Source organism: Frieseomelitta varia, unplaced genomic scaffold, assembly GCF_011392965.1.
Source record: "Frieseomelitta varia isolate USP_RPSP 00005682 unplaced genomic scaffold, Fvar_1.2 scaffold_987, whole genome shotgun sequence".
Lineage (NCBI taxonomy): Eukaryota > Metazoa > Arthropoda > Insecta > Hymenoptera > Apidae > Frieseomelitta > Frieseomelitta varia.
In genome coordinates, this window is record NW_025110797.1 from 253,683 (window position 1) to 325,771 (window position 72,089).

The 72,089-nt window shown below is 42.0% G+C and overlaps 1 protein-coding gene across 1 annotated transcript; it reads right to left on the minus strand.

Moving 5' to 3' along the window:
• Positions 1 to 9,143: 9,143 nt before the first annotated feature.
• Positions 9,144 to 50,471, minus strand: LOC122538369 (nesprin-2-like). The gene is made up of 6 exons (XM_043672375.1): positions 49,380 to 50,471; positions 46,828 to 47,079; positions 25,841 to 26,052; positions 21,691 to 21,845; positions 21,111 to 21,300; positions 9,144 to 9,209 (listed from the first exon to the last, which is right to left on the minus strand). The coding sequence occupies exons 1-6, from the start codon at positions 49,654 to 49,656 to the stop codon at positions 9,144 to 9,146; spliced, it is 1,152 nt and encodes a 383-aa protein (XP_043528310.1). The 5' UTR covers positions 49,657 to 50,471.
• Positions 50,472 to 72,089: the final 21,618 nt, after the last annotated feature.

Sequence of the window (72,089 nt, forward strand, 5' to 3'; positions counted from 1 at the left end):
TCCGCATTTTCGTAGACGAACTCGACGAATGGAAATCCTTGAGGCGGCGCAACAATGTCGTTGGCATGATGGATGGCGAAGATTCCAGAGTTCGACGCGCATAAAGAGGACGGAAATTGAAACGCTTGCACGGAGAGAGACCCAGTTCGCTACCCAGCCCTTTAAAACTAACGTTGAAACTTCATCAGAATCGTCGGAGATATACGCCGAGAACGTGAGCCTCGACGACGATCATAGTTCTAACTCTCTCTCTCTCTCTCTCTGTCTCTCTCTCCCTTTTGGTCCTGTTCACAAGCGTATCGACCTCGCGGGGGGCAAATTGTATCATCTTGTTGTCACACGGTTCTGCGTGACCAGGCAAAGTTTCCTTTCGCGATGAAAAGTATTGATGCAGCGAGAGACGAACGGAAGTGCAAGGTAAACGAAGTATTCACGTGTCGCGTCGAGTGGAAGCGAGAACTCGGCGTCGTTACTCGTCGCGAAAACGCGTTTACCCTCCCGATTCGTTTATTCACATTCGAGCGGTGATCTAAGATCGAAACTAAAAGTTAAGCCTGATCTAGAGGAATTCCAAAGAAAATGACGAACAATGGATAGGTTATAAATGACTGTAGCAATATTGCGTTAGATATTGTTCGAATTTTGTTTCATCTTGCCGCTTAAATCCACCATGGTAGACATCAGCAGTGAAATTGAATCAAATTAAAAGTTCTGAAATTAATTAAATTAAGTTCAAAAAGTGTGAATTATCACGCAATGATCTACGAATTTTTCTTGGGGGTCTTCTGAAAAAAAAAAAATTTCATTAGCGGTAAACTAAAAATTATCCGCGAGAGAAAGAATAAAATTCTTGGTATCGCTAAAAAAAATCTGAGACGGACCTGTTCGGGACAGTTTATCCTGTTGCCCTGTTCTTCCAGCCAGAGAAAGACCACGGCCAACTTCGCCAAACTTTTTCCTCTCCCGCCGCGATAAAATAGAGCATCATTTTTCTGCCGGGAAAAGCGAATTTCTGTGTGCATTGCGGATCGATGCGCTGAATTTCTCTCTTATGAGTTCACCCATTCGTCCCAGATGCAAAGTGTAATTGATCTCGATGGAGAACGCACAATCGAACCTTCGTTTGCACCGTGTTCCATTTAACCGATTGATCGATACGCGTCGTGTAATCAAAAATCACGGCGAGCAGGATCGCGCGATATCAACTGGAATTAACAGGGTTAATCGGAACGAGTAATTTTCAAGATTTCCCGAAGCAAATCTTACGCATTTGCCGACTGTATTTTTTTCACGTCGTCTAGTCATTTGGATTTCCTCCCAAAAAAATGTTTTGCTACGTCTCATCTGGTCTGCTACGTCTTTCCAGCATTGATCGTCGCAAATATGAAACAACCTTTAAATCAAATGCGGAAAGAAACATCTCGAGCTGGAGATTCACTTAAGATTAGAGTAATAACTTTGAAGAGTAATGGAGCGGAGGATATGGAACCACGGTGACCGGTAGTAGCATCGAGGTTAGAATCACGTGATGCGGCTACATCGGAGGATGGAGACATTCCAGTCAATGTTTACGATGCTAGAATCCTACTGGGTTGTCGACTTGATAGCATCGCATCTCCGGGCCACCATGTCGCTACGAATCATATCACACGATCTCGATCTCCATGATATCAGGACACTGCCGGCTCTGATCTCCGCCGAATCACGCCGTGCAATCTTAAGCCTGCTCGAACCGCATCTAATCCTTGCTAAACAGAGCACCACCGCGACACCGAAGCTTTTCCAAATCGTGTCCACGTGTCGCGCCGTTGAATTTACTATTCCACAAAGCTCGCTCGACAAACTGCCTCCTTTATTTTTAAACTCTGTTTTCGAACATCGTCGCGGTTCGTGATTCACAGGTCACGTAATCTTAAAAATAGCTTGTTTCCTTTGGGAAAGCCACTATTCTATTATTATTACAAAGGCGATGGATTAAATTATAATTAATTCCAGTTGCAGTTTAGATATCGATAGAAATTGAGGGCCATTGAAGGGATCGAGTAATCTTGACAATGGTAGTGAACGATCGAATTTCTCTGGTACACTTGAAAGAGGCATTCACGCGAAATTAATGTTCAAATCTATATTAAAAATCAAAAATTAAAGCTGACGTATAAAATTGGCGCAACGAGAGATTTATTCGATTTTCTATCAAACACAAGCATTCGAAAATGTAACACTGAAATCTTTCGTTTTCTTGCATGTGTTTCGAATGTACAGTAGTATTTCATATTTCAACGATTCCAATGTTTTTTTGTTTCTTTTTTTTTTTTTTGTTATACTTTCGAATACCTGCGTTTGATCAAAAGAATTTTGCCACAGAACTGTGTCAGAGTCTAACACGCTACGCAGAGAAAAACAGATCGATTCAAAAGCATTGCAACTCAATAAGACGTAATCGACATCATCGAACAATACCATTGATCGCGTCCAAATTTATAAACGGCGAAGCATCGAAACTTATGTCGCACTTTTTCCAACACTATCCACATTTGTGACAAAAAAAGATCGAGTTCCAAGGAACATTAGAAAAAGAAACGTCTTCAGTTTTACGACTGCCATTACGAAACTGTCGTAACGAAGGCGAGAAATCGAAAAGAAACGAACAACCGTCTTATCCTTTTTCCACCGTGAGAACGTACCGTCATCGATGAATCGAAATCGACGATAACGTCCGGCCTGGGGTAATTGAGATTCGCGTTTTCAACGAACAAAGCCGGAAGAAGAAACCGAATATGGTAATTCGCGCCGCGAATACACGTATCGGAGAATTTCGTTTCACACGGACGTACAATTTTGCTCAAAAGTTCTCGGATACTTTCCATTTGTCGTGGATAATGAAATTTTCGAGTTGCACGCGTGTTTTGTTAGTATTATTATTATATTGTATTACTGCTACATTATTATTACAACTGTCAATATATTAACATTTCGTAAAATATTGTTCAATTTCTCTAGTTTTTCATAACTGAGAAAGTAATGTACACTCTTTTTCAAATAAATGCTACCATCATTCAACAATAAACAAAATGCATGAAATGGTACACGCTTGGAATAATTAAACTAGCTTCCAAAATAAATTGTTAATGATTTTTTATAGAGTCAAACAAAATTTTGTCTCCATTCGGTGGTACTGAACTTCATCATCAGGGAAATTTACTTTAAATACGTTAAGAAGTTGAACGTCAGTCGAGTGGTTTGGCACTAAAAGGTAGAGTTAATCACTTCGGCTCATAGAGTAATTGTCCTAAAGCTTTTAAACGGACGTGTTAAACTGGCTGCCTGCTACTACGTAAGCCAAGTCGAGAAGCTAGCCAATAATCAGACGAACATTTTTCCCCTCAACGCCGATAGCTACCACTACCTACCCTCGTATCCATTCCCTTGACTACTCCTTTATAGCTTCTCTGCGGAACACTCCGGTGTGGAATTTAAATAAAGCGAAGAGCTTCGTCTAAACGCCCCCGGGCGGCTCTTTCTTGCTCCCGTACGCCACGGCGGAGGTAAAGTTTGAGTAAATAGATCGGTCGCGTGCCCCGATGGGTACGTTTCTTCGTTATCTTCTTGCTCGTTTCGACTCTGCGTCTTGAATACGAGAATATTTTTTGGAAGTATGTATGTTCGGTACTCTGGACCAAAGAAAACGCGATTTTTTTAGGCACCAAGAGAGATTGTAACGCAGAAAATAGTATCTTTGGTTTCTCTTTCAGTAGATTTAAAAGGTTTAGATCAGCAGTAGATTCAGATTTCAAGAGTTTCTGAGGAGTTTACGGACGACAGACAAGAAAAAGGAGACTAAACCAAGCCTAATTTGCAGCTAGCTGTTCGATCGAGTCAATTTACTAGAAACAGCGAAATTCTCTGGGGAGGTAGCACTGAAGGCGAGTAGCTAGGCGAAGTCACTGAATCAACGATGCAAACTTAATAATTTCGAAGTAATAAAGTTGGTAGTGATTTAACGACGGGCTATAAGCAATAATACATCGCCAGGTGGCCCTCGTAAATTAACAGAGTTTCGAAAGTGCGTCACTCGAGTTACAATCCATTTTGCACGTAATTCCCCTGCCGTCCAGTCACCGTTTTCGGACGTTTCCTTCCCTCTGAACTCCTTCTGCCCCGCTCACTCACGCCGCAGTCCCATTTCTCGCGCAACAACAAACGAGGATAAGCCACAGAGCGAAAGCAGCCCGTGGCGAAACGATATTTACGGTGTCGAAGTTCGTCGAATACGTGACTTTCTCGCATCTATCGAATCTGTGTATATTCGATCATTGGGAACGCGTTAAAAAAAAGAAAAAAAAAAAAGGAAGAAAGGAAGAAAGAAAAAAAGAAGAAATGAAGAAGAGAGCTCGGAAGAAACACGACGAGGATGATCCCCGGAGACGCGTCAATGTCCATATTCAGGGGCCCGTGATTTTTCCGGAATTCCTTATCTCCTCGGTACGTCTCCTCCTAGCCGCGAGAATCGCCGGGGGAATCGAAAACGTCGACGTTTCAAAGGAACGCGACTGACCTGTTTCTCGCGCCAGGGACTCGCCTCCTCTGCGATCACCCCGTGCGTCGCGTGTTTCTTCTCTTACTCTCCAATCTCGCTGTACGTCTCTTTTTTTCACTCTCTTGTCCTCCCCCTTTGTCGCGCAATTTCATTTGGCCGTTTCGTGCCAACTAAGCCGAAAACGATGAGCGAGAGGAAAAAACTCGGGAGACGGAGGCGCAAGGGTTGGGAGGAAAATTCTTTGCGCGGAATCCTCGTTTCGACTCGCCATTACCTGGCCCCGAGAGAGAGAGAGGGAGAGAGAGAGAGAGAGAGAGAGAGAACAGCCACACCGCTGATGATGCTCTTACACCGTTGGGACTTTTGGAGAGAGACCAAAAATATCACCCCTTATAACAGAGGGGTCGAGCGCCTGGCACTAATTATTTCTGGTGAAAAAAGCAAAGAAACTCTATCTTTGCCAGACGCGGAGAGGAACGAGAAATGTCGAATTTTGCGAGAAGTATGCACGTGGAAAGAGAAAGAGAGAGAGAGAGAGAGAGAGAGAGAGAGAAAGAGCGGCACAGTTGGTAATTCAGGCAGACGCGCGCTTTAAAAAAAATTTGTTCAAACGAGCATGCGAGCCTTGTACCGCGAGTCTTTTGTCTACTGCGATAGCGACGAATAAAAAAACGGCGCGATAACCGCTGTTGGTTGGCTGATACGTTTCAATTAGTACAAAGGAAGGAATAGTTGAAAAACCGTGGACGATTTTGCTCGTGGCTGGTATAGTACCTTTTTCTCCTGGTAACTAAGCATCTTTTTCTTTTTTTTTTTTTTTTTTTTTTTTGACGGGAGTTTCTGGAACTGTTATCTGACTATTTAGCAAGACTGCTTTGTTCCCGTTCTAGGACGGGCCGTACAAAGAACTCCTGCCACGGACATACGGGCTGATTCTCTCCCGTTGCGTCAAAATGTAGAGAACTGATCAAAAGCGTCAAAATATGTAATTGAGGAGTGGTGAAAATGAAATAATCTCATGGATGAATGTTGAAAACGTGACGAGAACTGAGAATTGTAACCACTTGAATAAACCCACCGCTGTTTCTTTCAACTAAATTCAAAACCTGACGATCTTTACTTACAACCAGTCATCTATTAAATTTCAAATAAAAAAAAAAAGTTCCGACATTTTATAAATAACTCTAGAATGTATAAATAAATTGAAAACAAAATCTTACGAAAATCAATATACGATTAAGCATACGCACAATCAAGCAAATAAAATTTATCACTTGTAATACATATTGTATATTTTAATGTAACGATACTGTCTGTAATGTCATGATATTTTCGTTTTGATTTATTCACGTTCTCTAACAAACAACCGACATTTTTTCAGCATCTGCAAAATTTAAACTACTAAATATATCGGCACCGCGGAAAGTTTGAAATCCTTGTTTTTCTTTAAGTATTAAAAATTTGACAGATGCGCGTAGACTTTCGCGACTGACTGACGCGAAATTGTGAATTGCTCTGAAGAAACAACGGACATAAAAACATATTCTAAACATTCATTGAAAATCTCATCTGCATTGAACTCTACCAAAGGTTACTTCAACACCGTCTGGTACAGCGATACTAAAATTTATAATCGCATAGAAATGAAATCAACAGCATGAAACACGTCATTTAGTGATAACTGTGTAAAATTTTTAGAAAGTTTAATTTTCAAAATTTTTAAACATTTAAATTCAAATTTGATAGATTGTCACAACATCGGGTGCTGTACCTGAAGAGTTAAAAAATCCGCATCTACGACTATACTAAAGACAAAATGTAAAGTGTATAAAGTCCGCAAAAAGCAGGGAATTTCAAAGGATACGATAACGTGTCTAATAGACACGAGTGTACTAATTAAACCGGGCAACGATTCCAGAACGATCACTGAAACTGGGAGGAAGGGGCGAAGGAAAAAAAAAGAAGAGAATTCAATGCAAAATTCCAGGCATGGTCTCTTAATTAACCACGCCGAAAAAAAAAAGGGGAGAGAACAATGCTGTGGCGAAGGAGGGGGTGAATGTCGCGGCCGAGTGCATTTCTTTTATTGCGTATTTTTAATTCAAACATGGCAATCGTGGTTTTAAAAAGCCGCGCTCTCTCCGCAATCGCCATTACCGCGAGAATTGCGAATGTACAGACGCCGATTCTAATGGTTTTCCACGCTCGTTCCGAACGTTCCGTCGCGCATGCATCCTCGCACTCGTTGCGAAGCTTTTGAGAGAAACAGCAAGCGACGTAATGTTATCTCCGGCTTTCTCCATCAAATACAGACTCTTTAGTAGCGAAACCATAAACTTCGTCGAGTCATCAACAGATCCAAAAGACAGAGAGACACTTGACGATAGTATAAATTCCACCGTGTCAACGATTGATCAATTCTACCGAAACCATACGCGAGTTTCTGAAAAGGCAAATTGATCATTTCGCTTTTCAATTTTGTCACAATTAAATGACCGGCGTTCAAAATTTCAAGGGAAGGTAAACTTGAACAGTTGTGTTTGTGTGGTCATTACTTTTTCACGCTTTTCAATTTACCGAGTAAATCAGTAAGACCGACGTTGCAGAGATGAACGCAATTTGGTATCTATCGCAAGAAAATACTTATAAGTAACAGTAAATATAAGGTATACTTGAAAAAATTCTCAATGTAATTATTTTTCGCAAATCATGAAGCGTAGATTGCTGAATAGATCAGTACGACAATTTTCTACAATGATTTCACGACGTATTGCAAAAACAATAAGTAGCAAGTGTAAAGTAATACAATTTTCTTTCAATCAAGTGGTCGAGGTAAACGAATTACGCGACAGGTGTTCCAAGCGAGCGTAGAGAAGGTAAAACTCGATGTTTGATGCGTAACTTTGACTTCAAAAACATGAATTTTACAGAATCCTTGTTAATCTATATCATATCGTTGTAATACCCTTTTAGGATTACATGGAAATTCCCGGTAGGATTCGAATCGTAAAACATTCGCTTTTGTAATCCGCGTTGTGAGCATTACGCATTGTAAAATCAGACTAACGCGTAACACGTTCGATATAATTAAAATAGTCTCGACGTCAATCGCTAATTTCTTAACTCAGTTAATAAAAAGGAAATTTAACGAGAAAGCAAGTGCGTTTAACGAATGAACGATTCACGAATACCTGCCTAATTACCAGTGTAACTAGCCGGTGGTTTCAAAGTGTTCCGATTAAAAGCACCTTCTCCGTGACGTAATTACATAAGCAATTAAAGTAAATAAACGTTGGCCTGTACTAGCTGCCTAGCTTGCCAGATTCAACGAAACTAGTTTCCCCGGACGTAAATTTGAAGTTTCACGGTGTACTCATACGTGCGTTTGCCGACTTTCGGCCATGAATTATCTACCTGCTATATCGCGACAAACTTTCAAACGAGATCCTTCGGTAATAATGATCTTTTCCCCTTCCATGTTTCGAGTCGAGTTATAACAGCTAATTGTCACTCTCTTTCTTTCTTCTTCGAGTGTATCAATATCGATCCACTTAGATATTTTTCCAATTTTACCAAAAAATCTACACTAAATTCTAAACCTTTGACGCTTCTCGCTTAATATTTGTTTTCTTTCTGTTTTCTTTTTTTTTTTTTTTTGTCATTATTATCTCCACTTCCGAAATTTTGTATAATTGAAAGAATGCGATAATAAATTTCGACCAAGAAAAAAAGATTTTGGAATTCTTGGCAAAACAGTAATATTTCACGAATCACCGTAAACTTCGAATTTGAATCGAGGAAGGGAAAAAATCGTGAGACAATAGAAATACAAAGGATCACCAGTATGACAAATGCGTAATACGAATTTTTCCATCCGAAAAAAAACAAAACGTTGTACGAGTTGTGACAGCTGCGAAAACAGAATTGCGATGTATTTTTATGTATTATAAAAAAAAAAAAAAAATAGAAGGGGAGCAACGAAAAATTAAGAGAAGGAAAGGGAGGAAAAAATAAACGTCTGACATTTGAAACTACCAAGAGAAAAGAGTCAAAATATTTGGCGAATGTTCTGTGAGACCAGCGCCAGTTTCCGTTTTAAACGAATAAAATTCGATCATGCAGTGTCATTTATTGCGACCATCTCTGTTGTAGGGAACGGAAGAACTGGGTTCATTCAATTGATAATTTATCGCCGATAACGGAAGTTATTACGCGTCGCGAATTCCCGAATGATTACCAGATCGGTTTTTTTTTCGAAACAATAAAGATGACAAAGCGTTGCACAAAAACAACAATATTGAGACTGTCAGCGAATCGATCCAATCTCCAACGGCCATAAATCGTCGCCTTTTTTTCTGTTTCGTGCGAATTCTTGCTCGATAGAAGGTAAACAGACCGAAACATAGTTGCTAAATCCAGCTCGCTTTTCAAGCAACGCCAGCACGAAATTTACTTTCCTTCCTTTCTTCGTTCGGAATTTAACAAAATTTAACCGACGATGCCGCACGAAAGCTTTCAGAATCAGTCGGAATGAAAAGAAATGCAAAGTTGAAAATAAATATCTCGTATTGAGCAAATATGAATTCAGTAACGACAAAGTTAATTACTACAAAGATGGTAGCAACAATTCTAATTTTATAAGCTTTACAATTAACAACGTGAATCGCTGATCCTGAAACGGTTAGTGAGATTTTTTAATATTGACGTGAGATAAGTGAAAGAAATATCGAAAAGAGATAGAAACCTGCAGGATATTTTCAACCACTTCCGGGTATCGACTGCTGGTGCAGATTTTAGCTAGAAACGGAGAATTCAGGGAGACTGTTGCTGCAAAATATGCATTCTCCATGGAGGAGCTAGCAGATAACATCTACATCCGAAGTCGGTAACCGAGGTTCGAGAAAACTACCCTTCCGAGAGGAAAATCATCCCTCCTGCATTACCGACCTGGAAATTTCAGGAACATCGTCCGCTACCGCCCTCTGAGGAAGCCGAGAGCGCATGCGCGTACCGCTTCGATCGCGAACAACCCCTTTCTCGTTAAATCGCACGTATCACCTAAGTTCTAGGAGGGTGGAGAAACTCTACTACGGAAGAGAGGGTGCTACGTGAACAGGGATTGAATTATCTTTTCGGGACAGGCAATAACGGAAGTATGAACCATAATAATGTTATACGGCCAGAATATATATTTCCCGAGAATAAAAATAGATGGAATAGTAGTAGAAAAATATTTCGTGGAATAGATGAAGAGATTTTCGTGGAAGAATCTCTACGAAATTCGACATCGAGAGAAATGTTCAACGCAAATTTAACGAAATTCTTCACTTCGGATCGGTGCATTTTTACGAAATTTCAATTCCAAAATATTCGAAAAATACACGAAAATCCTGACGAATTTAACTGAAAGATCTTTTCCAATTATGTTAAATACCAATCAGAACGCGAGAGAGGAATTCCCGTGTTTCGATGCGTTCAACGCCACGGAGCGGCGCAGCATTCCATTTATCGTCGCCGCTTCGGGGGTGGTAGAGGAACGAAGATGTTGTCGAACGAGAAACACCCGCCTCTCGAATTTTATCCCTTAATGGAGAAAGTTGCCAGGAGCCAGCGCCCCAAACCTGTCTCCCCTCCCACCGCTGTGTGCCCGTTACCATTATATCAGCATTTTACGAGATTCTTTTTTCGCCCTTCGCGCCCTTAACGACTTTCGCGTTTCGTTCTCGTCGTGGTCAGCCATGGGATACGCACGAACGCGGCGAAAGTGCAAACTCGACGGTGTAAAAATCGAGTTTCGATAACGCTCCCCCGTCCACCGCGGCGAAATCGACGAAGATAAGTCGCGGTGTATTAAAAAAGCATCGAGCGAAGGATCTTCGCAGCCGTTCAACTCACGGCGGTCCTTCCGTATATAAAAGAAACCGATCGATCAAACCAGTGAACGAGCACCCTAAACGGGGGCCGTTATTCGTTGAGCGATTACACGGTGCAACGTGCAACGATCAAACGCCCGGCATTCGAAACATTAATTCACCGCGACGAGCCATGAACGCCATGGAGACCGTCATCGCCGTCGCCTGATAAACACGTTGAAAACGCTTCCTTTCTGCTCGCTGACGCTAGTAGCCCCACCGTGGGGGATGCTCCGTTAAATGCACTTTGCCGTGCTGCAGTGATTTTAAAAATTACCAACAGAGGGGGAGAGAGAGAGAGAGAGGAGAAGGAAGGAGGGAAAAAGAGGGATTCTTAATGTGCTTTCGTTGAAAGGGTAACGAAGTTTACCGAACGAGCAGTTGTTGAAGCGGAGAGAGAAACTATATAAAGAGGTACCGCAACGAAGAAGCGCGTAGCGCGTTACGCAATTATGCAAAACAACGAACTCGGGACTCTTTTTTCGCGATAGACCGGACATGTACACCTTGAATGTTGGACAGAATTTCCGCCTCGGGAAAGGCTTGACGTCGTGATTCAGTAACGCGGCTCGTGGAGCACGTATGCGCCACTGCTTAGCTGCTTTTGCCTCATTCCTATAAATTTCCGTTTCATTCGCTACCTTTTCGGCCATGAGACGCAAAAATCCTGGAAACGTGCCGGCGCACGGAGAGAAGAGAGAAGCTCTTTCCCTCTCCTCGTAACAACGCAACGAATTACGGCGTTATAATGGAGCAACGACGACTATTAAAAGTAAGGAACACCATCGGCCCGGGCTGCGTGACCGGTCGCACCGCGAAGGCGTTCCTCTATCGATCCTTCGCCTGCGTTTCGCCGGCAGGAGAGAGAAAGGGAAAGTGGCCAACCGAGTCCTTTGCTTTATCTCGCAACCCCCGCGATCCAACGAGAAAAAAGTCCGCCAACTTTTCCCATTCTTCTGTCGCTCCAACCTTCATCCACCTTATAAACAGAATTCCTTCGTAACGAAATTCTCCCGTCAGATTTTCCGTAAGACGAAAGTACGCGAGGAGATCACTCGCCCCCTGTAATCCTCAAGTGGATCGTCCGAATTTAAATCAATTATAAATAAATTAGAAACAGATTCTCTCGAATTTTCCAATTCTCTGGAATTCTAATATTAAATTGAATCAGGAAATTCACGGAGACAAATTAAAACAATTAAGACAGAACAGGCTGGAATTAATTTAATTTCCAATCGTCATCCACCGAACGATCCCGCTTACAAATGAAAACGTAAACTGTAAACGTAAAGTTCGGAGCCGTTTAAGAATTAAATACACAGAATTAACAACGTCCCTGATAACAGCACTCCGTAAAAATAGAAAAGAATGGTCAAAGATTTGCTCAACGTTGGATCCGAATATTTGCTGAAGTCGTAGATATTTCAGGCAGCAACGAATTTAACAGCCACGAGATAACGCAGCGGTAGAGCCGGCACTTTCATCACGGTCGGAGATTTCACAGAGAAGATGTAATAGAGGAAGGAACGCTCTACATCACCGGAACTCGTACTAAATGCTCGACGTTGGAGCGCCAACGTTCCAACGTTCCAACACCGGACCATCGCGAACCGATGGTATTTACCAAGGGCAAGCTTTTTTCCGCGAGAACGCTTCCATTGTTGCATTTAATATTAACCCTCCGCTGGTAAGGTCGAGATATTCGCGTCACGAGCCCCGCGCCGAGCCGCGTCATTTTGTGACATTTTCCCTTTATCAATCTCAATTCTACCAGAACCCGATCCCCACGCTTCCCCTACGCTCCGCGCCAGAGATTCGCCATTGAACGGTTTAACACGCAACGAAAGGGGCAAATTGACCGAATGAAAAGTCTGGTTACGTTGCGACAACTCCCACCGTGTGTACACGAACGCGAGGGAAATTCGTTGCATCTAGTCAACTACAATTTTTGTACAACACCGTTCATAAATAAACGTTTATATTTCGGTGGTCGGTAGAATTCGATTAAAAAGGATTAATATTTTTACTGCATTCTGAACTTTTAATAGAATTTTCATAATTCTTCATCCCTTGCATTAATCGAAATGATGCTCAGCAGAGACCGAAACAAGGAAACACCATTCGAGTTCAACGCTTGTTTGTAACGTACTTGATAATGTACTCGTAAAATTTCTATACTTTTAAAATGTTGTTAAGTATATATTAAGTATGTGTTGTGGTGGGACACGGGTGGGTGTCGCCATCCTACGTTTCATTACAGCCACGTGTAAAGAGTCTAAAGAGTTTAAAGAGATTAAAAGAGTATATAATAGTTTATTTAGAATTTATAAGAGTGTGACAAGTGTGTGTGCGTTTTATATTATAATTATATTACGTATAGATGGTAATAAAGTGATTTATACTAGATTAGTGAATCCTACAAGGTTGCATAGAATAATTTCTACGTTCGAGCCAATAGATTTATTTATTCGTGAGCGTAATCTCGCAACAAATGTCGCTAAAATTACATTTCTCGACGAACGTTTCGAGTTCGATTTGCTCATTCTTCGCAAAACAAATTTCCACTCGTCCATTTTCAATTATTCTTTTCTTATTTACATCGATCGAATGTTGTTTACAGTTTCTGTCGGTATCTTGACAGAGATGAATATCTCGAGAAAGAATATCGATAAGTAGAAAAAATTGCACGAATTGTATATTTTACACATTTCCAACACAAACACTTATGGACGACAGTGTACACTTGCGCAGGCAGAAGGGTATCGCCCTTGCGAAGAAATGAGCGCATCCCAAGCCCCGGCGAGGCCAAGCATCGGTCGCGTGGCTCGCGTTGGAAAAAAATAAAACCAGGTGAAATTGCGTTAAAGCGAATTAGCCACGGTAGGCTTGACTTAACGAACCAGCCCGTACGGTGTGTTTACCATGAATATGAGGAAAGGGACGGGCCTCTTTGTCCGACCCAGCGGCGAAACGAAAGTTCAGGTCACGTAAGCGACTCCCTGTAGCGCCTCACCTCGATCGATGAACCCTACTTTCCGTGTAAACGGTTCGTAAAGCCATCGAACTCTCAGACCACCGCGTAAAATGACAAGAAGCCTAAAACCGACCTCTAGGCGACGGAAATTCGTGACCCACTTCTCTCTTTTTCGTGGTTTTTGAATCTAAATGGGAATTTCTGGGCGTGTCGTGGAGAATTTTAAGGACACAGAAAAGTCGTGTTGTAGTACAGGTTACACGGAGACATAGTCTCTTTTTGTTTTTTTAACGAGAAAAATTTTTACATTGAGAATGTGAAATTCGACGCAAGAGATTCTACGAACATTTCGTACGATAGAACCGAAATATAATTTTACCCGGTGGATGTCTTGAATTGCAATATGTCATCTAAAAATCGTCTGACGAGAGGACAACTGCTTGTTGCTGGTTTTTAATGTCTTAACGTGATTTCTGACCGTGCTTTATCGTGATTTATCAAGACTCGCGACAAACTAAAAATCGTTGGACAAGTGAACTCTCGTTGCACGAGCTTCAATCATGCGAACCGTTTATCTGAACTACGCACAAACGAAATTCTGCTACGCCATAAAAATAAAATGTAGAACTCGATGAAAAAAAAAAAAAAAATACTATTTGCAACCACGAAAGTTTGGAGCATCCTTTACTTTCTGAGCGGAACAAACTTCTCTCCGCGTGTGTATTCGAGAAACAGCAATATTATATTTTAATATTATAATTACCACAAAGAGCTAATACCCCCGAAGTCGTTGTCATTCCTTCAAACGAGCTTCTTAAAATTTTCAAACAGTTGCGTATTTTGCGGTTAGCTCATCTTCGAAAATTCAGGAAAGATGAATCTCAACTGCCAGCGAAAATCGAAGCAAGAAATCGTCATCTTTTTCAAGATGCCCGTCGAAGCGTAAATATTAATGCCGTGAAAAGAATCCAGGTCTTCTCTCGCGCGTATTTATTCGCCAGTCCCGCGGGATAGCCAGGGAACGGTCCCGCTTCGATTCCAAGTAATTCTAGCCGCGATCCAATATCGGACGGCCATAACTCCGGCCCGACAAATCGCAATTCATACCGCACGCGGCAGCCTGGCGCAGCATTGGACGAAGGTATTACGAATTCCTCCGGATGCGCTCTCGAAAGACGGAGACGCTATGCATGCATGAGCTACGTTCCGGTCGAACCGGGTCGGTGAGTCATTACTACATTAGCAGCATCGCGACGACAACCGTGAACTTCGCAAACGGAATTACATTGTTTCTTGTCGTTCGCCGAACGCACGACGCTATCAGACTGTCCACGATGCATCGATAACGTTGCAACCGCGTTGCAAAAGCAGACGTGTACTCGTAGCAGATCGAAATCTTTTTGGTTCACAGTCTGTGCAGGTTTCGGCTGAAGAATGGGATATTTTAGAGATGTGCCAACCCGCAGAGGACTCATAATTAAAACTAGAACTAGGCTATAAAATTTCCAACAGAGGCGTTAAAATAAAAGAAACAGAAGGAGAATCATTCAAGTGTCTAGAAATATAAAAAAAATTCTGTACAAAGTCTCTAAATCTTTTTCATATCTATAAAATTATCAATTTGTCATTCTGACCATCTGGTGTTAACAATTGATCCCCTATGGCCGAAAATTTTTGTAGGATTTATAAAAAGCGATGAACAAAACTGAACACACGCGTACAACAATTTTAACGTGAATAATATTTTATTGAGTATTTGCACGTGGAATACGAAAAAAAAAGCAAAATATGTAACGTTCTGTGGGATGTTTTGGCTTCTCGAAAAAAAAAATTCTACCGCCGTGTTACCGTCACTATTTTGACAGACACAGTTTTCCTGGGTTCGGTTTTGCGCCACGTTTAATTTAAAAAAAAAAATGATCGATACCTCTAACTTTTTGAACTGTTGCAACTTTGTAAAAAGGACCATATAACAATCTATCTGGTCTCATTCTAAAACGTAAAGCTTCTGTTTCAGTCATTCTCAATCTGTTTTCTTTTTTCGAGACAAATGTTTCTTTCTTTTAAAAAAAATTGTAAAAATTTACATGTCAAAAATTTTATTTACAAATTTTATTTTATTTATTAAATTTATCGTGATCTTGAAGATTTGCTGCACGATTCTTTTTCGTCGTTTTATTGAACTTTGAACATTAAGGTTAAACGACAAAAATTGAAGAAATTCTACGCCTAATGTTCAAAGTTCAATAAAATGACAAAAAAGAAACGATACAGTAAAGTTTAAGAGGTCATTACAAAGAAAAAATATCAATTTTCAAAGCCACGGTGGTCCAAGTTGTGAAAAAAATTTTTCAATATTTTTTATAGAGATATTTGAATTTTGATAATTTTCGAGAATAAAAGTACTCTCCTACCCGCTGATAATTTTCGAGAATAAAAGTATTCTCCTACCCGCTACGCGATGCGAAAACATCTTTGAAAAAAAATAAACTTTGGATGGTCAAAGTAAAAGTTCTACGCTTTGAAATGAGATCGAGTAGATTGTCGTACTTTCTTTTACGAAGTTATAACAGTTTAAAGTATCGATAATTCTTTATCATTATGTGCTCAGTTGTGCTTTTCACTGCACGTAATTTGTAACGAGCATGTAAAAATATAAAGTAACAATTTACTACTTTCAAACATTTCATTTTGAAAAAAGACACTTACTTTGGTTTAAGAAGTAGAAAAATAATCCCCTTGAAAGGATCAAAATCAAAAATGAAGCTAAATGATTTTGTTTCTCGTTAACCGAATCGACCAATTTCACGTTTCTCGGGCTGTATAATAAATTCGCGAAGATTCGAGGATCGGAGAGTCGATTGGTAGCTGCGGTCGATGATGGAAACTATAGCAACCTCTCGAAGTCAAGAAACGACTGGTTCCAAAGATAAAAGTAAAAGGAGACGAACGAGGTGAATCCGACGGGACGAAGTTTGGGCTGGCTGGTTTTTATTACGAATGCCAATCGATAACGCGGCGGACTATCTCCGAGTTTAATGAGTGGAAGCAGCTGTCCAGGTAGCATTAGTCACCGAGATGTAATTTGTTGCCCACGCCCTGTTCCGCGTGCACGTGCGAAAACCAGAGAACGTGGCTGATCGCTCGCGTGCATTAACCCTCATCCATTATTTTTCCAACCTAATTTGTCACTTGGCGAGAAATTTATATAAAGGATACATAAAAGACAAATTCTTTCATAATTAAATAACACACTCGTGTCAGATTCGTACTAGTCTCACTCTCCTGTATCTGTTTAATTTTCATTCAATAGTTTAATCTCCATGTTGATCTGGTTTTTCTCTAGCTTCGTCCCCGTTTCGTATAAACACGTATATAAATTTTATACTAATTACACGGGAATGTACGTGTTTGTCGACTTGGAAACAAATTACAAAGTATATATGGTTATTGTTGCAAAAATAATATAATTTGTTGTCAAATCTACGCGAGAAACGAACGATAGTTAAGCGCCGTTAGTAATAAACGGTCATTCTTTCTCGATTATATTTCTACATTACAGTTAGTAATTGGTGGCTGTCAGCGGAAGCTTGGAATAATTACAGATAATTAATCCCGGGCGCCGATCAACGACAGATATGGATGCGTCTGTCGATTCAGATCGACGCACACATCTGAGGAGGAGATCTCCGAGGAACATTCGAAATTAATTCCAGTTTGTAATCGAGGCGGCAGCGCCCGGTTCCCGTGAAACGGGCACGCGGATCGCGGGAACCGCAACATTTCGCGCTGCATCGATGAAGTTAACAAACTCGACGTGTGCATCGCTGATTCGTGCGCCGTTCGTTCGACGCACAGTTGCACGTTAATTGTCCGAAAGATATATATAAATCGAGCACCGTGAACCGACACGATAGGTGATAAAGGGATAACGCCGAACCATTGGAACCTCTCTCTCTCTATCTCTCTACCTCTCTCTCTCATTCCAACTCTCGCGCCACTTAATTATCGCGTGTACGATGTGCACATAGGCATATGATTTTCCGGTTCGACTGAGGCCAAGCAGCGTTACCGTTTTTCAACGGCATTAAACACGGTCGAATGAATCCGATAAATTGTTACGGCAGAGATATATGTACATACATACGGGTGGAAAAAGGCGAAACGAGAGCGCAGGCTACGTGCACTGGTAAATAGCCATTAACCTCTTGCCAGATTAATTCTTCGCTGGACAGTTATCGTATCAAAAAGAGCTTTCATTCCTACTTTATAATGTATTCGTATACGGCGATTAGTTTGGTGAAATTTGTTGCTAGCCCCTCTATGCACGTTTAATCTAATCGAAGAAACTCGACGCAAATCCCAGCGATTTGCATCAAGCGCACGGGTTGAAATTCACAGTCGCGGTTATAGCTGTGACACGTTGATTTTATTAATAACAAATCGGAATGAAACGAAAATCGGTGAAACGGTGGGCGGGATACGTGTAATTGGAATAGATCCAGCTAATTATTATTACGCAATGCAGCGCGTAGATATAATCAGGTTACATAGCAAATAACATTGATTTTCAATGATCACTATTATTGGACAAGTGGTCGGACAGCGTGGCAACCGCAGAGGCGATTTTCCTTTCGTCCCCGATACTCGGGATTTATCGAGTGATTGATTCCAATCAGTTATCCAACTGTTTATCGAATAATCAATGCCGTCGTCTGTTCGCAGATGAGGTGCATGGAAATTACATTTCGCGGGACGCGCGGTCCAATCCCGGCGGTGCGACTGGGCTTCCTCCTCGTCATCGAAAATTTATACCCGATGCCGGGCGTTTCGATCTAGCATCGATAACTTTAAACACAATTGCGACGGGAGCGCGGTGATAATTATTGAGAAACATCGGGGCTCGAGCTCGGGGGCAAAATGAAAATTACGCGTATTCTCCGCGATCAATTTGAAAATTTTCAACAAAATTCTGTTTCGCGAAAGAAAATTTTACGATCTCGATAAACGACTTAATAACTTGGGTAAATACAAACATTTGGGATAATGAGAGAATTATGGTCGGTTCAAAGAGTTTTCTTACAGCACATTGAAATTTATTTAGCGTTGCATCATTTCAACACTGAGAATCATTGATAAATAAATGTAAATTGTCTTTGTACCAATGAAATTATTCACCTGCCATTTTTTTGTACATTTAAAGATGAAACTTACAAACTCAGAACGGACGGAAAAATTTATTTCGCTTGAAAAAAGAAAAGAATGCTCCAAATTTCCAAACCAGTGTATATTCCAAAAGGAACAAGGTTTCGTCAATAACATAAGAAAAAAGTTGCACAAATTGAACGTTATAATGTACAAGCTAAGAAAATCTCTAATCTCTAACCCAATTATTAAATTATAAGAAACGCAAAAAATCGCCAGATGTGGAAAAACACTGGCAACACACTCGACGAGATTAAGGACAATTATGGAACAAAGAACGACACGATGCCTATGTATAAGCGAACAAACAATATTATAAGCCAATTTGCCGGAATCGTGCCGTTTGTTTGCTACGCGAGCATGGTTTTGAATGAATTTCATCGAAATGGCGCAATAGGCTGTGCAATATCAATTTGACCCCGCCAACGATCCATCGGTTTCGTGGAATTGTAAACAGAAACGTTGACCGAGTGTGAATTCGCTACGACGACGAGTTGGCTAACTTTCTCATCGTCACTCAGCTCTTCTCGTAGATTATTTCAAGAACCTGGATTTTTCGACCACGTTCCATCTCCATCAAGAAGTTTAAATGAGAAACGACGCAAATGCCCCGAGTGGAATTCTCGGTACGAATGAAAAATATTGGTCAGAAGCGATCTTTAGATTCTAGAACGATTCGTTCAAATATTTACAGCGTTAAAGTTCGCGTTTCGCTGTAAAATTACTTTTCATTAAAATAAATTAAAGTGACGGGAAAAAATGGCAGGAGATAATTTACAGTTTCAAAAAAATGGAAGCACACATGTATGTACAGCAAGAATAGATGATTAAGTGTCTCATCAAGTTAGAAAAATTTCTTATAGCTTACTTGTAAAGTTCGTTACAAGAAACACACAGAAAGGTAAATCTTTCTTCTTTGCAAATTCAGTTAACAAAACGAATGCCAATTATTCAGGGAAATATATAGTTCGTACTAATATGAAAGACAATCTGATAAAATATATCGTCAATTTCCTTTGAAATGTATGTAACTGTCAAATACAAAAGCAATTCTTAAATCTTTATAAATTTGAAGTCAATATTTTAACTGTTCTCGATATGTCGATTGACTGTCACCGATAATTACCAATTGACACGAAGAAACGGCACGAAAGACGTCTCTATTAAAGGAATGTTCTGATAATATGTAAACAGATGGAAAAAGATATTAATCACTGCGTGAGAAATAGTTAATTAGAAAAAAATTCAACGTCACCAGAATGCGGATTTTTATCCAAATTCATATTTTTGAAAATACGATGAAAAACGTAGAACCTCGGTAGAAAAATTGTTTTACGCGTCAAATGTTACAGAGAGCACGGTCGTTTGAATATTTTATAAATCACTTTCGTATCGCGTGAATTAAAATTTCCCATAAATACGTAAACAAAAGCCGCAGACCCTCACTTTTAAAAAACAGTTTCGCACTGTGGAAGGGCGAAAAGAAGATTTTGGCGTGATTTTTGCCTGTTCGTGCACAATATCAGCATCTGGGGCAAGTATAACGCAAAACCAGAAGAACCTTTCCCTGAGAACTTGATGGACCGCCACCGCATTACTCCGATACCCGATATCGGGCGTCTTCCTTTTAATGGGTATACCGATACGCGGCCTGCTACCTTCGACACACTTTTATGGCAATCAATCGAAGCCGTAAAATCTTCTCGAGTCAACACACGGCCCATACAGATCTGGTTTCTCGTCTTGACCACCACCGTTATAACGCCTCGAGGAATGTTACGACCTAACCGGACTTGAATTATGTCTATCCCGTTTACGCTCGAAACGTGTTGATTTGTACGTCTGTATCGTCAACGACTCGTAAATCACGCGGAAGATTCTCACGTGCGAAAGATGAACAAGTCTTCGGTGAAACACCATCGTTATCGCGATTTATTTCACGAAAACATCCAATTTATTTTTCCAGCTGTTCCTTCTATTTTCTAACTTACATCCTTCTGTTTCTCATTTGTTAACTTTTGCCCGAATAAAAGTGTAGATTGCAGAAACGATTTGTTTCTCGAAAAATGACACTAGTGAATATAATATTATAATTTCTTTTTTTTTTTTTTTTTTTGAACTAACTCTATGAAATAATTTGTTCTTCTCGATTTCAAATTTCTTAAAATATCAAACCTTGAACTAAAATAAAAACTTGAATTTCAAACATCACCATTGTTTGAAGACGAGAAGATAATGCTAGGACTTATCTCTCGATTTTAAATATCGTTAGTTTAAATATTTTAACCAAACAACGACTGAAATTCTAAAGATCAAAATTTTGTTCTCTGCGCGATTCGAAGAAAAAAAGATTCTTTCCTACAATAGGAACGTACAATGCTCGATACGTAGTCGTATCCAATGATCAAAAACAATCACGATGCGAAACAAAAGTACAACTGATGGTGACTGACAAATTCGTGCAAGCAAAAATGGGACTTACCTTAAGCTGATGTTGCGGTCGTCTGAGCGCACCCTGGTCTCGTCGTCCACCAAGTCGATCGGCCTCCGCTTCCAATCCCTCCATCGAGGACTCAGCTTCGCTCAACCAAGCCAAGAACTTGTCCAGGGACCGGTCGAAGTTGTGGAGGGAGTTCATCGCGGAATGAAGCAGTTTCCCTCGATTGATGATACTAAGAAGGATTTAATAGATATAGGCATCCGTGGCAGACGTCTGTTCGAAACGATCGAATCTACTTCGACGTCAAACGCAATGGCAAAGTCATGAAAGAACGCTGCTCCGTTCTACCATAGAAATTCCATTGCAAACTTCAAGTTTGAAATTACAAGTTCTCATCACGAGTTCAAGATCATTCTCAATTATCATTCGAGAATTTATTGAATTATTACGCTCGCGACAGTGAAATTAAAAGTTTCATCCCAATTTTCCCTTTATTTTAAAATAATTAAAATTAAAGAGCTTGTTCCTTTGGAACTATCACTTTGCCCACTTAAAAATCCGAAATCCGAGAATTGTTCGCGATGCAAGAACAACGAAAAGAATGAAATCACGTTATATTTACCTGGTGTTGAGGTTGTTGTATCTCTGATTGATGGTCTCCGTCATCTTTTTCACGCGAGTAGTGTCGTCCTCCTGATACACGGCGATCAACTTCTGCGTGAGCTGATTGAACTGCTCGATCTGATGCTTGTACTGGTGGAGCTCCGCGTGGAACGACTGCAAACACAAACAATGCCGATACAAAATGAGCGAGGAAGGTCAGCGCGATAGCGTGGTGAAATCTCGCGAGAGTAGCTGCCGTGTTTGAGTTGAAAGTCGCGTCTCTTGATAATTCGCGCGAGTTAAATCTTTCTGGAGAAGAGAGACGCCGGCTTTCAACTTTTATGCCGGTATCCTCCGTCTCGGGAGAGGCGAGCTTCTATTTGATCGGCCAGCTACCGATTCGCGCCGATGAAACTTACGATAATCCAGATTAAGCTGCCGAACCGGAAAACGTGTTTCTGCTCGTCGAAAGAAACGTTTCCCTTGTAAGGAGATCGTGACCATCGGGTGAAATTAAAAACAATTTATAGAGGCGGGACAGGGAAATGTAATTGAATGGTAAATCTGGATCAATCGCGATAATTCCATGAGAGAGACTAACCTTTTCGGACGAACCAGATTTCCATTAAACAAGACTGAGATATAAGCTTGGGAATTATCTCGCAGAACCCGTAAAAATTTTTACGATACGCGAATCTTTTACGATTTTACGATTATCTAAGCGTACAGTGGCTGACGAAAGTGTTCATACGCTCCCCGACTCATATCGCGTGTGTCGTATCTCACATTTAAAAATTTCGTCGGCACTGTAACGACACTCGACTATCGTGAGTATGTTGATGAAATATTAAATTTCATTCTGGAAAATGTACAAAAGTTATAAATATTAATAAATACTGATTTAAGGAAATTATGAAATATAGTAGTGTGTAAACATATTACACAGAGAAATATAAAAGCCTTTAAATAGTTATCTATTGTACATTTAAAATAACGATTCGTTATTTTAAATGTACAATTAACTATCTATTGTACATTTAAAATAACGATTCGTTCTGTATGGATTTTACTAAATGCTAGTTTGCAATTTAGTATCACGTAACTCACGTTTTCAGATCGGGTTCAAATTTTGCCAATATTCGTAAGCTGATAGTCGCGTATCGTTGTAACGCGTATTAAATTTCGAAATGTTTCATACGACGTACACGTATGTAAATAAAAAATCCTTCGTACCAAGTGTACGAATATTTTTACGAGCCACTGTATTTACCGAGTCTCGTTAAACACTCATGCTATTCGAACCGGAGAAAAGGAGATTACCTATTCGTAATACGACATAAAAGGACGAACATCGCAGAATACTACGAGTATTATCTGATACTCACAAGTACCGTCTTGTTAAACACACACATACACACGATTCTCAAACATCAAAAGGAGAAAGTATCAAAGCACGAGATAAAGACGGAACGAATGTTGCAGAATATTACGAACATTATCTCCGATGTAATGGCTTCTCTACGATTCACGACGAACACTCACTCCTTTTCGTGCGTCGGCAGAGGAAACTTTCAAAATGGCAGATATAGAAGAACGAATGTTACAGAATATTACAGAATATAACAGCTCCTATGCGGTTCGTGCGTCGTTCTCGAATGAACGTAGCACGTTCGCAATACATACGTTCGAAGTACGTACTGCGCCACAAGTCAACACGCGATAAGAGAGCAACAATCGAGAGTGAGGGAAACAGGAGGGGTGAAGACCGACGTGAGAATCGAGGTAAATCCCGGACGAAGGACGAGTCCCGAAAACACGGGCGTTCCTCGCGTTGGAAATAAATTATTCCATGAATATCTCATTCGGCTCTTTTGAATGTAAACAGAGTTCTGGAGGTCGGCGTGACGTACGATCTCGCGTTGATTGGGAGTTTGGCCGTTCTTTCGGCCCATCGCCGCACCACGGCCATTTTTCCCTCGGCGAGTTGCGTTATTCTGGTACACAAAGCGCGGGGAACGTTGCTAAAAAAGAGGTTAGTAGCTAGCCGGGATGAATACCGATCCGTTCGTTCTCTTTAATCGCGGTCGCGGCCTGTAACGAAGCTTCCAGCCGGCCATTATACCCGCGACCGTACCTTTTTATATCTATTTTCTCTTTTGCCTTGACTTTTCCACTTCTCTTCTTTTCTATCCTTTTCTTTTCCTTTTTTTTTCGTTGTTTTCCTTTTTTTTTTTTTTCCTCTTTTGGCTCTCCATTCGCGCAATTGCTGAGAATGCAACGCCGGTTAGATTACGCGAGAAACTTTATTTCGTCGTTTGCGTAATTCTCTGATGGTATATAATTAGATCGCGAGATTACCGCAAGCTGTCTTGATGGCAGATGAAATTTAATAATTTATGCGGAGGAATTTTATATTTTTCTTTCTGGTTCTTCTTTTTGACAGTGGTAAGCGTGTTCGATACACATACTGTGATCGATTTTCAGCATTTCCAGTGACGTTGAGAGCATACTGTTACATATTCTGAATGGTGAGCATTAAAATTTATTGTAAGTGGCTGTAGTAAACCGATCACTGTACATAGTGGCTCGCGAAAATATTCGAACTATATATTACGCGACCCGATCAATTTAATAATGTGCACAAAAATTACAAGATATTTATTTCAAACATACAATTTAATAAAAGATTAAAATATAGCATTAATAGTACGTTATAAGTAAGTATCAAAGATGATTTCAAAATAAGTCATTAAAAAATGAGTCTCACTACAGTGCTACGATAAAATTGCAAAATGTTTTATATGGCACACATAAGTTTCTCAAAGTACTCAAATAGTTTCGTGAGCAATTGTAGGGTTGGACCTGTATAGCTAATTTATCTGGGAGGTTGTGTATATTTCGAAGGGTCCGTAGTGAGAGAGTCGCACAGACGACCAAGTAAAGTGAAACATATCGTGCAAACGATACACCCTGTGTATTGTCCTAAGAAACGCTCGTTCCTCGCGACTTCTTATTTCCACCCTCTTAATGCAACTTCAAATGCACTCGTGGCACTCGAGAATGCTGTCGTGTCCCTTATTTGTACAAGCGCTTCAATGGAAATCGAATTCAAGTTCAAACACTCGCCACGTCTGAAAGGCTTGTCGCTCAACCCTAACGTATCAACGATTCTTTCACCCCCTTCACGCTGAGGCGCATTAAAATCCATGAAATTAGTAATACATTACGAAAATTGTTATACACCTTCACTGAAAAGTCTGTAGGACAACTATCATATTTATTTCAGAAAATGGAAAAGTGAAGTTAATTATTTACTTCATTTAATCGTAAGATATTAATTTATAATTAATTATGAGATTCAGTACGTCTCGTCTGTTCGTTAGGTCGGATTCCAAAAAAAAAACTTGTGATTCGTTTCAATTCATAATCAAACTGTTTAACATAAAGCAAGCGACAAACTACTGATCGTGCTGAATTCAACATACTTCGAGCTTTAAATCTACGTCGGATGAATATTGTTTTACAAATTACATATGAAATTCTATTGGAGAATTAAAAGTATATTAACTGCTGTAAAACATTTTGAATGAAATTATAATTATACAATGAGATAACTACAGGAAAATGCAATAATATAGTGTCAAACGTTCTCGTATTGAACACTTGTCTGCTACATTTCCTCGTTTTATTTTTAAAAATTTTCCTCCAGTCACCATTCCTCGACAGCTATCCAAATAAAGCAAACAACCCCTAACCAACCAACGTGATCACGTTCCAAATATCTTTTACTAGTAAAAAAAAAAGAAAAAAAAGACAAGGACAGATACTAATTAATTACAAAGTATTGGCGCGACCAAAATCGTCATAATTATCAATCAGCGGCTCGGCGATTTTAAACCGCGCGCAGCCGAGCCCATTTGCCCGATGCCAATAACACAGAATTCCCAGATGGTCATTCATTCAACCCCTCCTAATCGCAATCAACGCAAATTGCCGCGATCAAACGGGCCGGTTCGCCTTCTGTCCGTTGCACAGCCATTGACACGCGAAGAATAAAGAAGAGATAAAGAGGACGACCCCCGGGAGAGAGAGGTCGGTTTTCCGCGCGCATTTCCGGGTTAATGCAGCGTCGCAGCCTGGCTAAGAAAGGAAGAAAAATGCCAGCGTACCTTTTGTTCCCGGAGCTGCGCCTCGAGAACATCGGCAGTGTGCCCGACGGCCCGCATTTTCTCCAGCCGAGTTTCCATTCGCGCCAACCAGACCTCCACCTCGTTCCTTTTCGCCTCGTATCGCTGGCTGTCGCCAAGCATCGCGTCCAACTCCGTCTTCCTCTGCATCATTTTCGAGTTCATCTCGTCCCAGTGCTCCCTCAGCTTCGTAACTGCAACAACACAATCGGACGGACGTGCCGTTATTTAAATGATCCGTATGCCCCTATCTTTCGCGATTTCTACGTCTATCTCTATCTCTACTTTTCCACGCGTGTGTCTTTCTTCTTCTTCTTCTTCTTCTTCTTCCTCTTCCTCTTTATCGTTCCGTATGAAAATAACAAAACGGGACAACGACCGCCGAGGGGTCGAGATTGCTACGAGTTTTCGAAGAATATTCAGGAAATTAATTTTTCAGAAAGATTCTCTAAAAATATGAATTCTTTCCTTAGAGTTTCCCAATACTTGGAATACTTTTCTAAAAATTCTTCGAGAACTTAAGCGTCCGAAAAGAATTTTATCCCAAGAATCGTTTCGTTGAGAAAAATATTCCGTCGATATTCAGGTGATTAATTTTTAGATAAAAGTACAATTAGCGAGAGGAAATTGGCACCTGAATGTCAGCAGTAACGTGGCGGAAAGTTGTTAGAAAATAGAGGAGAGAATTAATGGTTCGTGAACGACGATCAGGCGGAAGATGGGGGCAGAAACAGGGGGCTGGTCTTTCGTACAGAATATACTCGTAGATAGTTGACACAGATAGTAAATGCTATCCGCGACAGGTGATGATTTATGCGTTTAGTATTACCGCTACTGGAGTGAAACATTCGCCCGGCAAGTAAGATACGATCGATTCAATTCGTTGTCAGTACAGCGGATTAACTTGTTCCGGCTTAACGTGCGCCCTCGAGATTATCGAAGAAAAAGCTGATAACAAACGGGATGAATTCAATCTGTATCTCGTTAGAAATTCATTTCATTTCGCAGTTCCTCTATCCGTTTACCGAACGTCCAATAATAGTGCCAAAGGTAAAGCGCGAGCGAATCTCGGTTATCATAACCAATCGGTATGCTTTCGAAACGGATCATTCGAAAAAGAGTGAGCCCCGACTCGGAATTAAACTTTTCATTCTCCGTTCATTGTCGTTCATAACAAGGGCTGCATGAGTAAATAAACCAATTCAGGCTCTCCAAGAGCTGCTTTAATTAACCAACCGATACCGGTGCAACGAGAATTTCGTTGCTCGGTCGATTCGTTGAACAGTAATTCGAGGTGAAGTCCAAAAGTTTTGGACGTGTATTAAAAGAATAACGCGTATTAGCGAATTAAAAACCCGCGTTAACAAGCTGATTAAACCACCATTCAAAACTTCTTCTTATAAAGAATGAAATTCTCATAATTATATTCTTTATTTATAAAATAGCTGCACTGAAGTGGTCTCAGTGTTGCAACTTTAATTTAACCAACTTTCTTCGCGGTGGCCTAGATTATGGATTTACGGTTTTACGTTTTAACTAAAGAAGAAAATTAAATGTTCTTCAACTTCTATATGACTTGTACTACTAAAGTAGGATTTTTGCAAAATGTTTAAAATTTGTTCGCCACTGGCAATTTTACAAAGAATTTTTGGAAAGTGAATCTTTTTATTCAAAAGCGTACAATTTCTATTTTTAAAATACTCGTGAATTTCATACTCAGAGTGATCAAACCTCTTGATACTTAGGAACCTCTTGCGCCACGCACGTTGAGAATTTCTTATCCCAAAATTGCAATATTTTCTCAGTTTTAATATTTATGTATATTTAAGTGTAATCCAGGCAAAGCAACTAATAAATTTATTACCTCTCAATAATTTCTATCCAGTGATATCATACCGACGAGTTCAAAAAGAAAGCGGCGAATTATTGCATACGGTTCGGTCACTCGTTATGGTCCGCAATCAGTTACCAGCGCAAGTGGTTCACCTGTGAAACTTAGTGTTTCAGGAATATACCAATTTATCAATGCTACAAACAGTTTGGAATAATATCAATTAAACGAAATGATTTTCTTAATATCGCGTTTCTAAGGAAACTGTCAAGTCAAAGATAACTCTTAAAAGAAGTTAACAGAGTATGCCATACATGATTATTATCTCCTTAACAAACAATACGGTAAGTACTACTTTTGTTACGTGCAATTTTCGTTCCAACATCAAGAGACTGTTGTTTTTGTGCACTGCATGCGAGTTACACGTCTATCTGTGTATTTAAGTATCCGCAGGGTCGCATGATCGAACGTTGCTGGTCCTCCAGAGAGGGAGAGAAAGAGTTAAACGTCCCTGGCGTTGGGACGTTAAACGCGGGCGGTACACGCTGGAATTGAAGAGCAGCCGATTCTGTAGAGGCTCGTTAATCGAACGCGAGGAAGTGGGCCGCGTTGGCACGTGCCCGTTGTTTCAAGAAGCACTTCTCAACCCGAGCCGAGTTCAATCCACGTTGAAATTCGCGCCAGATACGAGGAATCAGCTGGAAACTGTCCAAGCTGCAGCGAGAGGGCTTAAGCGAGGTAAAGAACGCGCGAGTTGGCTGGGAAAGCAGCTAGGCGCAAAAGCATTGGCAGCGTTTCAACGGATCCGTAACAACAGAATTACCACGCGTGGACAGCTTTGCAGAACTGGGGATTCTATAGTGTACCTTTGATGATGCAACGCATGTGCAGGATGTTTCGCGACAGGGTGCCGGCGAACAGGACCGAGGCTAAAACGAAAACAACGTATAATTGAGAGCAGAGCTCACCCTCTAGAAAATACTCTGAGATTAAAGTGATGAAATTAACATGCGTGCAAAAGATGAAACTGTGATACACACGGTGGCTCGTACATTTGCCAACGTGTATTGTACAAAATGATTTTGGAAATCAGCACTCTCGCTCATCGTGATTATATTGGTCAAACGTTTAATGATTCTTAAAATATATGCATATAGGTTACAAGTCTATACATATTTCGCAGCGGTCAGCCATGATTAATTATGCCAATAGATCTCAATATAACACCTGCTTGGTTCGTTATACGCTGTATATTGATTTTTTTTTACTAAATATGCATTCTCAGACTGATTTCAAATTTTACAACGTTGATGAAATATCAAAACGTTTTAGACTTTAGAGAATACACATAAACAACATACATAGAAGTTCTCCGTGGCATTCTTCCTGTAATACCATACGACATTCATTTTGCGATATCTTTTGTGATGTTACTGCAATTTATGAGGGGTTTTTATCGTTGCTTGACAAAAATTGTTTCCACGAATCTGTTGAAAAACACTGCTTCGTGGGAAAAAACGGTGGAAGATATATTAGATCCGATGTAATCTACGTGCACGATTAAATCGCGTAATAATATTCGTAAACAGCAAATCCAGTTACCTGTTACTATGCACGGGGAGAGACAAACGTGTAAGCACTCGAGGCGATTCGCAGTTTCATCCGCGCTGTTACAATTGCGCCTCGGTGTTTCCAGACAGTAGCACAATTTAGAATGATATAGAGATCCATATATTGTTGGAAATTAAAAAATACATATTGAAGTAGAAATAATTTCGCGGGAAATTTCAGCACTGCGTATGAAATATTTCGTGGGATATATTTTCATTTCAGTAAAAATCATTAACGCTACAGAAATTTTGATTCATCCGACGAAATAAACAATATTTTTGCTTCCATACTGGAAGCCATCATTCCCTTATTATTTTCTAATTATATCCCTCTTCGTTGTATTAATATATTCCTAATTACAATCCCTAATTAAGGAAAGTCCCAGTGTGCTTGTCTTCTGTGAATATATTATGTCTACTATACGAGATATTTTGAAATATCATTAGCTAAATATTATGATTATATTAATTAAGTTCAAAAACTAGTATAAATATATGTATGGAAATTACAAGACAGTACAAGTTGTATGTAAAGATCGCAAAAATAAATTTCAATATCCAATGAAATCATCTGTTTATCATGTTTTAAATTACTCTTGCTATTCTGTAGTAATCTTTGACAATATCTTTAAGATACTTTTGCGATAAATATCTTTTCATACGTATTCCCAAACTAAGTTCATACCTCACCATTTTCACGCATTTGAAATAAAATACAATGTATAAAACGTATGTACACGTTACAGTACCTTCTGTAATATTTAGCACGTAAAACAATTTCCTACCAAGATTACATTTCCTGAGCAAAATGAATTTGTAAAATTGTAAAATTCCGCAGTCGTAACAGTCATGGCGCCCGATTATACGAGTACTGCTAAAAGAATTTCGAAACTTCAGAAATAAACAAAATTTGTTTACGCGTTCAAATTCGCACACCATTCGAATGTAAGGTATGTAGATTACCAACCAAATTTTTATCCCGTATGTTTTCAACATTCCACACATGTTTTGGTGTAACATTCTCTTCGCCGAGAACCGGAGGATCGATCACCGTGCCTCCGTCGATACATCACCGCGGCTAATTTTCTCGCGCGGACAGCGAACAAAGAATTACGATCAGAGTGCATTCGCACGTAACCGGAAGCACATGGTACGCCCGCGGACTGATATAATCCGACAAGCCACGCACGGCGGACTAATGTTGCAAAGTTAAGAGGGAAGAGCAGTACAGAGAACGGGACGTCTACGTGAGCCTCGGGATCCCGGGACCGGAAGTGAAGTGGCTTGATCTATCACCCCGCCCCTCCCCCCCCAAGCAGTCTCCGAAGGGGTACCGAGCAAAAGACGAGGACGTTGTCTTCCAGCGGCTGTACTCGATGACTTATTACGAGAGCAATTCGCTCTCGTCGACCCTTGCGCGACTCAGACCCCGTGTGCCCTACCCTTTTGAACTCGCGTCACAAGCGTGACAAGTGTTCGACGGGACGTTAAAGATGGCACGTACACCCTTCAAGCACTGGGTGTACGAGGCGATCGACGTCGCGTGAACTTTCAGTCAACCTCTCGTCGCCGCGAATGCGACCTTTCAATTTCAACGCTGTTAATCGAAGTGATTTCTTTTCCTTCTCGCAGGTGTATTTACAATTTTTATAATCAGGCTGCGTGCTTTTAAAAGAATCCTACGTTTTAATTAAGTTGAAGAATTAATTACCAATTTTCAGTCGGCATTACAAAGGAAGAGATGGTCAGTAGAAAGTGCTAACGTCAGCACGGTTGAAGATTTGTATTTTTAACATTAACAATTGACCTTTTAAGTAACAATTGAACACTACTAGTGTTCCTTGGCTTTGAGTAGTGACGTTGCGTTAATTTCATTCGTAACTTTTTCGATTCATCGATAAATTCTTCGATATCTTTTAATATCGAACCTGTAGAAAGATTCGCTTAATATTTCGCCATCACTACACCCTCCACCTAAATTCCATGAATCTACGAAATTTAGAAAAATTCCAATTAACATTTATAATATTATAATGCATTGTTTGATTCCTAATGGGTTAAACTGCATAAAATACGTAACCCATGGGGTGTAGAGTGTTAAATTTCCAATAATTTATCGGCCATCAATACGTTCGAATCATAATCAACAACGGGACAGTATTGCTATTTAAACGATTGCTCTCAAACTTCATTAACATCGGGCGACTGTTCCAAAATTAATTTCATCAATCTACGCGGCATGACTACGCATGTTATATTATTCCACGTCAAATCGACAACATGTCGTTTAGAGACACTGTACATGTATAAAATCACGAAAGTATTCGAGCCCCGTGGCGTCCATAGCAGAGAATTCCATTGTAAATCAGTATCTATCTCGCATCTATCTGGCCAGTGATTAAACCAGCGCAAAAGTTATTGCGTATGGTAATTACCTGTGCGTATACGTGATAAATTACCCGCGTCGCGTACAACAGGCAGTAATAAAGACGTTCGGATAACCAACATACGAAGCTAAATTACAGGATATACATTATCAACCGCGTTTAATCCAGGTAGAACGAGAACAGAAGCGTGTGTCAATCGAATCGCCGACCACCTCATATTCTCTGGAGCCGCGCGTGACCATAACTGACGATCGTGATATTCCCAACGCAGGCCAACGCCAGTATTCAACGAGCCGGACGTGCGCGCGAACTTCGCATGTATAAACTACGACGATAACGTAACGCGTTTACACGATCGAATTCTGCGCTCGTGCGCAACTCTCATCCGAAAATTCCACGGGAAATTCCATCCAGGCGCATGCGAATAAATCACTGTGCTGAATGCAAAGTAACGTTTCATTTATTGGAAAAGCGTTGCTGTAACAAAGTGGCAACTCTATCGTGATTCGAGCACAACGTGGCGAAAAATCAGATCGCCCTCTTGACACGTAGTGTTTAAAGTTAAAGAGGGACTGCGTTGCAAAAATTATCATATTCATTTATTATATTCTAGTCGAGTTTGGCTAGAAATGTTTGATACCACGAGACAGAATAGTTTAACAAAACGAATGATATGTAGCGCTTTTCGGAAAATGAAAATTTTAGAATTTTATTTATATATATTTTTTATATTATATAATATAATTATATATTATTATTATATAATATATATTATATATATATAATATAATTAATTTGTATTATATTTTATCATTTATATATATATATATATATATATATATATATATATATATATATATATGATGCAGAATAATATAAAATGTTCAAAGTAGAACAATTACAATAGATGAAACTTGCATTTTCATTTAAATTTCGTTTCTTTAATTGCAAAGATGAACATTCACGGTTTATCAATGATCGCACGACAAATAAGCTTCATTAATTAACAACTGTGAAACTTGTTCCCTAAAATGGGTCAAATATTCGCAAATATTCTTTGTCTTTCTCCTTCCTAATAAATGTAAAACTAAAATGTCCTCTCTGTTACTGCAAACCTTCTTCCTCTACCAAAAAGAAAAGAAAAAAAAAAATACATCCAGCGTGAAGATATAGGAAGATCGACGTAATAATCGCAGATATGCGAGAACCGTGTCAACGACCAAGGAGACAGGGATCGATGCAACGCGCGAGAAGCCAGTCGCGTATCCAGAACTTGCGGGGCTCTCCCTCTCGCGTGCCTTTTATTACCCAGATGCGTAATGCACCTCTATTAAATTCAGATGAACCGTTCTAATACATTCAAATTGGTGGGTTAGCGGCCTGCTGAAGCCGGCAGAGAGACATTCCGGATTGAAATCGATGAAATAAAGGGCCAGACGAGGAGAGGAGAGGAGAGGAGAGGAGAGGAGAGGAGAGGAGAGGAGAGGAGAGAAACACCGATTTCACCGTGAACAGTTGGATAAAACGGAGAAGGACGGAAGGCGATGAAACTGGAACGTGGAACGAAGACGGAGCATCCGGTTACTTTGGCGAAATGAAAATTGAAGTCGAGGAAAATCCCGTCTGAGCGCGTTAGCTTGCCGACGGGAGACAAGGCTGGATCAGTTCGTTGCTCGATGCATCGTTTATCGAATAATCTACATATGTACGTACGTACGTACGCATGGAATTTAATTGTAGGACTGTAATATACCAGTTCGGGTGAAAGGTCGATAAGCCAGGGTTTACCCGGACGAAATTGTCCGTTCTTGCTTTGACCACAAGGCTTACGATCCCAGACCGTCAGCGACGGTCAAAACTGGTCAAATGGGGTCGCAATTATTCTAAACAGTTTAAATAGCTCCGATAAAATACGTCCCGGGTCTTATTAGGCTCTCCCGATGCCGAGAAGCTGAGAAGCGTGTTGCCATTGTGCGAATACTTAGACGGCGCGGAAAGGGTGGCTAATGCTTTCGTTAATGCATTTCGGGGAAACGGACCCTAACGTAATTTTGACGCAAATTTTGGAGAGCGCGTTCTATTCCACAGAAGACCAGACGGCGAATTTTCGTGTAAATTTATATATTTTTCGTTTATTGTGGAAATAATGGGAAAAAGTAAGATGCAGAGACTTATCTGGCGTATTAAATATTACAACAGACATCGTGCTTTGAATATTTTGTATATTTCTGTGTGCTGAAATGTATAAAATATATTTAAAATGCTATATATTCAATACATATAAAATATTTTGAATATTTTATATATATATATATTTCTGTGTGCTGATATCGTGCATTTTCAAATTCGCAGTTTGGACGTTTAAAAGCCGAGATTTGAAACTCTCAAGTGACGAGCTAAATTTTACAAGTCAAAGACTAGCAAAGTCTTCGAGATTCCGCATTAAGGGCAACGCGGAATCGATAAAATACGGAACTGTGTAATTTCGATCAATTAAAATTGGAATGTTCAAAGATTCCAGAAGTCTCGCGTCCCCGATTAAATTACTCTTGCAAGGGAGCGGAACAGTGAACAAATTAAACGCCATTCGTCTGGCTAGTTGGCGTTGGTCTGTCGTAAAGGGAGGAAACCCGCGGCGCAGAAATCGCCGAGGCAAAGAGAAATCGATCATGGAGGTAAGACGATCAATCGAAGGGCCACGCTCCTGCACGTTAAACTCGGTAGTAACTTCGTTAAGCAGCCTGTTCAAAAGATTCGCAGTTGCCTTTGGCAAGTGGATTACGTTCGAACGCGACGCGAAGTCGGTCGGAAAGATGCACGCTCTGTTGTTCTCCGGATGTCCGAGCAAATAAAGAAAATCGTGGTCGCGAATCGAAGAGGACGGGGCAAGCTGGGATAGATGACCGTCTTTCCGAAAGTTGTTTCGTTGCACGAAATTTCGTTGTTACGTTGCGGAGAGATACACGGAACTCGTTTCGCTGATTCTTAAAAGTTGAACGAAACTTTTCGAGCTAAAGAACCGGGGTACATGTCAGTTGGGATCTCGTGTCAGGGCGTAACGTTGGAATAAGAACGCTCGATGCTTTTTACAGTTTTAATCACTTTGCGCTGGCAAGTGATTAACGATTGCGGACCATAACGAGTGACCAAACCGTATACAATAATTCGTCGCTTTCTTTCTGAACTCGCCGTGATGATGATAGAAATGATTGAGAAGTAATAAATTTATTATTTGCTTCGCCTGGGTTATACTTAAATATACATAAACATTAAAACTGAGAAGATATTGCAATTAGTGCGTAGCATGTCATTTCGACGCAAGAGATTAATGTTTGTACCTTCGTTTGTTGGATAAGAGAGAGAGAGAGAGAGAGATTATTGTCTATCGTGTTCCTAACAACGTCATCCAGGTATCTCTCAGGTGGGGTTTGAGCGTCGGTAAACAGCGGCTACGAGCCAACCGAGCGTTCGAGTAGCCTGGACCGTGCCTCCGGGGATCGAGGAATTAAAGAAGTTGACTTGTTAAAATTCTAACGCTCGGCGGGAAACTTTGTTCACGGTGCCTCGCGGAAAGAAACTTCAATTAAACTCGCAAGAACGCTCGGGCCGTTCCCGTCCGAGGGAAAGATGCACGCCTCGCAGGCGTGCTTGAATCATCGACCAGGATTCACGAAATACGCGTCGCGATACACTGTGTTATGCTTAACTTTCCTTGCCCCGGTGTTTTCAAACAGTCTGGCTAGAAATTACGCAGATTCGAAGAGAGAGAGAGAGAGAGAGAGAGAGAAAAGATTCGCGAGAGAGCAAGAGAAATTCTTCTCTCTTTTTATCGAAAGATTGTCCTAATCGAATAAACTCGATATTCTGCCAACTTTAAATATCCGCTACCAACGCGAGAGAAGGTTTTAACGGAATCGAACGAGCCGCGCAAAGAGACGAACAAACCGCACCGAGCCACGAAATGAAACTTTACACGCGGCGAAATGGGATTTCCGATAAACTCGACGACTCGAACGGCTGCGGCGGCTGCCTCGCGAGATTTTCCTCTTCCGTTGCCGGCTGACAGACGAGGTTCTTTCTCGTTGTTGCTCGATCCGAATCTCGAATCGCGGAGCGAAATATAACGAAACGAAAATCATCGGATGGAGAAGGGGGAGTAGGGGGAGAGGAAAGAAACGAACGGGGGAAAAAAACATAGAACGGAATAGGTGTGCCAGATATTCGAAATATCCATTACCATTTGTGTGCTCTTTGAAATCGAAAGGTTTCGCCCGCAAAATCAAAACCTCGAACCGCAAAGTAAAAAGCAACGAAACGAGAATCATGGTCATCGAATGGGGAAAAACGAGACGAGACGCAAAAAAAAAAAACTACAAATTTTTTTATGATGCCTGTGTGAAACTCAAAGGCGCGAAAATTTAACGTCCAAGGTGAATACACTGAGATATTCGATCAATCAAATTTTAATTCACGTAAACTCTTTGCAGCTGAAAAGCAAATCAAAGCAAATTGCAGCTAATCAAACTCGAATCCAATCTTGAATCGCAGGCAAAAATAAGGTGAGGAAGAAATATTGATACTACATACAAACGCTGTACCAATGTTTATAATACTGTCCCTTCTTTTTTTATCTGTCTTGGAGAGATAATAGATAATACAGAGGTTGCGCGCTTCTTGCAGACAGAGTTCGAGCAGCTCGTTCGCAAGGCCAATTGCGTTCCTCTCTGCGTGAAAATTTAACGCAAGGCGCGTGTGTAACGGGAACCGACTTAAGTGTAGGATGAGTTTTATACGTTTCATACGTGGTCATTTCAACGTGGAGTCCTCGATTCCCTTCTTCTGCTCTCTATAATAATCGATTTGAAAAGGACACGTGTCGTCATTTAATAATGACAATTTATTTCTGTGAGTAGTGAGTTTACACAGAGTGAAAGCAGACCCAGAGTGTCAAATTCATTATTCAATTATTCAAAAGACAACCGACTTAATTAAACAACATTGACGACTTTACTAAAAGATACTGTGCTTTGAAAGCAAACATACCTTTTTCTTCTTTTTTTTATACGAAAAATGATGCACTACCAACGAGAAGAGAAAAGTTTGAGTACACGTGTCTGTGCCGTGAGATACATTGATTCCCTCGCCTGGAGTATTTCACGTTGAAAAAATTTCGTTATACAAAAGTTAAACAGTGACCAAACTTTCGGCCGGTAACAATTCCGAAATACTCGCCACGGAAAATACACGCGAGGAGAGCCACGGAAAATACCCACGGGGTAGAGAACGTACAGCCTTTTAAAATCCTACAAACTGAACCTTGGAGGATCCATGATCCGCCAATTTTTCCTTCGAGTTTTATAGCCTAGGGAGAGAGAGACCTCCGGCCGTGAATATTACAATGTATCGCGAGCACGCGCGATAAATCGACGGAGATTACGCTCGCAAATGGTACGAGAAGTAATTCACGTGATACGAGACGGCAGAGGGACGAATGATAAAACGGCGGAGGACGCTCGAACGAAAGTTGTTCGGAACTTTCGAGAGTCGGAAGTTCGGCGGTAATGTATGACGGCACACGGCGAGAAAAATGGAAGTTACCGCGGGTAACTTTGAAACCGACAGACATAGAGAGAGAGAGAGAGAGAGAGAGAGAAAGAGAGAGAGAGAGCTTGTGATTGTCAAAGACAAAGGAAACAGAAGAGACGCGTTTCGCGACGCAAATGGAATCCGAATCTCATTAGCGAAATCTCCGTTGCAGTTGGCTCGTAGAGGCATGGTCCGCGATTCTCGTTGACCGTCATCCTTCCACCAACGATTTCAATATTTCAACAATCACACGTTTCAAACGGGGACGTTGAGGACGTTGGCCTGTCCGATTTTCTTTTAAAGGCGCAGCCCAACCCCGGGATTTACAAGTAATTCTCATCCGGATGAAGATAATGAGCCCTCGAATTGTTTGCTGCCAAGAACAACGGCCAACTTCGATCGAAACAATCTTACACTACGAAGCTAGGAAGAATGTTTCGTGACACGATTGTTAGATGTTTGTCAAATCTAGAACGAAATTGTGAGAAGGGGAGGGAGAAAGTAGGAATATAGTTTTCTGAGAAATGAAGAAATTAATCATGAAAGAGAGGCGAAATATTTAAATATTTAACAACAAAAATATATATATATATTAAATATATATATATATATAAATATTAAATTTAACAAAAAATATATATGTATTAAATATAACGAAATTAACGAAATTTAGATATTTAACAAAAATATATATATCAAGGTAAATGATGATAAATATATATATATATATTTTTGTTAAAACGCTAACTAAAAAATTGTCATCCACCAAAAGAAACGGCAAAATAAGCAGTGTAAGTGAATTATGTAATAATATTCCAAATTCCAAATGAACGCGCGGATGATCGAGCACGACTGAAGGGGCAAACACACACTGCCAATTCGACAACCACACGAAAAGGAACAATCGAAAGGTTGAACGATCGTGTAAACAGCGTGTAAACGAGGTAGTTCGATCGGTGTGTGTATGTCCGTGCGTGTGTGTGCGTGTGTGTGTGTGTGCGAGTTACGCGCGTCGGTCCCGGTGGTTTCAAACGCGTCGAACTTCCCGACGACGCGTTGTTCGCCTGGCGGAATTTCATTAAGCAAACACGAGGCGCGCGCGCGAGGCGGGCGACGAAACTCGTTACGCGAACCTTATTATCGCCGCCGCGTTACAAGGACGCGAGAATTGTTGAACACAAGCCGGGGAGAAGCCGTCCCGCGATTAAAACGCGACAGCAACGACCGGTAAAAGCCGAGGAGACACGGCCCTCGAACAATGCTCGCGAAGAAATTAAAACTTTACACGTAGACGAGCGTCTTTTTTTCACTGTTCGAGCGAAGATAACGTTAAAGTTAAATTCTAGGGTTGTGCACGAGTTACGAAACAATGAGGATATCTGATGACGACGAATTTTTCATAAATGCGCTTTAACCTTCTCATTCCTTTAACTTTGGAATTGAATTTGGAAAATATAAATTTCGAAAATCTCGGTATAAATTCGTCAGAATAATTAAGTTCGTCAAAAGCCACTTATATGTCGGAAACTAAAATTTACTACGGAGCTATTGTTTGATACCAAAATCGAGGGACTGAAAAACAGGTGCATTTTTTCAATCGCTCTGTCGTCGTGAGAATCACTCTCTAAATCTACACATTCGTAAGTCCATTACGTTGCATCGTCAGAGTCAAGAGTTCGAGAACTTGGATTTAATCACGTGTTTCAGTTCTCCAAAGTACCACAACAGTTTTGTAATCAATTAATTACAAGTGGTAGCTTCACTCTCTGCCGCTGTAACGAAACTTTTGTAGTCCTACTTCACGTTGTAATAATTGCTATTAATCGAAATGATTCAAGTACTCGCGGGGCGGACGTCATTTCGCGGACAGCGGTTTTACGTGGAAAATTGGCAGCTGGTTCCTTTTTCCTCCCCCTCCGCGCGCGTTGTATGATTGATCGATCTAACCACTTCGCCGCGAAGCTCGCCGAAATTACCTAGCGATTCGTGCAAATTGTTTGCAAATTGCGATCGATCTCGCGCTCGTCGATTGAAACGCACGGTATCACCAGAAAAACGGAGGCGAATCCCGTGTCCTCCTCGAGCGTTTATAATTCCAACGTTCGTTTACAACAGGATTCGTTTCGCCGAATCCTCGAGTGAAATACGAGCAACGACACCGGCGTAAAAACCCGACGGAACCCACAAATTCTGCGCATATACCCTTTATCCAAGATTTATTCAACGGACAGCCAACCGACCGAGCCAACATTGACAATCTCGCGAAAAGATGTTATACTGTAAAAATAAACATTTTTTTACATGCGTACGTGTACATGAAACATACACGTTCCACGTGTGAAGTACGCACAAAAATACTGTATCCTTTTAATTCTGAACGGCAGATATTATTTTATAATACGAGTTTTAAGATTTTTAATCAATACATTTGTAAAGAAATTAAAATCCAAATCTGCACTGAAAACATGAAAAAATATGTAAAAAACAGCCGAGTCACAGTTGCTCTCGTGTCATATTTAATACGTAAAACAATTTTTTATCAAAAAGACATTCATTTTGTGTAAAAATTAGTCTTCATACTTAATAGTGATGTACGTATGTTGAAATAACGAAGGTCAAATGGTTATAACATTTAACAAAGATACGAATCGTTGCAAATATTTCTCTGACCGATTGTAAAGATCTTTTAATGTCACCACAGTGATTTCCTTACCTTAGAATATCTTAGTACACAACGAAACGAACATATTTGCCGATGCGTGGTATAGCCAAAAAGCGAGTGTAATGGAGTAAAATCACGTTCGATGCGCGACGTAAATCCGCTGGAATTTCATCAAACGGATTCGCGCGAAAGTTGCAGGCGAGCGTTACGAATTCAAAGTACGCGTCGCGTAAATTCGCGGCAACACAGTGTGTGTCAACGGATTTCGCGAGAATCAGAGACGATTCATGGCAAGGAGAAGGAACCCTGGGAACTTTCAGTTGGCTTTAATGCGATTAGATCGCGAGATGGGCGAAGGATAAATCAACCTCCTCCCTGATCTTGTACCGATATTCAGAAGACAACGGGCTAGGGATAAATAATCCTGACGTTGGGAACGGAAGTCTGGTAATTAAACCTCGCTTACGACACACGCAAAGTGTCAACTGCGAGAAAGTTAACTCGTTGTCTTTGATTGGAGGATTGTGAAGAATTGATGAAGAAATTCCTTACGTTTTGAAGTTAGCCAATACGCGTGATTTTCCTTTAGTTCCAATGAATGAAGATAATTTCAAAACGGTCATTTTCGGTTCGCTGGAATGAGAGCAGGAGCATGACCTCGCGATTAACGAATCGTTCAATGTTCTCTTTCTCTGTCTATCGTTACATACGCGACTGAGAGTTTCTCAACTCTCGATGCTTATTAAGGACAAATCGAACACTCCGTATCTCGAGGATCAATTGACATCGTTTTCCCAGTGAACGAGAATTGAATTGTATAAATTACATTGAAACAACCGTCTAGACGATCTTAACGATCCAGCTGTATCCGTTTTCTTTCTCTTTCTCAGCGTCGTGTGCTCGCGTGAAACGTTATACACGAAACAGACACGTACGTCAACGAAATGAGATGAAAACGATCGGGCACAAAAGGCTAGGCGGAATTGGACCGTCGTTTTAATTGGCACTCGTGAATGCTCGAGCGCCCGGGGTGCGTTCTTCCGTGACGATGTTTTAACCTGGAACGGACACTTTCTATGCAAATCGATGCGAGACCAAGGAACTTCTCCGCCCGTGGTTCTCGTACGCTCAGTCTCTTGTTCGACACGGGCATCTTAATGCGATCGACCGTCTCGTCGCGACGAGCTGTGCAAATATTTCGACGTCTCAACGGTAACGAGGCGTCACGTCAATTTAGCCTTTCGGGTCAAGCGCCATGCAAATCGCGCGTAAATAAATATCGAATGCTCGCTCGAACATTCGTTTCCCGTTTAAATCGGAACACGCCGTCCCAGAAAAATCTTAGGACAGGCACGATACTTATTTCACAACTGAAGGCATTGAATGATACTTTGTACCACAACGACTGTAAAGCACAAATTTTATTACCTAAAAAGTAGCCTGCAACATTTTTCAGCCGACCATATACTTATATCGGCGCTACGTCAATCTGAAGAAGTATCAAATAGCAGCTTTCCGCGCACTGTATTAAAATTAATCGTGTTTGCTTGATGATACAGTTACAAATTTAATAGTACGAAAAAAGAATATGCAACGTTAAGATACACTATCAAATACTGTGATATTCTGTCACGTTTAATTCCGCGTGTGCGCGAATTTCGTCTCTCTGTTTCATATCGCGTTCGACTCGAGCGAATCCGAAAAGAACGGAAATTGGGGGGTGGGGGGTGGGGGGAAGACGAAGAAAATAAAAAGGACAAACCGTACGATCGGTGTGGTGCAAGGGGAAATCGAAGTGGTCGCCGCGGAACCACCACCGGTCGACACGCGAAAATTATCCCTGGCCTGTGCACGAAATCGTGAAATGCTCGGGTCTCTTCTCTTTCTATTTCTCTCGGTATCAGTACTGGCCTTTCCCGCCGCACCGGCTAGCCAATTTCGCTGCTCCGACATCGGTGTCGCGCATCGTTCGCTCCGTGGCGTCTCGAGCGTAAAAGAAACGAAAAACTCGAACCAGAAACGAGCGTGTCAGGGAATCGACTATGGTACTCGACGGTCACGCCTAGCCACAAAGATCACATAGATACCGTATCACTGCTGAACGGTTCCAGTGTGATTGGACAGGTGATTCCCGTGGCAGATAAAAAGCTCCGTGACTCGTGATTGTCTCTGTTGAACCGAATGTGCGAGAGTAGATGATATTTCGGTGTTTCACTAAAATTTAATATCGACCGATGATATTAATGAAATTAATAAAATCGAGTTTGTTGGGTTAATAAAATTCAAGGTATTTCATTTTCAATTTATTTACTAATAATAAGTAATCTAAACTTAGATCACTATTTTAACCGGTGGCATAACGATACCAGCCTCATCTTGTGTTTCCTAGACACCAAAGGAATATATGGGAAAATTGTGATTTGGGAAAATTGTGATTTGCTAAATAGACAAACGTGGAAAGGTGAAAGTTATAGGTGATAAAAGAGAAGAAGTACGTCATCGTATATTCCGCACAGACGGAGGATATACGGCTGGACGTATCCTAAAAGCGTCCACAGACATATTGCTTAAAGCTCACAAACTAAGAACCTTAAATCTATTTAGTCCTTGGCCTATACTTTGTCATCCACTTCTCGGCACCTCTCGCCACGTTTCACAATAAGCCAAGGCTTTAACTCAAGCCCCGCTGCGACGAGAAACAGACTTTCTGGACCAGTGGTCTACGTATGCCACTTTATTACGAAATGAATCAACCCCCATCCGCTCTGTTAAATCTCGCTAAACCGTTAATCATCCCGTTCGATCGAAATCCAAATTCGACTAAGACCTCAGTACAGATCGAAGCATCTGTTCGTCCGACTGTACGAATTATTTATACGCCTTTTCAACGTGCATTTTAAACGTTACAACTATTATAACTAGACCGCGGATTTTTACGCGTTTGTGCGACATATAAAACCGCGAAAACGCGTGTAACGTTCATAGTAGAGTATTCGTCATAATTTTCAGTAGACATGACAAATTTCTATTCAAAATTCACTTTGTTAGTCGTGCTTGCAAAGACGCATTTAAACGTACAAGGACGGGACTGCGAGCAAAGTGTTTATTCGGTCGTAATTTCGTCTGAAATTCCAGCTGCAAATTTTAGGCAGGATGAAGTTCCACCGCATATATATTCCGACTCAGCAGTGCTCTGAGAAAAAGATACAAGGAATCTTGATTGAAAAACCGCGAAGCCGGGGGATGACTTAGGAGTTTAATAAGAAAGCGTCAAGCGGGAATTTAATACAGTTTAGCGGTATTATTTATAGCGGCCATCTTATTACGATTCCAACCGGCTTTTCCCGCCTCTGTTCTCCCTTTTTCCTCTCCCGCTCCTTCACTCATCTCGCATTCTCCCTCCGGCAAACCGGATTCGATAAAATAACTTTTTCTCCTTCTTTCGCGACGTACAAGAGCAAATGACCGCGATATTGCGGATGACTTCCGAAACTCTCCCATTCGTCTCATCGTAATTTATCCCAACTTTTCATCCCCTTCTTATGTTCCTTCAGACAGACGTCCCGAACGTGACGGGAAAACGGCATGCGTCCGCGTGCGCAAAGCCAGTCACGTGTATCCGTTGAAAGGAAACCTCTGCCCGGTGAACAACCTTTCGTCCCTGGCCAATCGAAGGTCGCACGATTCTTCATCCTTACGTACTCTATGATCGGGGTTACCCTTTGCAACGAGACCCGAAATTTACAGAGTCGACGCGTTTTAAATTTTCCCCGGCGAACTTCTGCCCGTTTCACCATCGCTTTTTCCCCTTCTTTTTCACCTCGCACCTCCCGCGCTCTTCCTTTTCCTTCTCGGATCGAAAAGAGGAATTTCCTTGTCCCTCAAGTATCGTGACTACCCGGAAAAGGTTTCCATCGATGCTCCGTCATAGAAATAAAGTGTGGTATTTTTTTAAAAGCAAATGGAAAAATGTTGTGCCACGTATTATGATGTTACATACTATGTACGTAGTCACATCTATAAGATGAATGTTCAACATTATATCCGTAATAAACAGTTTTCCATTCTTGAAAAGGTGAAAAATGAGAGTCGAACGCTCGGTCACGCAAATTTTCAATTCAAGTCGAAGTAAGAAAATAAATTGAAATTTACGTTTCCCTTCTCCGACACTTAAAGAGGGAGTAAGTCGACAATAACTAAAACGAGGAACGCGCGTAAAGCGCGTAACATCGCGTGTTTTCAAGAAACAACGTCCATTCAAGAATTCCCTCGATTACGTAACGCCTAATCCCTTGCGTTGCCCTTTCTCCCTCGGGAACCCGAGCGTCAATGGAAGCCCACGCTGAAACTCGGCAACACACTGCCCGGTGTGTTGTCGTTCTTCATGCACAAGCATCGTTAACGACGCGCCTGCAAACGTCCCGCTGGAAAATGGAAAAAATGTCATCTAGATGCAAATGGCGGGGGCCAGATTACGGCGCGGAAGGGGAGAAAAATGCGCAGACGGTTCGATGTACTCGGCGACGCTGTGTTTGCTATCTCGTTACCGTGCCTGACAGTGATAAACTCGCCGGTGTACGCGGCGTACGCGAAGGCAGCAAGGTCACGCGAGGGGGTGGCCGCTGCTCTCGCACGCAGCCGTGGCCTGCACGGAGTCACGATGCCCTCGCCGCGATTCTACGCACGGACACCCGCCAACCACCCACCAACCCACCCGCTCCGCGCAACCCCTTCTCATTCAAACCCGTGAAACGCCGGTGTAGATAGTTTTTGCGGAATGCGACCGAACAATGGCCATGAATGACACCGGAATAAACGGTGTTCTCAAACGTTCATCGCTGTGTTACGTGCGCGCCTTTGAATCGACCGCTTTCTCTCCTGTGTTTCTCGCCGCCCCCTCGCAGCAGTCCATCCTCGCATCCTTCTCTCTCTCTCTCTCTCTCTCTCTCTCTCGCGAAGCTGTTGTTCGGAACCGTTACCGCGTGATCTTTCAAGATGAAGCTTGTATTCTGTAGTGTACACTTGGTGTGCGGTTTGTTAGAGTCGACAATGGCTTTTGTAGTTATATCGAGCTGTTGACGTAAAATGGATGGTTGCCCGCTTCGCATCGTCGACGACGAGATAAAAGTTTTATCGTTAATGACGTAATTTCGGAGAGAGGAATCGAACGTTCGTAAAGTTTCGCGGGTATCTTGCGAAATATCGGATAAGTGCTTCCCGGATGAAGACGCAAGGCGAGGCGAATTTCCTTGAATTTCCTATGCCATTGATACTTGCGATGTAATTACTGTAAAAGGTCGGCTGATAAATTTTTTTTTATTATATATAAGCGGCAAATAAACAAAAGGAAACGAAAGAAAAGAAAGAGACAAAGATAAATAGAAATCGCTACCATCTGAAAATATCAAAACGTCGGTATATCCGTTCGTTTTCTCAATTAACCCGGGCACTTTTCCTAATCCTCGCTTCCCCTTCGGGGATTCAGCTGAAAGTTTTGTTAGCGCAAATAACGAAGTCTAGATTTCAGCCGAAAGACGCGATTAATTATTCGACGCTCGATCGAAACTTTCGGCTTCGCTCCGAAGGTTTGACGAGCTCGCAGATTTCACAGTCGCGCCACGCCCGGATTCGTTAACATTTCATTTAATCCTCCCGCGCTGCGTCCGCGCTACATTCACAGTCCATTATGGACGCGAGCGAGTGAAATTAACGTTCATCAACAATTTAAAGCATCCACCGACCTTTATCGTTTTAAACGCCGTGTAGGAGAATTTTTTCTTTTTTTTTTTTTCAAATTGCACGAATCCGCGAATTTTATTTCCACGTATTTCGCCGGTCGCGATCGTTCCGAAACACGAACGCGACATTTTTCAAGACGACGACGACGACGACGACGACAACGAGGACTCAAAGAAAAAAAGATTCTCAGCCATCCGGGATAGGAAAAGCATTTCCTTGCTCTTATTTAAGGATTCAAAGGCAGTTTCGAAACGCGAAATGCGATGAATATTTCAGGGGATTGGGAGAGAGCGGCAGCTATTAAATTGTACACGCGATTCGCTCAAAGTCTGGCGAACACTTCCTTTGACAAGCAGCTCGACTCTGCTACGTAGCCGATATGTTTCTAGTTCACGTTACAAAGTTGCACGGTGAAATTACGCTCGCGCTTCTCGACGCTCGAGAAGGTTGGTCGGAAAAGAACTCGCGGAGGATCAGGGGTGAAAGGTCAGCATCTGGCGGTATTACAGCTATTTCCGCGAATAGATTGCCGAGTGATACATCGAACTCGGTGTTTTCGTCCGTGAAATTTCGCTGTTTGATTTCGACTCGCGAACAGCGTATAGGTAATCAAACTACGCAAACAGACAATGGTACAAACATCGCGCAAACAAATAGCGCAAGTCATACAGCGTTCTCCAACTTGTGTTATACCTGTTTCGCGAAGACAAATATCGAAGAGCAGCCGAATGTGAAAACACGGGGTATTAAGTTAAACTTAAAGCATACATTCGTGCGCACGACATCCGCCCATACAGTAGAGTAACAATAATTCCTTCAATTATGTAACCTCGAACACTTCATAGGATTCGTACCGGTAGATAGTTAATGGTAATCGAATGATCACAGATCCCTATTATTTCGTACTGTGAAATAGCGACAGGACGCGAATCTCTAAAATTCATATGTAACAAATTCACATTTATCCCAGGCAATCTCGGTTCGTAATCGAACTAGATCGTCACGTGTATCCACATCATGCCGATCGTGCCAAATCTCTCAACGTTTCTCTGTTCGATCAACAGATTCAGAAACACTCGAAGCAAAAAAAAAAAAAAGGGAATAGGTAATTTCGTCGTGATTTGCATGCTGGCGGTCGCGTGACCAAGACCTACCCTGATGGGGACTGTAGTCCGATCGTCGACGAGCTCGAGCGTCCGGAGATCCTGAGGGACCCTCCGGCAGAGGCGAGACGACGTCCGACGAGCCTCGCCTCGACCCAACGCCGGACGAGTGTTCCGAGTCCCTGCGATGCCTGGCCACATGGGGCGAATCCTGCGGGGTTCCGTGACCGGAACTCATTGGCGTTCTCAGCGGAGAACCGTGCGAGGAATACGGAGAGCCGGGAGGCTGTATCTTCTCGACGCCTTCAACCGAATATTCGCGTGAACGATTGACCACCGTGCGACTGGCGAGCACCGCTTGATCGCCGATCGCAAAGACCGCCGGAGAAACGGGACGAACACGGATGATTTCGAAGAATCGATCGTATACCGAGCTTTCAATCGACGAAGTCTCGGTCGGTCTCGCGTTTCGGACTTCGCTCGTGTTTTTTCTACGTCAGAGGTACGATCTTTCGCGAGCTGCGTGATTAAAAAACTGATACGTGCAGCGAGTAGAAAATTTATGCTTTTGGGAGAAAAATCGAAAGCAACAAGACGTCGTGTCTGCATTTTTTTTCTTTTCTTTTCTTTCTTTTTGTTTTAAATAGTTCGAGGCAATTCTACGATATCGCTGCAAATATTGGAAATCTTTGGAAAGAGGTAGAAATCACACGAATCGAAATCTGGTCAATAAGACGAACGTTCGAAGTACAGCGATGTTTTCATTGGTAAGGAACTACTTCACAGTGTCCGCTCGTCTACTTCTACCGATTTCGAGTGAAGCGATCGAGACGAAAATGCATCCACGTGCATTTGCTAAATTTGTTCCAATCCATTTTCCAATATAATGCCGAGTTGGGTGAAAATTTTATACAATTTATATATCGTCCATCTATGAATTTTGCATCGGCGGAGTTGCATCCGCTATTTCACTTTTTCGTTAAAACGAGGCGAATTGATTGGAAATCGAGTGGCTAGAATTTGCAAACAGAATACGAGACAACGAAGGGACAGGCAGGTTCAAACGTGAGACCTCTCGTACGTGGCCACGGCGACTCGATAACCGGCGCATCGCTACGAAGCTAATGGCGAAGCTTGGCTTTCATATCAACGGGAAAAATAAAAAAATTAAAAAACAAAAAAAAAAGGAGCTGCAATTTCATTTCCCTGCCCCGAGCGTGTTGCCGCGCTGACTTTTAGAATAATTGAAACCGACCGAAACGCGTGTAACGCTGAGTAAGCTTTGAGGTGATCCCTTTCAGTCGAGATTGCCTCTATGACCCCGTGATCTCCGCTATATTTTTTATTTTTCTCTTTCCCCTTTCCTCCCCCCCCCCTTTTTTTGCAAATATGCTTCAACCACAAAAAAATAGTCAGCCTAGTCGAAACGATCAAGCGCTGACGTGTAATTTTCTTGTGGCTCCACTGCGCTCGACAGGGTTTTAATCAAAATCGAAACTGTTCGCTGTTTCTCGTTTTTTTTCTTTCTTTCCTTTCTTTTTTTCCATTTTTTATTTTTGTCCAGTGATTTTACGAAAGGATAGTTACAAAGTGAAACGTAAAAATGGAATGGTTTCCGGATGGAAATATTCGGCCATTTATTCAAAGACGATCCCCCCAAAATCGACGGACACGGTTTGTTTGGCGAGGTTTTAATCGCGGACAGGTCGAACGCGTCGTATTTCATCTGTACAACCGGTTCAATTACTCGACGCAACGTACACCGCGGGATCAATGAGCGTCCGATGACGAATTTCGCGGATATCGTGTGCCGCGGGAACTCCGATCAGTTCCTCCAATATCAAACAATCGTAAAACACACCGCATCGAAACGAGAACCTATGTACATCGAGACACTTTCTCCTCGTCGTGCTTGAGCAAACGCGTTGCAGGGTACAAGAAAGGTACGGTACGTGTAATTTCTCATGAAAATGCGAATCTACCGAGAGAGATTGGCGGAGTTCTCTTTAAGAACGGTCTGGAAAAGAAAGAAAACGAGGAAGAACGTAGAGAGGAAGAAATTTCCTTCGAGTTTCACCTCATTTTCCCCTCAAAGACGTCAGCGCGGCTCACGCTGCAATTTTATCCATTCCTCATACGTCTCCGCCGGCGTCTCCACTCTCGATAATTAGATTTCGTTCCTCGTACGACCGGCACCACCGGCAAAACGAATCGATCCGTATCACCAAGTCAGCGCTGAACACGACTCGGTTCGTTCCGAGTGCAACTCAAACAGTGTTCGAAAATACGTCGATGATTCGCCGGGAAGTGGAGAGAGGAAAGAGAAAGGAAACGGAATGAGAGAGGGAGAGAGAAGAATGGACAAAAGAGTAAGAACAAAAGAGAGATCACTTCGTACGAGACAGTCGGACGATCGATTCTCCGCTTGAATTGTAAAACGGAACGGTAAGTCTAATAATTAATGATGATACGAAGTAGCAAAGTGTCGCGATCAAACACGATCGAGTCGTAGAACGAAGCGTGTCTTATCATTCGATATCGATTGACCGGCGATCTTTCTTCGCGGCAAGGTTTTCGCGGTTTCGAGGCGACCGGCTTGATACCTTGGTGCACGACCGGCGAGTGATGAGAAATTCCGGACAGGACCGACTGGTGTGTAGGCGGAGAATGAACGAGACCGGCTGGGCCAAGTGGGTTGACGAACCCGTGGATCGGATTCCCGTGCATGGGATTGCCGTGGATAGAGCGCGATGGTACCATTCCAGGCAAAGGTATCCCCCTGGTTTGTACCTCGTGAGAGGATGGGATGGACGTGTTCGTGGCCGGATGACCAGGAACCGGGCTGCCAGTATGTATAGAGCCTCTCCGGTGCTGCGACATAATTGGAATTCGATGACTGCGACGAGGACGAGGACACGACCAATAACTACTCCAGCCAAACTGAAGGGTGGTGGACCTTAATGTCCGCAGAAGATCCACGACATTTGTACGATCGAATCCAGTGATTGAGCTCGTGGTACTTGCTCTTCTTCGTGCACGATATCGAGCAAAGCTTTCCGCGATCGAGCGACTCGTCCAGCCGTTTCAACGCTCGAACGCCGGTTCCACCATTGATTTGTAGGGTCTTTGCAACTACACGCAAGCTCCGTGCGAGTCTATTAAAAATCGTATCGTCGAAGATAATCCCACCAATAGGGGATAGTATCGGGAAATTGGTCGTGATCGTTAGAGAAACGTAGCGATTCCTGTGATGATTTGATCCCTTAGAACGACGACTGACAACGCGATTCAGAGGTAGCTCATTGAGAGGTACAGGCCAGCTTCCGTGTACCACGATTATCGCGCATCCATCCGCAAGAATAATTGACGCGGTACTGCCTGCAGGATGATGGTCCCTGGTGTGACGCGAATTTCACGCAGCCTGCATGCGGAGATTTATCGCGAAGCGTTCACAAACCCTCGCAGAGTGGATCATACATGGACTAAAAAGTGGAGCATATATCTTGCCCGCTGTTGGATCAGGTTGGTATAAAAACTTGCGTAAAAATCGATATTACTGATATGTGTCGAGTAAATTTCCTGCTCGGCGAACGAACAGAAAGGAGAACGAGCAGCGTACAACGATAATCTCCGATTATTCTTGCCTCTTCCGTTCGACTTTCAGCGAACTAGAAACAAGGTACCCAGCTTATCAATATTCGACGCGGAAAACTCGCGTGCAACTTCTTTGAGTATCTCTTCAAAATACACCGGCCATTCTCTCCTCTCTGTGGAACTACGCTAAGCTTTCTTTCGAAGCTGTTTGCCGGGGCGTCGAGTGGTCTCTGAAAAAACCCACCACCGTTTGCGATCGTTCAACGCCGCGAGAGCCTTTCGTTCCCTGGAGTCTTTGCAGACAGACACGTGACTCGGGACAAAAATCTTCACTCTACGCGTCAAACGGACCGAATTACTCTTTAACTCGACGGAATTCGTAACCGTGTCGCGACTCGCTTTGTGCATCAATTATTAACGAAAACAGCGCACGCGTTTTAGAGTTGGCACGTGTCGACACTTCTCTCTCCCTCTCTTTCTGCGTGTGTATGTGCCTCTCGGCGTCGATTGTTCTGGTCCCGAGTGCAAATGCACTTCAATTCCGTGGAACGTTTCGTTACTATCTCTACGTGCGAGGGCCAAGCCAGCCTCCTCGCCGAGTCGGAAAAGTTTCCCTTATCACTGATGCTGTTCGTTTATCCGACGATCAACTCGCCCCGATTAACACCGGAACGGAAACTTTCTTCACAGCCGTGGTTCCGCTGGTCGCCGTGACCTTGCTACTTTCGACTTGTTGATTTAAGACACTTGTTGGTTTGCACGTCGTTATCACGGTCACTGGCTGATATGTGTTTCGACAAGGTCCGTCAATAGCAAAACTTGCTGTACGTTTGAAAAGAATCGACCAACACGATACAGGACAGATGCGAGGACGAAGGATATCGCACTAGCGCACATCGATCGATGAACACGCAAGTAATCCACCTTCCCTTCTCAGCGATTCGAGCACTCGCACCAAAAAAAAGGTGATGACGTTTTCGAAGAAAGTCAAACGAAGCAAACTCGCGAAACGAGAAACGACGGTGCTAGATTATCCACAGGTGGAGTCATCGACACACGTCTTCCGATGAAGCGCACTTTTTACGCGACAAAGTCCACGTGTCGGGCGGCGCGACAAAAACCGAACTAGCGAGCCTGCTTTGCGTTTCCCACGTTACGGCTGGTGAACGCGTCGTTGCACCCCGCGTATTCCACGCGTTTTCACGCAGCCCGTTTGAAAACCAAGGGGAATGAATCGCCCGGATAACACCGTGTCACGGGCACGCGAGAATCGTACGCGAGTACTGGTGCAGGCCACGTGAAACGCACGATCGTCCTCAATCGACGAGACGAGCGTTCCTGTAGCTTCCGCGAGCACGTTTTTGGCGGCGGTTGCGAGAGCGTCGCGACGCCGTCAGCGTCGGGGTGAATCGTTCGTGTGCGACAGGGAGCGGCCGCGCGAACACTGGAACCAACCCATGCCTCCTCCACCACCGGCAACACAACCACCATCGACGATGCCGCACCCTCTCCTCCATCACCACCACTACCACCGCCGCCACCTCCACCACCGCCATCGCCACCACCACCACCACCACCACCGATGCCGCTACTACTACTACAACTACTACTACTACTAGTAGTACTACTACTACTGCTACCACCAACGTCGTTGTCCTTGTCACAGCTATGTTGCGCCACTACCACCCTCGCTCTCTCTCTCTCCCTCTCTCTCTCTATCCACTACCACCACCTTCTTCTACCATCACGCTATCACCGACCACCATCCTTACAACTACCATCAGTGGAGGACTCCACCATCGGCGCAACCGAGCACCGGATTCTCTCCCTTCAACCACTATCCATTGCCACCAGAGCAGCCTGGCGGCACCCCGTTTCTCTTGTGTAGGTGGAATAACCCCTCGTCTATCCCCTCGGCTACCGGTGCACCAGGTAGATACTCACGACGGTACTACTATTCATCCCCTTCTCTGCTTCTTCTTCTTCTACCGCTCTCCACCTTCGAACTCTGCCATCCTCCCTCCAATATACACACCGTCGTCGTCGTCGTCGTCTCCACTCCCTTTCTCTTTTACCTTCCCATCCGTTCCTACCCCTCCTGCCCCAACCAACAACCACCAAGGAACCTCTCTCTCTCTCTTTCTCTCTCGGTCTCTCTCGGTCTCTCTCGCTCTTCCACACTATTCCCATACTATCCGTGCCTCTTTCTTTTCGCTTTTCGCAGGGGCACGTCGAAAAGCTCGCGTGGCAGCCCGGTTGGCTGGTGCACGCGTCTCTCCTCTCTAGGGCAGCGTACGCGCGCGTACGATACACGCGAGCGAGCATACTCGCGCAGTCCTGCGCGCGTCCTACACACGAGCGCGTCAGGCGTGCGTAATTACTCGTCCGCGTCGTTGCACTCACGACGATACCAACCGCAACGACGACCACGACGACGACTGTATGTTAATGAACGCCAAGCTTACACCAGTTTCTCGCTCTCCGCCGACGCTGCCGCCGGTCGATAGACTTTCGTAAAGTAGTACCGCGTGCGAGTTACAATGTCTCTCGTCGTAACGAGCACGATCGACGGATACAACCGACGATCGCGCGGCCAACAGATACATATTTCGTACGATTTTCTCCTCACGATGCCAACCGTTAATTGTCGCGGTAAATACGAGCGGTTTCATCTCGGGGAATCCAGTTCCGCTCCTCTTTGTCGCTCGACAGTTTGCACATAGTTTAGTTTATCTGGCGATCGTCGAACGAAACGCGTACCACGTGACAGCTCGTTGAATTGAAAAACAAACGTGAGATTGGACACGCAGGTGAAAATTAATATACGTGTTTCTAATTGATTATCAGTTCTCAGGCACATCAGAAGATTAACAGAGACAAAGGTTAGATCGTTTTAATTTTTTTAATTTTATCGCTTTACGCTTTAGCGAGCATTGCACCAAGGAGCAAAAGCTGAGGCAATTAATTTTTTGATATAAAAACCAAGCAATTGGTATTTCACGTCGAGAACAAGTAATTATTAAAATACATTCTTCCTCTTTTGCTGTAATTAAAATTAGAATTTGCTGAGAAGTCATTTCAAGATGAAGGAGGAACGAAGAAACAATTAAAATATCGCCGTCGGTTGTATATTAAAACAATATCCCATCAAATTTAATCAATAAATTTTAGGACAGCTACATTTGCAAGGATTTCTTTATTAAATGTACGCCGGATTAATTTCCCTCTTTGGCTCGCTTCGTCGCCATCCTCGCCGCCTCGATGTAATCGAACATTTACACGGTGAACACGCGGAGTTAATACGGATAAACCAGCGGGCGAATTATCCGATACGTGAATTATCGCGGCGAAAGTTAATCAACGGCGAATTAAAGAAACGACCGCAAAGTGGCCGAACGTTGTATCGATGGTGGATCGGTATCGATAGAACGCGCGAACATACCTAATAATCCTGTACGCAAACTGCAATTAACGAGCAGAAAGTTCAATTCGCTCGGCGATCCACGCGGGGGCGCGCGATTAATCGTCGTAACCAGCCGGTCGGATATTAAATTCCACGGGCAACTGGGCGACAAAAGTAACTGTTGCGTGTGTGTGTGTGTGTGTGTGTGTGTGTGTGTGTGTGTGTGGGCGCGAGAGCAAACTCGGAAGGAGAAAAACAGAAAAGGAGAAAAAAAAAGAAAGGAAATGAACGAAAAGAGGGTGGAAGGTGGGAAAAATGGAGCACGCGTGACTATCGATTGACGGAGAAACGCGGATAGCAGGTTGAAAAAGCGCCATTTCGCGGTTGTCGAAGCTGATTTCCGCGGGCAATCGGGAAACGCTGCGATCCGTTCGACGATCTGCTCGCCTTTCCCATCGGCAGACGCTGGTAAAGTCCCAACAAGGAGAAAAAGAACGACGACGACGACGATTATGACGACGACGACGATGATGATGGTATTCCTTTTGATAATATCCTTTTACGGAATAGCGCTGGAATATTTCGACCTGGAGAGGCGAGGTTACGGCGAATCGATCGACTGTTAGTCGCACGCATTAGTCTCAAAAAAAAAACCGCACGCGATGGTTATCAAGCAAAGTTCGATAGGTTTCAACTATCTCAATTCGATGACCATTGACTTTTTCTATGATAACCATATATAAAATCGGAAAAGTTCCACGAGATTACACTGAAACGTTGGATCTCCTGAATAGGCGATTTATTCCGGAAATTTTATTTTATTCAGTTGGAATTTGAATAAGTAATTCAAACGTTTTTTTTTTTTTTTATTATTTATTACACTCGGCCGTGGTATTTTTTGTAAAAAGTTACTCGTAACTATCCTGTTATCGGACTAATCAACAAAAAAATAATTGCGTTTTCGATGTGTGTCTTAACTAACTTGATTTTAAACCGCAGATTCATTACGTGATCTGACATCTGAGTATATAAGCTTGTTTTGGAGAAAGAAAAGGCATGAAAATGGAAAGTAAAAAACAAACGCTTTGCTGCACTACTTCTGAAAAGGGGAAAAAGACGCTGCAGCTCATAAAAAAAATTATCTGGCGTGTATTGCGAAGAGGACTTGAAAACTGCGCCGGTGTCAGAATCGGTTTGGTAAATTTCAATGCTGATGAGGACATCAAATCGTGCGTGGAACTGTGTTTTTATCGAAAAAGATGAGAACTATTTTGAAACTGCACGAAAGGTGGCAAAAGGTACTCGAACAAAATGCTCAATATGTACATTAATGAAATTTTTGTTTGTTCAAAAATTTATTCGCACACGAAAAAACCGCAGTTACTTTTTGGCCAACCTAGCATTTTCTGCTACCATACCAGCTTCTCAAATTTATCGATTATATTTGAAATGTTTCCCATTCATATCACTGCACGTTTCAAATTGAAGTCCTCCTGTCGCGCTTCGCGCTTTAATTGACAATATAGAATAACGCCCCCGACATCTCCGCTGCTTTCCAATGCAACGATTCACAAAGTGTCGTCGCGTATCAAAGAACTCGATAAGTACACACACGCTGGCAATTTCTCTTATCCCATTGTTGCAACGTGATTTACGCGTTCCCGTGTGCCGCGAGCGCAGTAGTTTCATTGAAAGGAGCACAAACGGAACGGAATGAGCGTCGATCGAATTCCCTGCTGCCGTCTCCTGTCCAAAGTAACGGAGTCGCCCGCTTACATGAAATATACGGCCAAGCAATATTTTAAGATCTCCCGGTGTAATAATACCGTCGTACTTTCCAGGGCGTTACAGCTGCTACGGCGAACAACCATAAAAATTCAACGAACGAGATCGTTCGCCGCTGGTGTGGAACCGTGGCGGCTATGGAGGAAGTTTAAGCACCGCGCCTATACGTAATCTACCCTTATCTTCGCCAGCAGATTCGAGAACACTCTTATTCCGCAAAATGGCTTTCCTCTAAATCGTACGGGCAGTCGACCAGGATGCACGCTCACGGTAATCTCGCCTACGATACTGATTTGTCGTTTGTCCATGCACGAACTCTCGCCTCGTTCTTTCTGTGCCTGTAGATTTTGGAATTTTGTCACGCGTAACTAGAGAGTAGCAAGTTTTGTTAAGAATTTACTGAATTGCCGAGAGCTGATTAATGGATGCTGGAAATTATATGGTGTCCACTACAAGAATAGAAAAAGAACGCTGTAATACCGTCAATTACACGATATTACAATAGCTGTTAACACCGCGAAACAGTCTGAGAATCAGACGTTTCTGCGAGCAACAAAAGTGCAGTAATCTCGCATTGAAAAATAACGAAAAATCCAAGAGATCGGCGTTAATTGTAAGACTGAAAAACCTTCACTCTGTTGTTTACAGCGTTAATTCACGCCAAGGCGCGCGATCGCGAAGGCGCTTTCTCTTCGCTCGAACACCATCTTCGCGATTAAAAACGAAGAAGAAAAAGAAGCTGGACGAAGGGAGACGAACGAGGATGGAAAACGGGCGAGGAAGAGTAGAAGGATCGTTACAGCGATTGGATTACCGTTACGAGGCGATCCATCCCCCGGAATATTAAGCAAAAGATTACAAGTTTTAAAAGTTGTAGCAACTCTCGGAGGAGTTTCACGGCGTAAAGGTGCAAGTTTCCGCGACGCTTGCGCGTGCAAGCACGGTAAAAGGGCCAGCAAAGAGCCCCTCAGGTTCATCGATAATCGCATCAGCGATCTCAGTGAGCGCAGCGTATTTTCGCCGATCGGATGGGAATTTGATAAGAGAGGATTCTCGATCGAGCAGGTTGGACATGCCGACCGATAGATCCGATACTCGGTGGCTCATTTGTCCAAGAGAAAATCGTTAGCGTTATTGGAATTTTCCAAGTTTTGGCAGAATGATCTCTCTCTCTCTCTCTCTCTCTCTCTCACACAGACACACACAAACAGTCTGTCTAACTCTCGACCTTCGGTTCGCTCGTAAAACTCATAACCGAGACATTCTCGTTCCTTAACCCTCCATTCTCTCCTCCTCGCGGGATCGTTTCTAACCCTACGTGAAGAGAAACTTTAATAACTCGCGCTCCCTTGAAATTCTTTTCTCGCCTTTAATGAACGTCCAACCGGAAGGAGGAAATCTGGCTGGACGAAGACACACGCGCTCGTTAGCATTCGATTTGTTCCCGGTTCGAACGTCAGAAACGTCGGCTGGAAATGTAACGCTTCAACGTAAGTAGAATCCGAATGGAGAAATAGAACGGGACGTTCGTAGTTATTAACGTACGTGGCACCACGAATGGTGCATACTCGAATTCATTGCCTTACACTCAACTTGAATAATTACCATCTATATTAACTCCCCGAAACTGACACTTTGAGCGAGCGAATACTAACAGAATTCACCTACCCCGATTTCCCTTTCCCGTTGCTTCTTAAGGATCCTCTTCTAATCGCGGATAATCCGTCCGACATCCCTCTTGAAAATTTTACGTTCAACCGTGCAGACGGACCGCGATCTCGTGCCTCTGCAACCCTTATTTCTCAATGCTGGTTGCTTTTAAGAGCGGGTTCTATATTTTCGTCTTCTACGTCTGATCTTCACGTTTCTGCGGAGATTCTTTACGCTCCCAAAAAAAAAAACTTTGGGACTTTGACCTACGATTTAGACCTTTGATTCTCTCCGCCACGTTAGGACAATAAACAACTGGAAATCGTGGAACACACTAATCTCCATATCGGAGAATGCAAAATGCAAAGTTTAAAATTTTAATGATCAAACACAAGCTATTACGACCATCTGTAACTTGACGATTACTCGTAAAAATATTCTAAAGATTGAAATTATGTTTCTTTTTCTGTTAAAAGTATCGTCTTTAACATTGCATTCGAATAAAAATTCTGAGAATCGCGATCGATCGGATCACGCCAGCACAACGCTGCCGCGCATTTTCCAACACATAGAGGAGCAAATGGATCAAACAAACGAGCGATTACGCTCTAAGCAAGCAAGATAATCGAGCGTCGAACGAGCCGACCACTTTTCACGCGCCACCAATTCGATCGACTGGGTCGATCAACGTCGCTTACCTATGTTTTACGCGTGTAAACGCACTGTAATAAATTCCGCTTTACGCAGAGGGCGCGCGTTATATTGTAATTTCCCCGCAAATGCGGTGTCGGCTTTGAAAATCCGGCGGGGACACACATTCTCTCTCTCTCTCTCTCTCTCTCTCTCTCTTTTACACTCGTACGCGTCGGTGGTACGAATAATCGAATTTTCTATGGTTTTCAGCCGCGTTCGCACTCGCCGGAAGTGCGAATCGCGATATATCCTGCTGATGATGGTATTGTTCGTGTTTTGCCAGCAACGAAGACCGCGCAGGCCAGGCAGATGCGCGAATTATAAAATATGAGACGTCCGAGACGCGAAGCGAATCACGATCGACCATTGGGTAGAGGAAGAGAAAAAAATCGTCGAGCATCATTAATAACGAACGCCACGGACGCGTTTGCATTTCAATTCTAACGTGAAACGCGCATTAAACAGTCGACAAGCGCCGAGAGAGAAAACAACACGGGACAGGAGTAGCATAAAGCGCCGAAACGCGTGAAATTGCACTTGCTGCCGCCGACAGAGAGACCGAAGGGGGTCTATATCGTTTTCAAACTGGAGTTGCTGTTTGCAAGCGCAACTGGAAAAGAGATAATCTCTGGAAGAAGAAAGTCATCTTTACGCTAATACATTCGATATTAGTTGTTGGAAGATATGGAGCGAAACGAATGAACGAAGAGAGGCAAAACGGTTCGATTAATGGAATATTTTGTGAAATACAATTTTACATTATGTATTGGATTCGATACACTGTGCTAAATGCTTCCTAACGCTTCTTTTGTAGGACTTTTTTCTTTTGCGCTTCAAACTATTGAAGTCCGTTTCTAAATGCCAATGTGACGTTTCGGTTTCTAGAAAAATTACTTTCACGACATGTGTATCTTTTCGTCGCTCATCAATTTTATATCTCAAACACAATCTTGCATACCGTATTTTAGTAAACTCTTTTCGCAATTATGAAAGTCACGTCGAACATGTGACGATAATTTGGTACATACAACTGTTAGTAAATATTCTGAACAGAACGGCTATTAAGATATTCAGATACGAGAGAGAGTAAAGAAAAGAGCTGAACAATTTTGATAATAAAGAAGAATTTGTCGAATCGTGTTTAGAAGCGTCCGTAGAATCTGTAGAAAGATAGAAGAAACGAGGACCCGCAATTTCTGAGCCATCCCTTTGGAGAAGTTGTTGTTTTCGCACGAATTAAACGTCCATTACACTTAATGCTTCTGTTTCGCCACGAAACTCATTACGAGCAATTCAGGCGAGTCTTTTTCCAATCAACGTGCATTTATTTCGCAGGTATTTCAATCCCCTTGGCTCGCGTCCCGAGTCGCTGCCCGACTTTAGGGTCGTTCGCTGGAGGAAAGGAATTATCCTCCTTTGAATTTGTCTACTTTCATCGTTAGTCTTATTCCACGGGGAACAAAGGACAACGAGCAAAGAAGCTCTCTAAGAGGACTACCGGCTTTTTTATACCGGTCTGATGTTCTTCTGCCTTTGAATCCGCCACAAAGAGTGTTTATCAGGTGCAGACCTTTATCAATGCAATTAAGGAAGATTAGCAAAATTACGTCGTAAAGTATGAGAAACGAACAAGACCAAGAAGATTGATAAAAATATTAAAAATTGGAGAGAGAGAGAGAGAGAGAGAAAAGAAAGATATTCAATTTAGAATCAAATCAATTGGTTTTCGAATTTTACTATCAATCTCCCTGACGAAATAAAATCAAATACCTTCGACTTTACAACTCGGAATCAAATTACGAGACTACTTGACGATTAATCGTCGAGATCTAGATTGCTTGCGGATACTTTGTTTCGTCTTTTCTACACTTCGTTACTTCTCGTTCCAGAAAACATGTGGGAGATGCAGCGTGTAATGTGATTTATGACAGCTTGAGGAGGAACGACTCTACCACGTTCTACCTGAACAATAATGGAACATTCAACGAGCAGGTTGTTCGTACGAACCAATCTCCATAATAAGAACAAGTTGCAATCGTCGTATGTACGTGGACTGAGAAGCAATAGGTAGAATGTATACGAGTTTATATAGCAACTGCGTGCGAATGTGGAATAATATAATGGTGTTCATTCACGTACGTGTTACGTATTCCAATAATGTTAAACATTAAAATAGACATCATCCTGTGGTAGTGAAATTTGGATATACTGAGAATAAATGGTATTTTAAAAAATACCCATACTCTTCAATGCGGTACAAACCAAAATACAGAAAATTTCATGAAAGTGATATTAAAGATCTCGTGTCTCGTGACTGTGAGAGACTTAATAAAGTATCCACATACTTTTGCGCGGCTTTCGTGATCTTTTTTGTTCATCCCAGCCGAGAAAAATACAACGTAAAACGAGGCCGATAGAAGTGATTCAGTGACATACGGATAAACGTGCAAGAATGGACGTGGCGACGCAACTCGAGGCAGATGGCGAGGAATACCAAAGGAAAATCCATAGATCAACCGGTGACGAGGAATCAATGGAAAAAAGGAGGCGGTAAATAAAATATATCGACACGCAGCCGGTTCCCGTGCACCGAAAGCAAATTCCCCAGGAGTATTTCCTTGGCTGCCGTATCGCAGGCTGCGTGACGTGAATTATTAAAGTCGGATCCAAAAGAACGCCGCTTGAATAAAGGAAAAAAAAAAAAAAGAAAGAAAGAAAGAAAGAAAAACGGAAGAGAGATAGAAAGAAAAATCCTGCATCTTATCGTAGATATCCTCGATCGATCGAAGATGCACGTACACTCGCGAAGGGAATCTCAGTGATGCGTTCGATTTATCTTTCTCGCCGCACGTCTTTTCCTTTTCGTTGTCCTGCTTTCTCGTCTTTTGACGACACACAGCTGTTAATTACCCTAAAATTTAATATTCAAGATTCTACCAATGCACAAAAAAGATACGATCGTCGATAGATCTTCTTCCAACATTTTTTCCCTCAGCCTCGACAGAAAATAAAAAAAATGAACAATATAGCAAACAAGACGAGACCACATCAGAATCAAAATTATTTTGTAATCAGTGAAAAAACAGGCGATACTTAACGAAACTCACATCAAACGTATCATCGGGGATACAACGACTTTTTGATCAGATGCGAGACACAATTTTTGTTGTTCCGTTGTTCGAAAGTGTAATACCGCGAACCGCGAACAATGCAGCGAGCAAGAGCACGTCGAGACGCTCGCGCATAGCGCGTACGAGGATGTGTAAACGTCAAGCAGAGCCATGATTTATGATACGGGCAACCAACGAAACGGTTACGTCGGGTTACCTGGCGTCCGAAAATGAAAATGCTCGGATGACGCGTCCGTAAAATTGCCTCGGATGCATTCGCTACGTGACGCGAATAGAGTCTGGTGGCACGCTGGACTCTGCCACTTTTTTCCACCGGGGTCCCGTGAAACGATCAGAAGAACCGGGAGCCGACTTTGACATTCCATAAAGCAGCTCTGAAGCCTTTCGTACTTTCGTTGTCTTTTGTTTTGTTTTCGTGAAACAGAGACCAAGGAAGCGAAATAGCTGAACATTTAAGCGAAGCTTTGACACTGGAACACGTGGATTTTCAGTGTTACTTTGAGGGAGAGAAAGGAACGCGTAATCAAGTTGGATCGTAATGCCAACCCTTTTGATGAAAAATAAAGAGATTTGTTTCCACGTGTCTTTACATTGCCACGGTCTTGAAAAGTAAAAATATCGGGAGAGAAAGAGTAAAGTAGCTTAATTCAAGTGAGGATTTGCATAGAAACGGAGGACTTTAATGGACGACTTTTTTTTTGTGAATTTATAGTGTTTGCATAATTTTTTTTTGTGAATTTATAGTGTTTGCATAATTTTTTTTTGTGAATTTATAGTGTTATATCGCGTAATCGAAATTAGTTGCAGGAGTTAACTTTCTCGATGAAAAGTGAAACAATTTGCTTCCATTTGTGTCTTTACATTTCCATAGTTCATCTTGGCAAAGGAAAACATACTGAGAGAGTCTCTCAAGTAGTAATATTTAATCAACGATACACGTAAAGAGAAGCTTCGATATTCTTATCGAATTTATATACGCTTATATACATACGTTGGTAGAAGTGAAAAAACATGCAATCAAAATTCGTATTAAAGTTAACTTTCCCGATTTGTTTTCACGTGTCTCTTCCTCCTATTTCAGTACGACATTCAATATTTACAAACTATGAATCAACGTGCGTTCCAATACGTCCACGCATTTTCTATTCATTTTGTGCTCACGGCGTTGTTTCTTTATTCACGAAAAAATATCCAGAAAATTCGATCGCGTCATTCGTCAATAACAGATGCTACCATCATTGTTTCGCGTTAATTGAAAAGCACAGTGAATAGGAAATTTAATGTAACGTCGAGAGGATTCGTTTCAGAATCTGCGTTGATCAAATATCACGTCGATCAAATACAGTGTCGTTCATGAGATATTTTGGACTCTTACTTCCCAATCGAATGTTCTTCTATATTTCAGTTTCGTAGTAGATCGATTTTTTCCTAGTCATATAAAACTATTATTAAAGGATACGTAATTGGGCTTAATTATACGGAATGTAAATGCTACTATAAATACAATAAATTTGTCAATACCTTTTTTTGTACCCATTGTGTCTCGCACGTTTTTCCATTAAAACTCAAAACAGAATCTCGAAACAAAACTCGCCAGAATAAATATCTCGGCTCGAATAAAAAGTGGAGTTGCAGGACACGGCCTTTGTGAATACAACGAGAATTAGCAAACGTTAAACGAAGAAAATGTTTCCTTCTTACAGACAAATTATTTTATCTTTTCCAGCGCGCGAAATAATTGAAAAGCACACAAGCGCTTTCGTTCGAAAATATTTTAGCCACAGGTGCAAAAGAATCTAAAAAAGATATTTACACCAAGACGTTTTGAATTCTCAGAGCTGGTAATCTCAAACGACATGAAACAGCGTCTAACAAATGGAGAGTTCGTGCAATCGGTGATATTACTACGTGGCTAGCGCGAATCCATCGTGTTTTTGTTCGCGGGATCATCCGAGACTCACCTTCTGCGAAAGATCCACTGGAAATACCTATATTCTCCGGGAATCGAACGAGATTTCCGACAAAGCCCGGCAATTCAGCGTTGGACGCGTCGAATGGATCAAGAGATCAATGGAACGACGGATGTTTTTGCAAAGTAGATGTAACCAGTTTAAAAGATAGGAACCACTTAAGTCACCACGAATCACGCTCGCGGCTTTTTATGAAATCAAAAAACCCGCCTCACTCTCGTACCTCGAAACACGAAAGACGTTTCAAGAGCAAAAACACAGCGAGCACTTGACTATTCAGTTGGCTGGAGAGTGATGGAAGCAAGTAAAACGCGATATTCGCAGAGAAAGCCGACCGATCGGCACACGCCTCAAATTATTGACCAACGAGTTCAGCTAACTCTCGTCCGATAATTAGGTAATTTAAATAATCCCGGAAGTTACGATTTGGAAAGTTTATGCAATTCGAGATGTTTAACAACGCAATTAAGCAAATCTGGACTTACAAATTCGTTCTACCTATTAAATATCACAATTAGTGGTTCGCTATAGATGTTTTCATTACATTTTTGCACTATTAAATTTCACGTGTACATTTTCACGCTGTTAAATTTCTCATAAATGCATGAACTGGATAGTAGTTTATATATAAATTTAATTTATATTTAAAAATAAATTAATAAAATATTATTATTTTATTAATTCTTTTATATAAAAAATTAATAAAATATTATTATTTTATTAATTCTTTTATATAAAAAATTTATGAGATAAACTATAAATTTGTTTATATTATATAATAAAAATATTTTTCAAAATTATAATTTTAACATTAATTAATTATTGAAAAAATTTTATAATTTATTATTTATATTTAAAAATTAAATTTAAATATTATATAATATAATTATAATAATAACATATATATATAATTATTAAAAAAAAATTTTTTTTAATTTTTTAAAATAAGATAGTTCGCAGTATAGTTACAATCGGAAAAAAATAAAAATATCAGTTATAACTGTAAGATAAAAATAAAAATATTCGAGGACTGAAGAAAATATTCGAAAACTGTTCAGTAGCCTTTAGTTCGAAACGAATTAAATTCTAATCGGCAGAATAATCACGCTACGCACTAAATTCATCCGCTCACTGTGTTTTCACCCTGACGAGGGTTGGAAACGAGGTTTCACACTTCTACTCGCTGCAAACGTTCCAGCAATCGATTATTGTGGTATTAAACATTAAACGTTGCAGGGTTCGACGCGATGTTTTCCAGGCCAGAAGAACAACAGCAAAGGCGAGTGCAGCGAAATTACCTTAGCCCAAACTAATATGTACCCACGGCCACAAGTTACATTGTAAACGATGGCCGGTCGTTTCAGGGAACCAGGGAAAATCTGCGAAGCATCAAAGGAGAAAATGCGTCAAGGGCAGAAGGGGAGAGGGAAGCTGCATTTTTAAATCCAATTAGCTTGTTAATGCCGTAATACAACTTCGACCATGCACGAAACTACGGGGTACTCTTGCCTTCCTGCAGAAACTAGAACGAGGGAAAGAGAGACAGAGAAAAGCAATCTTCCCAAACAGCAACAGCGGCCCTTAAGCAGCTTCACTCTCGTCGTGTGTAATGGAGGAAGCATAATGTCTCCATCAACGATTTCCCATTATGTTTGTGTGCAGTATGTCGCGACTGCTTCTTCTCCACTCTCGTTTCTCTTTTTTTTTTTCTTTCTTTCTTTCTTCCCTCTTTCCCATATCCTGTGCTACACATACGAAATGGGAAGAAAACTCACCTCTATTGTGAAAGAAGCGTTTCATTTTTCGGAAAACGAGCAAAGGAGTTTCAATCAAGATCGTTTGCAACTAAATTAACTCCCTGTGGGCCCGTGTAACTTTCAGGTCACATGCTAATATATCGACATTTTACCAAATGATTTTAATTTTTTCACAAGATGACGTACACGTCTTAATTATATAATGTCTCTGAGATGACCAATAACAATATTGATGACGGGCAACAGAGGACGCGGCAAAAAGCCGGGGTGTAAAGGAGTTCTGAAAATAAATTGTTCCAAATGCAACGTACATCTATGTTTAACGCCAAGTGCAAACTGTTTTATGGAATTTCACGCTTAAACTTTCATGCACAGAAGTGCAAATATTGTGAACCGTTGTTACTTCGAAGTTACAAAGTGAATTAATTGTAATAAAATTGTTTAAACTGGTAAATTTTTTTTAATCTGCATGTACAGGTTTATAATTGTTGACTTTCCGTTGCATAGATTTCTTTTAGATTTAAGAAAAAAATTCGACCCGTAGAGGGTTAAGGGAACAACTCTTTTCGTCGCTGTTCAAGTTCTTTGACTTTCGACCAATTTTCAGCAAAAGAGAATTTGAGTGTCTTACAATTTCAAGCGTCCAAGCGGGTGTCTGAATAAGTGAATCGGGAATTTGCAAACGAGCAAGGCACAAATACGAAAATTCGCAACTCGCGAGGCGTCCGACTAATTGTTCACGCATCAATTAACAATCGATCAGTCTGCTACCGAACGAACAGAATCGTCCAGTTGAAAATCAGAGAAACCGTTCTCCCGTTATTTCAAAGCCAACGACGAAAAGGGTGTCAGAGGATGAAACGTTCCGGGTATACTTCACCCAGCGAGAGGAAGCAAAACACAGCTGGCTGGCAAGCTCCGTTCCCCCATTAATTGACATAATTAAGCAATTAGGCGAGAGACCGGGAGGCGTCCTGATATTTTACTCGCAATAAGTTACCCAAAGTACGTATAATTTGGGAGATATGCAACGCTCCTAAGTCGCCATAGATTCGGGGTAATTGCAAAGTGGCGAGGCGACCAACGCGATGTTACATAGCCGTATCTTAAACGCGGAAGTTTTGCCCGGAAAAGTACATAAATCACTTCTGCATGCACGAACGAGGATATCTTTTACATCTCTTCCACCCATCACGCACAAATGTCACTTGCAACGACGATAAACGAGGATAAACCATAAGTAAAACTTTTGGAAAGTATAGATGAACGTGTACAACGTATGACACCAACGTAGTAGCGTCATCATTCTGCAAGGAAATCATTCGATACATGTGTAACAATAAAAGTGAAATCCACCATTTTTTCATCGCGAAAAATCTGACACCTTTTAAAGAATCGCAGAAGAGATCGTAAAAGTTAGGTCAATCGGACTCTTCCACTCGGCGGGTTGTCAAAATTGAATAACCCTTGGCTCGCAAAGCGAATGGGATCTCTCCAAGAAGCTTTGCTTCATCGACTCCATTATGAAACGTCGCCGACGTAAAGAGAACGCCAACTTCCTCGCAACAGGTTGCGCTTTTCGGCTATCAACGTCTCTAATGTGATCTTCGAGAAATAAATGCCTCGAACATTTCAGACGCGACAGTTTGTGTACCACTTTGCTATTTCTTTCTAGCACTTCTACTATTTCTTTTTTCCTATTCTATTAGCGTAAGCGCTTGTGAAAGCAAGTATCCTCGAAAAGATGGTGTTTCCCTTTTAACCCCTTGCGCTGGCAACTGATTCGCGGACCATAACGAGTGACCAAACTGTATATACAATAATTCGTCGCTTTCTTTGTCTTTTGAACTCATAGAGTATGATATCACTGGATAGAAATTATTAAAAGGTAACAAACTTATCATTTGTTTCATTTAAACATACTTAAAACTGAGAAAATGTTGCAATTTGGGAGAAAAAAATTCTCGACGCGCGTGGCACGTCATTTAAGAGGTTAATTCTAAAACTTCCCAATAACACTGAAATGGGAAATGTTTCCTCAGCGCGCAAGACAAGTTAAAATCGAAAGGTGAATCTTCGTAGCGTCAACGAACGTTACCAATTTCGTTTCACGATTTTTACGAATGTTAACCAGCGAGAAAGTGACTGCGAAACGGAGTCTCGCGAGGAGTATCGACGAGCCAGACTCGTCAGACTCGAAAATTCACTTGAGAGAGTGTCCTGTTACGCGGCTGCAACTATCCTTCGCATTGTGAAGTTCAAAATCCGGAAACGATTGCAACGGGCATGCGTCGGCTACGTAACACGACAAGAATGGGACGCGTTATTGGCACGGTTTATCCCCCGGGAGCTACGGCGCGTGTATCCGTTCTATCGCGCACCACGCTACGGATGGGAGCAAGTCCAACACGTACTTGCGGAACAGAGTCGAGTTCAATTTGAGGCTCGCTTCGTCAAGCCGAAAGCCTTGAGACGTTAAAATCATCGATAAAGTGTCTTATAGAATTTTATAATACGCCCGCGATGAAATCGTAAATTCGATTCGAACAAGCCCTGTGCAATTTGAATTCGTATCCGAATTTTGAAACTAAACGAATTGAGGATTGACAAGGACAAATGATGATTAGTGACCGAAAGGAATATCACAAGGGAAAAAGTGAAAATGTTTGAACGTACTTGCGAAATACTCGATCGCATCTCTAACGAGCAGAGACACGCGAGATCACGCGTGCACGCTATCGGCTTTGAAGTGGCGGTTACCGTCATTCCTCGGTTACAAGTCAGCTTGCTATCTCGCACACGGTGCTATCGTCATGGCCGAAGAACGCGCGTCCCAAAAGCCGCACGCGGGAATGCAATGCGGCGAGGCTCGCGTTCACCAACCTCGAGAATGCACCGGGCTGCGTTGCGTCAACGTCAACCGAAGACGATCCCGCCAGCTGCTAAACGCGATCGTTTAATTGTTATTAATATATTCGCGATTTCGCATACGCCGTGTGTGTGAAGTGACGCGTACACGTGGAATCTGTTTATGCAAATGGAATGAGCGAGTTGTCCATTCCCGAGTGAATTTTAACAAATATACGTAGGAGATGGAAATTCCATTACAAGCTATTTTACCTTACGTAAAAATAACGCGGATATTTAAAAAGAAGCATATTTCGCGAATTCTCGCTGAAACGCGAGATACTCGAGATACGATAATACAGTAATTACACTGTCCTAGAAATTATTCGCCGCTTATTCGTCGAGTATTTGAGGCAAGGGATTTCGCGACTGTCTTTACATTCCCCGGGCGCTTAATCGCGAAAACGACTTCACACCCCGAATTCATTTCATTTCCAGTACCGCTGGACGCGAATCTATCATCCGACCGAGCTAATAGACGGATTTAATTAACGACCCGAGAAGAATTTAATTTCCGCCGTTGCCAGAGCTTTGGCAACAATGTCGAACGAGATCAAATATTCGATTAAACGACACGCAGGCCTCGCGACACGGTTCAAGACAATGCGTGGAATTTCCCCTCAAAGAAAGATTTCTCCTCGTTGACTGTACGTACGCAACCGTCGGGACAAAAGAGCAGGTACCGGCGGCTTATCTCGAGGAGGAGATGGCTTCTCCGCCGTTTTTCGTCTCTACCTCGACACGGTAGAGCTCGTTGCTCGTCGACAGTGACGAAAGTGGCAGCGACGGATACGAGACATCCGCCAGGAAGGGAATCGATGCGACGTGTACGGAGGTATGGCAGTTGATTGCATTCATCTACATACATCTTTTTCGGAAACAAACCGAGATACGCGATACGAGAATCCGAACGACCGATCGTCGTTCCCGAAGACGGAATACCCATCCTGGCTGAAACAGTCGACTTTCATGCGCTCCCTCCCCTCGCCTCCTGCCTTCCTGGCATCGAAAAGATTTCCACGATAATTTTTCCCCCAAAGGGAAACTCTGAATGTTTCATGAAACGACTTCTGCACGGTTAACTTTTTGCACGACGATTCGATGTCCAATGATCCCTGCGTGTTTCTTCTCTCCGAGCGAGAGAAGACGTTAGGTTTCGAATGGAATCTTCATTTAGAGAGATGCCGGTGTTTGCTTCGTACTCGAATACTCGCAGCCTTTGAATGGTAACTGAAACGGACGCGCCGACAGATTTCAATTTAGTTCAAATTGCAAACAAGTCGCGAATTTTGAAATTACTCGTGTATCAAATTTTCTGCCTTCGAGGAAAGAGATGGTACCACACGTGAGAGATATATATATTCATTAATAGCCGAGATCATCAATTATATTATTGACAATACTGCGAGTGGGAGTTTGAATGAAACAGATATTCACTCGATTGTGTTCAAATTACAAAGTCAGTTAACAAATCTGAAGCCACATTATTGTGCCAACAAGAACAAATTCGAGGAAAGTGGGTTGGAAATTATCGATATGATGAATGTGGTTTATAAAGAGAACCACAGAAGAAATTGTCCACAGTAGCTAAAAAGGAGAAGATGCAATTCATAGACACGCCTCCAGAATAAATGTATAAGTGTCTGTGATATAGACTGTTCCAAAACTAATAATACAGATAACAATTTTTACGGAAATAACGAATTTTCATAATAACCATGTTCACCTGCTTGGATGTAAATACAATATATAAAGCTTAGCCGTGCTACGTTTCGATGCGAAAGCAAAGTGGAAGAGGCCAGGAAACAATTCGAGCGTATAATATAGAGGACGATGCATCGAAGAAACGACGGTGAAACGCGAGAACGTTAGCATGTTCGTGATGTTTCGTGCTGGTAATTAAAGGCTGCGAGGGAACAGCAACACTCGAGGCTGGCTGCAACGCGATTTGATAACCGCGGTGGCCGTTATGAAAAATCTGGCGTGGAAAGCTCCGGCCGAAATACGACCGCTACTTTCGATATAGCCCGAGGTTGCCGTGTCGAGCTACTTCAGCATTCGAGTTCAATCTCGAGGAGGCACGTGCACGCCAGGCCAAGACGAAAAACCAGACATCGAGTTCCCAGCCGTAAACCGACAGCTTGCCGGTACGAGCGGTTTTTAAATCGATAAGAACGGCCAACACTTTTATTTCTGCATTTATCGCCGGCCGATAAACCTGCCCAATTTCGGGCGTGCAACCTTACGTTTTAGTGTTACGGCATACTTACACCCCGATAGCCGTGTATTTTGCTATTTACGTTATATTTAAATGCGCGTCTTCGTTCAAAACTCCCGGGGCAAATACTGTATTTGTTTCAAAGCTGAAAATACTGAATAATACAAGAAGAAAGAAAATGTTAATCATCGTATTTTATTAGCTACGATAGATATTGGATATTAAACGTACGAAACTTGTAGCCATTATGACAAAAATCGTCCACATACGGGGATTCTCTAAACTGTAAGACATACTAAATTTTGTACAATGTACAAAGAACCACTTGCGCTGGCAACCGATTGCGGACCATAACGAATGACCACAACCAAACCGTATACAATAATTCGTCGCTTTCTTTTTGAACTCGTTTGAGAGGTAATAAATATATTATTTGTTTTTTGCCTGGATTATACTTGAATATACTTCAAAATTGAAAGAATATTGCGAAGAATTCTCGACGTGCGTGGAACATCATTCCAACGAAAGAGATTAAGAACATGGACACGTGTATCGTGAATACACATTGATAACCCCGATCCGCGGCACCGAGTTACTACACAAGTAAAAGATGGGGCACCAACTCGTTGATGCAGCCAGTATGCGAACCCCTTTCTTCCCTATTTCACGCAGAGTGGGCGCCTGTTGAAAACAATGGGCGAAAGAATCGTCTGGCTATAATGCACAAGCGTAGTAGCAGACGGGACTGACAAGTACCCCGGCACGCTAATATAGAAGGAACAATGCGACATCGGCAGGGGGCAGAGAGACAGAGAAAGAGAGAGAAAGAGAAAGAGAAAGAGAGAGTTTTCCAGGGCTCTTGAAACAATTAACGGCACCGCCGTTAATCTCCCCACCTCGAGCCTCTATATACCGTCAATCCGCGCCAGATTCGCGGCGATTTAAAAACTTCCCGAATCAATCGAATCGCTCGCTACTGCCCCGAAACGGTTAGCCGAGCTAATTTCCAACGCCCGGATAGATCAACCGGTCGTCAATTAACCGGCTGGAATTACCGTTGAGAAAATATTGGCGCGGCCGTGATTGTCCAACGATCGAAAATTGAACGGCGGCGTTCGAATGGTGAAAAGCGAGCGAGGAACCGATACGAAGAACGCACGATTAGGTTTTTTGGCATGCTCGGTGCTGCGGAGACTCGGTCGATTATACGAATATTTGAAATATTTTACACCATACATATCGTACAGATTTTGGAAAAAGTGAAAAACATTTCTTACATTTCTTTGGTAAATCGGCGGAAAAAAAAATCACAAAATTTGCATGTGTATGTTAAAGTGTACAAAATATATTCTTGTCATCATCAAAATTGTACTTTAACATTTCAAAATTTTCAAATTGGCCTAATGTTAGTTGACAAAAATTACGAAATCTCCCTGTTTGAAATGCTTCGTACACTGACGCCTTTCGAAGATTAAATCGCAAAGCAGTGGAAAACTACGGTCAGAATTTTGAGGAAATCCCGGCTAAATTATCGTCGTTCCATTTCTATTTCATCCTCTGCATTCAGCGAGCAGGCTAATACCTGTAGCTCGTAATTTATTTGAAAATACGATCACCTACTTTCTGCAAGCAGGATGAAAAGGCGAAGTGACAATTTCGCAAGAACTCTGCTGACGGTGGAAATCCTTTGCACGCGATCCATTCAATCAGACGCAAGGAGAGCCATTCGGAGGAACGACCCGGAGCATGATACTTCGTTTAATAAGTAGCTGTCCCGTGGAACAGATGGTTCAATTTATTGCTGGCTCTGGCCGAGCAATCAAGGCCGATAATTAAACTTCTGAAATTCGTCGGAGACCTGAAAAGTGCTTGGCAAGCAGTAACCGGTCCCCGTTATTAATTGCGACGACAAAAACTTATTAAGGTCGTTGGCTATCGATACGAGTATCGATCCACCGTCTTCGCGACATTTTAGTTACGAATTTCGATCGATTTCTCACGTTCACGGAAATTTCGCAAATTTTTTAAAAAATCCGCAGTTCAATTACACGTGCATTGCCCGCAGAAGAAATTGCAACATTTGGAAATTAGGGTAATTTGACGAATCTGGAAACTTTACGGGTAATTACAATACAAAGGGGAAATGATTGAAAATGATTCGTTACACGATAAAATATCAACCATCTAACTTTACGATACTTTTTC

Excerpts from the sequence above, each read along its gene's own strand:
- LOC122538369 (XM_043672375.1), bottom strand. The coding sequence starts at position 49,656 with ATGTCGCAGCACCGGAGAGGCTCTATACATACTGGCAGCCCGGTTCCT. Across the intron at positions 26,053-46,827 it reads GGACTACAGTCCCCATCAGG|TTACGAAGCTGAGGGAGCAC; the intron begins GTAGGTCTTGGT and ends GTGTTGTTGCAG. Across the intron at positions 9,210-21,110 it reads GACCGCAACATCAGCTTAAG|GATCAGCGATTCACGTTGTT; the intron begins GTAAGTCCCATT and ends TAACCGTTTCAG.